This window comes from Scleropages formosus, chromosome 1 (genome assembly GCF_900964775.1).
Source record: "Scleropages formosus chromosome 1, fSclFor1.1, whole genome shotgun sequence".
NCBI classification, from domain to species: Eukaryota; Metazoa; Chordata; class Actinopteri; order Osteoglossiformes; family Osteoglossidae; genus Scleropages; species Scleropages formosus.
In genome coordinates, this window is record NC_041806.1 from 49,100,302 (window position 1) to 49,172,390 (window position 72,089).

Consider the following 72,089-nt stretch of genomic DNA (forward strand, 5'->3'; position numbering starts at 1 on the left):
ATATCCTTTCCCTGCTTGCGAGGCCCGCCGAAGCCCTGAAAGCTGTCGTTTCCCGTTAGAGCTCAGGTACGGTTTGGCCCTGGGCTGTAGCGTGGCTCAGCAGGGGGCGCTGTTCGCTCACACCCTCAGGGTTGCGGGTTCAATCAGGCCTTGTGTCTCCGAAGCCCGTGTGGGTTCGCCCTGAGTTTAGGCAGCTTTCCTCTGCTTTTCCTCCCACATCCCCAAGACGTGCAAATAATCCTGACTGTTCATTCTAAATTACTCCTATTCAGTGTGTGTGTGTGTGTGCGTGCGTGCATATTTATTAATGTATTAATAAGTGTGAAAGTGACTTGGTGAAGTGATCATCATACCAAGCAAACGCAGCGCTGATGAAAACGTCAGGTTTCCTACGGCCTCCGTGCTGTTGTGGGGGGCCCCAGGGTTGAGGGGAGGGGTAGCGATAAAACTAGATAATAAACTTTCCGAATCCGCGTCTCCGAGAAGGCGACCGCTAAAGCTAAACTGAAATTGTGAATCTCTAAAGGCAATAGCCATTTGAGACGGGTATTGATCTAGTCCCGTAGCGGCGTCTTCGGACCGAATAGGATTCCGCATGAAAACAAACCTATGAATGCAGCGGGACGTTCCGAGCCACAGGCTCCTCGAGCGACGGCCTTGACGTCGATAAGCCATCTTCGGCGAACGAGCGGCGATGATGAAACGGGGAACATCTTGTCCGCGGTTTGTTCACAGGAACACCCCCCCCCCACGACCAAAGTGTGACCAAATATGGACCAGCGGTGACCGTCACAGCGAACCGCTTCTCAGATGAAGGCCGAGAGGCCGCCGCCATTGTCGAGCCAAAGAGAGTTGAGTCAGCTGCTAATGGTTCCCATATTTATTGGAACAATATTTGATGTTAGGAAAATATATGTAGAAATGTAGCAGTTAAATGACATTTCTTTGTTCCATCACTCATTGTCCCCTGCAGGGGACAACGGACAGTTGTCCAGTCACGGCATCTTTGGACAGAATGCTGAAGAGGAGGCCGTTCACATACACACACTCACTCGTTCATTCACACATTCAGGATTTATAATTAGGAGAACGCGCACAGTCGCCCGGAGCGATGAAATTTGCGGGCGCCGAATTTCACTCATAAAATTGAAAAATAAATTGTAATAGTAAAAAAAAATTAATGAAAAATACACTGCATAACAATATCGAATCAGTTTTATTAGAACTCTGAAGACGATCTGCCACCTTATATATTATGCAAACATTGTATGAAGCATCACCCCCCCCGTGTCTTTGAAACGCTGCAGTTTAACAGGCGACATTTTCTACGAAACAAACTGTGGTTCTGCACATATTACATTATATCTGTCTGCTCTCCTAATAAACTTTGGTGTTGAAAATAAATTTCTAGTATAAATTTAGGTATAAATTTCTGTTCCATGCTTATATTCTAAAGTATTAGTGTTCACATGCATAGTAGAATAAATAACATAAAAAGTAACATTTTCTTTATAAATGCAAACTTTATTTTCCCTACTTTGTTACCTGTATGTACCTAGAATTTTTTTTTCTTGTTACGTACATATAGGTAGATGTCCCTGATTTATGGCATGCGGAATTGATTCTTGCCCTAGGGGCGAGAAAAACCCTACACACACGCACACACACACACACACACACACACACACACACACACATCTTACAGTCTCCAGCGCACTTGAAACACATGTCTTGGATTGTGGGTGGAAACCAGAGCATCCTCAGGAAACCCACACAGACAGGCGAGCTCTGCACATCCGACTGTGCTGGATTCGAACCCACATCCAAACCCATATGCTCTCAGATAAGTTCAAGTTCAAGTTTCAGGTTTATTGTCATAGATACAAGTACCATGTACATGTATCACGAAAATCTTCCTGAATGCTTCTCCACAGACTATGGGCAAGGACAATAGAAATATTGCACAGACAAAACAATGACAAACAAACAATGATACGTTGGAAAAAATGAAAGGGTTAGTATTTCCGTTTATGTGAGTTAAAGTGTAGCGCAGGGAACGATCGGGATAAGAATGCAGTAAGGTTCAAGTGCAGAGGCCTTCTTCAGGTCTCACTGAGATCCACTGCAGAGCTTTGATTCAACCAAAGTCTTTCATTATTATAATACCGCAGTAATGTCTCCATTTCAGTTCTTTGAGAACAGGCTCGAACCCTACAATTATTTCATCTCATCGTTTAACAATGGGGCAATCAGCATGCGAAGGAGCCCTCTGCTGATTAATGAGGTGTCTCGAGGCAAACACAAAGGCCACTTTCTGTTTCCTCCCAACTGGCACAATGGCTAAGTGGGGTCACGGGTTGGAGGTGCTTAATCCACTCCACACGTGAAAACGTGTGCTTTTCTGGAATATTCTCTCAGCTCCACCTGTTCATCTCTGAGCCCATTGCATCCAAGCTCCAAACGCGGTGGTGAACTTCGGTCACACGTTCGCTGATGAAAAGGGCTGCGGTGCAGAGCTGGAAGAGCTGGGTGCCAAAGGACAGGATGATCTGTCGCCAGCAGGTGGCGTGGTGTTTAAGGAACCGACGGCACGGGGCTAGCCATCGGCAGCGCGCTAATTAACTACTATAACTGGACATGTGACCAGGCAGCTGCAGTGCCAAGTTCCTGGTGAGAATTGCTTTCAGAGATATGCAAAATATGAAAATAATTATATTAAAATGAGTAAAAATTGCAAAATCGCGAGCGGCTTTGACTGCACACACCCGCTCAGCAAATGTGCTTCTGCAACGTGGCAGCGAGGATGGCAGGAGAGGGATTCTCCAGGGATCGAGGACCCGCGCTTTTCTCGTGAAGGGCATCACTCTCGTACCACCGAGGTGCATTTCTCCAGAAGAAAATCGAAGCAACAAAAGTATTTCACACGTATGAAAATCAGGGTGATGAGGTCACTTTTTAATATTTATATCCCACCTGTTTTATATTGTTTACTTGTTTTGTTCCCTGACTCTTTTCATTCAAAGAAATGTGTGTAACTCTACATTTTCGAACCTCACCCATCCATACACAGCATTTCGGTTTAGGCTTCCCATTCAATGGTTCAACAGAAGACCTCCTGGAGGTTTGTGTGCAATTTCTCCATCGTGCAGATATGCACGGATTGTCGGTGCGAAACCAAGACGGCCGGTCGACTTTAAATCAAGTTACCGCGGTAAAGTCTGATCCTCCCATCTCTCTTCAGACGACATCCTCGAGCCCGTCGAATCTACGATCGCATCCACTATTGACTTGTCTTAAGATTGAGTCCTTCGCTCTATTTATAGGTGCAGCTGTTGTGCTTTTTCTGCTTTCTGCATTAGTGCTTTTTTTTGTCAATGAAACGGTGTTTATCGCCGTTTGTCATGGTGACTGACATATCAGACAAATATCGTCTCAAAAAACATTGCCCAAAGAGGACTTTAGGAATTCTATGGGGGAAGTCTGACATATTTTCTCATTTCGTTCTCTGCCTGTCTCCTTCGATAAGCCGCTCCTTCCGCTTTATCTGCTGTTCCTTCCAGTAAATCGGCCGGCTGAAGAATTTCCACAAAGTCAAATTAATGACTCATAAGAAGCCAAAATTAACTGGCACAGAAAAATCAAATATCGCCAAAAAGCCAGTGAAGGTTTCCTCTTAGGTCCAAGAAGGGATGGGGGGGCACCAGGTTGCTTATGGTACCTGAAAAACCTGAAGTTAGTAAAAAAAAATAAAAAAAAAACGCCCAAGCATCTAGAGGTGGACAGCTGATGCCGAACCAAAACCTACCCCACCACACACAGCAGTGAGTGTATCGCAGATCTGAGCGGCGGCCAGGACTGACACTGCTACTGTACCCTGGAGAAAATACTTCAATAGAGAACTTTAAAGGGATAGATTGGCCGTTTTTGCTTTTTTCTGCATTATGTTGAGGTGGACAGATCCTCCTTTCATAATGTGTCCATAAGTTCTGTGTACGCCGTTAAAGGTGCATAAGTTACATAACTGTACTCGGTCCTACACATCGTACAGCAAGACGCAGCTCGAAGAGTGCGTGCTTGCCTGTGTGGATTCTGTTATGAGAACGGAGGTGTCAACCGATGGACTGAATTAATATTAATTTGTTGCCAATCAAACACTTTTATCCAGAGTGACTCACAGTTTATGACTCTTTTACACAGTTGGGTGTTTTTGCTTGAGTAATTCAGGTTAAGTGCCTTGATCTGTACAGCAGGAGCGGAAAGTTGGACTGAAAACGGTGACCTTCAGGTTACATGTCCGTGTTGCTCGTTGTTAAAATACCTGCTGTTCTTCACTAGTTAAAAACGGTGCTACATCTGACCACTAATGGGTCTGCTGGCACCATTTGATTTTATTTATACTCATCTTGGGAAATTAAGGGGATTTTGACCAACTGCTGTTGCCCGGTGTTGGATTCAGGAGGTGATGGGGGTGAACAGCAGTTCTTTGGGGACACAGCAGCAAGAGGTAGAGATATTTATCACACACACACACTTTCTGAACCGCTTGTCCCATACAGGGTCGCGGGGAACCGGAGCCTACCCGGTAACACAGGGCGTAAGGCCGGAGGAGGAGGGGACACACCCAGGACGGGACGCCAGTCCATCGCAAGGCACCCCAAGTGGGACTCGAACCCCAGACCCACCGGAGAGCAGGACCCGGTCCAACCCATGCGCCACTGCGCCACTGCGCCACCGCACCCCCCTATCACTATCACATTTATTATTATTTATCAAGTACTTCTTCCCAGATGTTACCCTTCCCATCTTAACTGACAAGTCCCTGAAGCATCTCAGTCACATGAGCCTTTTACACTGCTTTCTTGATTGGGGCTTTGTCTGACTTAAACACATACAGTACATCTCATCTGTTTTACAAGCCTGCAGCGCAGTTTCAGAAATTCCCCCTCGTGACCTCCAGTTCCTGAAGTTTTTGCAGAACCACCAACTAATACAGAAAAGTAGTATAACGGATTGCGCGCACACACACACACACACACACACACACACACACACACACTTTCAGAACCGCTTGTCCCATACGGGGTCACGGGGAACCGGAGCCTACCCGGTAACACAGGGCGTAAGGCCGGAGGGGGAGGGGACGCACCCAGGACGGGACGCCAGTCCGTCGCAAGGCACCCCAAGCGGGACTCGAACCCCAGACCCACTGGAGAGCAGGACCCGGTCCAACCCACTGCGCCACCGCGCCCCCCTCACACTATGCACATAATGTCTTAAATGATTCAAACACCGCTGATTGTAGGACACACCCTAGATTGAGGGACATATCTTTGCAAAAGCAGAAATACAAAAATTAATTGTGGAACTTAAATTAGCAACTTGTCACGTCCACGCCCACAACACAAGCGACAACGCCTGACTCTGCACTAGCTCTTGAGTAATCGCTCACCCTATAAAGACCCTCTTCAGCTCCCGTACCGTTGCAGAATCTCGTTTGGAACAAGCGCCCTTCCTCGCATTACTACACACACACTTACTCTATTCACGATCTCCGGTTTTTTGACTCCTTGCTTCGTTCTCCGACCACATCCATGGATCCTCCTTCCTGTCCTGTTTGCCGATCGACTGACTCTTCGCCCTGTCCCTGGTTTTGAGAACTCGCCTCTTCCCTCAACTTCAGACGAACAACGCTGCACTTGAGTTCAGCCGTCCCGGTTCCCTGTGTTCCCCGTGACACAACTATGATTAATTTAATTTTCAGGATATCTAACAAAGGATAAACATGTGACGCAAAAATAATGAATTGGAACGTGTATTGAGAGGAGCCGGTTGAGGTTGTTCAGGCATCTGATAAGGATGCCCCCTGGGCGCCTCCCTTTGGAGGTATACCGGGCACGGCCAACTGGGACGAGGCCCCGAGGTCGGCCTAGGACCCGCTGGAGGGATTATACTTTACAGTTGGCCTGGGGACGGCTGGGGATCCCCCGGGCTGAATTGGACGAAGTTGTGGGGGACAGGGGCGGCTGGGCCTCTCTGCTCTCCCTGTTGCCACCGCAACCCTAGAAGGACAAGAAGGAAAGATAATGGATGGACGGAAGGTGTATCTATTCGTTGATTCACTGTTGGCCTGGGAACCGCCTTCAATATCGGATTGTTGTGAATCACTATAGAATTGCTACCAGACATTTTAAATGACACTTAAGAGTGTAAATTTACATTTATTCATTTCGCTGACACTTTTCTCCAAAGCAACTTACAATGTTAAAATCACAACTATTACATGCTTACAATCATTTACAAAGCTGGATAGTTTTACTGGAGCAATTTTAGGGTAAGTACTTTCCTCAAGGATACTACAGCTAGAAGTGGGGATCAAACCTGCAACCTTGGGGCCTAAAGACAGTAGCTCTAGCCACTACGCTACCAGTTCAAATTCATCAGATGTGCTACTAACAGTGGGCATAATGCAACTGAAGCTGTAAACAGTGATATGCCTGCAATGAAGTCAACAATTCAAACACCATTGATAGATGCATCCCGATTTTCAAGTGCTAAAAATCGCAAAAAAAAATGTGTCTTAGAAGGAATTAAGTTATATAACCAAAAAAAAATCTACAAAAATTTTTTTTTTTTTAAAAAGTAATGATCTATCGCCATTGTCACGCCCTCCACCTCGGCAATGAGGAACACTTGCAACTAATCAGGGACCGGGCACATAAAAGGAAAGCCCTGAGTGCAGGAAGCCGTGGAACCATGTTCAGCCTTACTCTTCGCTCACAGTTCTTGGATAATGTTGCTTACGTTTTTTCCTGACCTCCCCGTCCTTGTTCCTGTTCCTCGACCCTCCTCCTCCTGACTCTCCTCACCCTCTTCGTCTCCCTCAACCCATTGCCTGATCTTCGACTCACGGTTTTCGGATTCTCCTTGTAACGACGTCTGCTCCTCGGTGACTTTCGCTAGTTTCCTGACAACAACTCTCGGATCATCCCCTATCCTGTGCGCCTCTGCGCTGCGCTTGGGTCTGATGACTCACTTCCCGGTCGGAAGCATGACAGCCATGGAATAAAAGGTTAAAGAATTACAGAGTAATTTATTAAAGGATACGTTGTTGGTGAGATTCTTTATGAAATCATATTTCCAAAGATTTTTAACTGAGTAATTTATGTTGCTGCCAGTCGGACAGCGGCAGTTTGTGTGAATGCCATATGGCTTCGCCACAGGAGCCTGGCCAGAAAACCCTAATGTGTAAACTGCCAAACAAGCAGCAGCACTGTAGGCAAAGGGTTAAATTGCACAAATGTCTGTAAGTTCCTTTTGATGAGCGTCTCTTAAGCTACTTCACAATAAGACGGGCTTTCTCTAAGAGCTCCATTGAACATCGGCGTAGAGCCGACAGCTCCTTCAGTCATCGCACAGCAGATCTATATTCCTCCACAGCCCCAAGTCAAACAATAGCACAGCTCTCTGCTTCTCTCGAGATCCATCATGTTCCGTCCCACAAAAAGGCTGAACAAGAGAAGCGTTAAATAGAGTTTTGTAAATGGCTGCAACGTGGACCTCGGATCTGACCGCTCAGCCCCACAGCTCAACCACATCTCTAATTTGTGCTTCTGCAGCACTCCATCAGAGGCTCGTGTCACGATGGCAGCTGTGGGGAAGAGGAGAGAACCTGGATAAGAAGGCCACTGCATTTGGTAAGCAGACTGTACTTTGTGTTTGTGTTTGTGTGTGTGTGTGTGTGTGTGATTGCTCTCAGGTGGCATGGTGGTGCAGCAGGTAGCACTGATATCTCATAGTATCTGAGCTGCAAAATCAGACATAGGTTCCTTTCTTGTTCAGTCTACATCCTCTCCATGTTCACATGGGTTTTCTCCCACAGTCCAAAGACATGTGTTTCAGGCAAACTAGTGGTCCTGAGGGTGCGGTGGTGCAGCAGGCTTAGCTGGGTCCTACTCTCTGGTGGGTCTGGAGTTCGAGTCCTACTTGGAGTGCCTTGTGACCGACTGGCATTCTGTCCTGGGTGTGTCCCCTCCCCCTCCAGCCTTGCGCCCTGTGTTGCCAGGTTAGGCTCCGGTTAACCTCAGGACAAGTGACTTCGGCCAGTGCGTGTGTAGTGTAGTGACCCTGACTTGCCCATACTGTGTGTGTCTATATGCATGTGTGCAATTGTCCCATGATGGACTAGTGACCCTGTCTCATGTTCTATGCTTCAGGGAGAGGCTCTGGACCATGAGGATCATGTGATGTGTGAGGACAAGCATCCATAGTGAATGCAGCCTGTTTCATGCTTTCAGACTGTTTAAGATGTTACTGGTTTGTAAACACTAGAGAAGGTCAGATACCTTGATGAGTTCTACTGCTAAAAGTGTATTAAAAAGGTATTGATTCTTTGGGAAGGTGGCACAAAGTTAAGTTTTTAATCTGTCTTAGAAGAGCAGATTTTCTTTACTAGATATTTACTTTAATTAAGAAAGAAGCTGGAAGCCCTGCGTGACATAATCGGCCGTCTGACCTGAGTCAGAGATTAACAGGGTTTGATCCACTCATTAAATGACTGACATACAGGGGGGTTGCAGGCTCTTGGCTGGGGTCTCTCAGGTCCAGGACTGGGCAGAGGCCCAAAGCACCAGATCTCGCTCCCACCTCCACACAAAGTGATTCCGTTGCCACCGGCAGCGTTAATTCCCCGGCTCAACAACCTGTGTACTACATAGGTGACCGTGCCATTTTAATCAAAACAAGTTGACCGTCTCCAGACGGGCAGATGGAGTTTCACGAAAGTTCATTTCCATTCTGCCCGTATTCGAGTGGGCCTCCAGCAAAGCCTTCTGGGGACTCACTTGTGACCGAGTGTCCCAGTGCACTCCGATTTGCCCAGAATGACACTCAGGCCCTTGCTTCCTTAATACATGTGACACACTAGTGCCACCTATTGGTGAGACAACACCTGCAGAATAAATAAATAAATAGGCAATAATCTTCCTTATTGTCATAACTGTCTGCATAACTGTTTCAAGCTTTAAGGTAATGTTTCTTATGAGAACATTAAAAGCACAGGATCGTTGCTAAAAAAAAATCTCTATATCATGGGAGAGCAGGTGGACTGGACTGAAGCCTCAGCACACCTGTTGAGCAGCCAAGTAGTAAACCACAACTGTTTGATTATTATTATTTTTATTATTATCAACATGAAAAAGAAAAAATATCAGAGGAAAAATATACCCTATTTAATTTTCTTTGTACACGCTACAGTGCCATGAGAAATAACATGGAGGCACAAATAAAGGTGCCTCTACAATTTGGTTCTTTTGCCTGCTGTAAATGACACTCGTGAGTTTCAGCTGTGCTACTATAATAAGCCTCAGGAAGTTATTGTTTTAAAAATATGTGCGGGAGGGGGAATCGCAGTAGAACTGCAATGTGGGGAAAGAGCGACACCATCTGGCCGGCGCAGCGCAAAGCAAATTTTACTGCACGGTGCGCAGCGCAAGGTTACATACCGTGCTGAGATTTAACAGTAAAAAAAATCATGGTGTGCGTCACAGCCACAGACGTTCAAGATGAACCAGGAGTCATCAGTCATCTTTACTATTAATTTCAGAGAAACTGCAACATCATTTGTGTGACACTTTTCTTCAAAAGTGAGTTATGACGTGAGGTCTGTACAATAAGTTGCTTACACTGATTTACCCATTTATGCAGCTCGGAAATTTTACTCTACTGATTCAGGGTAAGGGGGGGCGTGGTGGCGCAGTGGGTTGGACCGGGTCCTGCTCTCCAGTGGGTCTGGGGTTCAAGTCCCGCTTGGGGTGCCTTGTGACGGACTGGCGTCCCGTCCTGGGTGTCCCCCCTCCCCCTCCGGCCTTATGCCCTGTGTTGCCGGGTAGGCTCCAGTTCCCCGCGCCCCTGTATGGGACGAGCGGTTCTGAATATGTGTGTGTGTGTGTGTGTGTGTGTGTGTGTGTGTGTGTGTGTGTGTGTGTGTGTGTGTGTGTGTGTGTGTGTGTGTGTGTGATTCAGGGTAAGTACCTTGGTCAAGGATACTACAGCAGGTGGGATTCAAACCTTGGATCTTTAAAAGATGCCTCTCAAGACAGCACTACCTGCATCCCCAGCACTGTATAGCAGGAGAATTCACATTAATTAATGGGTGCAGTACAAGGTGGATCATAAATGCAGCCTGTTTGCTATATTATTGGTCTGTGAAATTTTGTCTTGAGACACCTGTTTCTCCCTGCATCCAAAGGCCAACTGCTCTCTTTATTCAACCCATCAGCGATTCGCCTTGGATGATGGGCCGTGGGCTCGGAAACCCTTTCCAATTTTCACCCTCTGAAGTTCACTCAGACCACATCAGTGCTCTCAGTATGACATTATACGCTATTTGTGGTTCCGGATTGCCCTTTTCCAGTGAAAGAAAAACATTTTCACACTTTTCCGTACTTTACTTTCACCTGTGGAGATTGTCACTAGCAATCTCTGGGCATAATGTGTTTACAGGTCTGGCAACTTAAACATTATACAGGAAATGCCTGTGTATTAGTATCCTCTATATAGCATTATTATATAAAGAACTGGGCTTGTGAGCAAAATAACAAATCCAGGAGCTGTACCCCTGTAAACTGAACCAGGAACAGAAATCTATCATTCAATTTGTTTTTAACTCCAGACACCACTTAATACAAGGTCACAAATAAAAAGTTCATTTAAAACAACAGTAACCCTTCAATCTCTTTACTTTTTAGGTTTAATTCTTTTTAAAAAAATCTCAGACTTAGCAAGAAAAACTAAATATACAGAGCAATACTTTTGACGTTTTAACTGTGGGCTATATTAAAGTTGAAACTACAGATTCCTTCTGAAATGAAGAAACACCAGACATGAGCTTTTAAACACTGAGGAAGTGAATTGAATTAAGGCAGTCCCACGATCTTGATTTTGAGTGGTATTTACTGCCATCTGTTGGTTTGCTGGGTAAACACACGTCACCTTTGCTCTGCAAGACACATTGAAGACCATAGGTTAAGAAAATGACACTGGAAATATATAAATAAACCAGAACGTGTTATCTTCGAAAATGAGTGCGCTTAATATGAGTCAATAGCAACGTTTAAACTAATGCATTTGGTAAATTAATTTTAATATTAGGGTTAATAGTACTTGTGGAAATTAGGCTCAGAAGGCTTAAGACCTTTGCTTTGTGCAAGCAGGAGGTGGCATAATGGCTGAGGAACTGAAGCAGTGATTTGTTGATTCAACTCATAGGAGCCATTTAACAGCAATTAAAATGTGGAAAATTAAAAAGAAAACTGCCATCCTTCCTTGCTGCTTTGGATAGATGTAAATAAGCAACAGCATCAACTTAATACAAGATTAACTAGGGAATAATTAGAACTACCACAGCTGTGCATCACTGAAACGTTGCAAAAAGTGAAACAGAAAAAGGCAAAGAACATGGCAATAATGTGTAATGCTTTATTTGCACTATAATGTTATATATAACTCACATGAGATGGCAAGTCTGGGTCTTTTCAAAATCACAGTAATTTCTACAACACCAAAGAAATGGAAAAGGAATAAAATACACTTCCGAACGTAGCACCAACAAGAACAATCCGTGTCGCAGCCTTTCTGGCGTCGCACTCCGAAAAAACCACAGCGCAAATGCACCTTTCCTCTCCGCGTCGCCGCTCCTCCTGAAGAAAAATCGTGAAAGCGGCGTTCAGGCGCGTCGCCTTAACACGCACGCGCGCGCGCGCGCAGCCGCACAGAAGCAAAATCAAAGGCTTCCGCGTGCGCCGCCTTCGATCGGATTCGCTGCGATCGTGGGCGTGGCTTCGCGTACCCAGCAGGAGCCGGAATTTAAGCGCTTGGTTCGACCTGCTTTTGAAAGTAGCTGGAAGCGTAGAAACTAGGTGGCTGCTTTTACTTAAAAAAAAAAAAAAAAACTGTTGTAAAAAAAAGTGTTTAAAATAAAAAAAAGAAAAGAAAAATAAAAAAAAATGACCCATAGTGAGTTGCTGTTGAAGTGATAGTGTTGAGACCCTGGGCGGTTGAGACCTGGGTACCGCGCTGTGGTTGAGGTCAGCGCCCCTCGAGAAGTAACGCTTGACGGTCACTACCGGGGTGCGGCTGGATGGTCTCTCGGAGATACCGGTCCTAAAGTGAATTGCAGCAGAATTGTCAATAATTGTGCGTGAGCGCCTCGGTCGCGTGGCAACGCCTCCGTGTGGCGCCTCAAACTCAACGCGGAGGACTGTGGACGCACCGCAACCTCGGTACAACCGCTTTTGGTTATAATAATACGGATATTCCACGTGTCTGCATTGCATCACATGTCACGATTGACATGTGAATATTAAAGCTAGGTGTGCCTTAATTTTAAGAAGTACGGGTTGTAGTATGGGTTGAATTTCGGAGCGGCTTGTTAGTACACAGCGTCCTCCAGCGGATGAGTTTCAGGAAACCTCGCACGGAACAGTCCAGTAAAGTATAAAAAAACAGAAAATATTAAGTTATGCATGTACCACATATTTCTGAATATACACTTATTTTAAAATGGCTTTGAGAACAAGTGTACACGGATACACAAAAAACATCAAGCTTTTATATACTGCATATATATTATCAAAAAAAGGAAAACGGATAAACAGACTTCATCGTTGTCGCCAATGAAAACCGTTTCCAAAGTTCAAAGTAATAACAGTAATAAAAAAACAAGTACCAGTAAATGTTTAAAAAGTCTAAAAACTACTCATATCCTACAAATCAACATGTTCACTTGAGTGATTGTTTTCTGTAAGGGTCGGTGACTGCGATTTGGCGGAAAATGTACTGAATCTTTTTTTTTTTTTCTTTTTTTCTTTTTAAAATTTAAAAACAGCCATATCCGCCCCTAAACTAAACCACACCTCATTTCATAATAATTATGACTTTTCGTTTTATGATTTCGTGCCAAACTGCAAATTAAATTAATTTCTTCTCTTCGTGTGTTAATGGAAGTGCGCTTCCGCTACGTCGCTGGGCTGAGATTTTCGGCGCGCGCCGATTGCTACCTTTTTTGCGAAACAAATGTCAAGATTTACTGCTTTACTGGTCCGCTTTGTTACAGATGTAGCTGCGCTGTGATACTGAGCTCTGCTGGTGACACAGCAGGTTGCTGTGCCTCACTGAGCCTGTAGGTGGCAGCAGATCGCATCAGCCCCCGTGCAATTAGAAACCCTGTTGTCCTGTCCTCTGCTTCCACGATACTGCTGACAGGTGATGGATGACTGCACTGCTTCGCCCTGCATGAGGCTTCCTGCCTCTATACATTTCTTACAGGTCAGTGTATGTACAGTAGATAAAGTAAAGCAGAAGGTGGCAGTAGTATGGTAAACAGTGGTAAAACCCTGGGAGCACCTATTCGCCGTCGCTGTGAACCCATCGCGTCGCTCAAGCGCCGACGACGAACAGCACGGTGTCACGTAGACGGTAAACGCGGATTTAAATGAGCCTTTCCTTTGACACGCGTGAATACTGCAGATGTGCATCTGTCGCTTCATTGGTTAATGCTACTGAGATTAGTGAGTGTCCTGCCTCCGCGACACTCCAGAATGTTCAGCTTCAGAGTTTTGCCTGGTTGAACCTGTCCGAGCGGTAACTCGGCTTCACGACTTGGTCTCTTTTTACTTCTTGCTGTGGTAACTCAGCTTCAGAACTTTGCCTGGTTGAACTTGTCCAAGTGGTATATCGGCTTCGCAACCTGCTCTGTTTTTACTTCTTGCCGCGGTAACTCGGCTTCAGAACGTGGCCTGTTTGAACTTATCCAAAGAGTAACTCATCTTCCGGGCCTTTTTCGACTTGAAAACCAAATTAATCCGTTTGATCTTGTAGCTGTAGTAACACTGCTTCCAAACTTGGCCTGTCTTAACTCGTCTGTGTGGTAGCTCAGCTTCGGAATTTCAGACGTCTTTTAACTTGTCGGTAAACCACAGCTTGCAAACTTGCCTTATTAGCTCCTCAGTGTGGCTGCTCAGCTTCAAAATTTGGCCTATCTTTACTTGTCTATGTAGTAGCTCAGCTTCAGAACTTGGCTTGTTTCAACTTGACGATGTGGTAGCTCAGATTCAGAGGTCGACCTGTTTTAACTTGTCAGTGAGGCACAGCTTCCAAACTTGGCCTGTTAACTTCTCAGTATGGCTGCTCAGCTTCAGAACTTGGCTTTTTTTTCAACTTGACGATGCGGTAGCTCAGCTTCAGAACTTGGCTTGTTTCAGTCGTCATCGTGGCGGCTCGTTTCAGAACTTGGCCTGTTTTAACTTGTCGATGTGGTAACACAGCTTCAGCGCGGGCCCCAGCTTCAACCCCAGGTATTTCATGATCACGTCACTCTTCAAGAGCAGCAGCGCGTACCCGTCAATTTCCTGTCGAAGAGATCGAGAGGCAGAATGAGCGACACATAGCGAGAGGTGCGGGAGAAGCACAGCGGTGAGGAGGAGGAGGAGGAGGGTACAAGATGGTCCTACGTGTTTTCTGAAGACGTCGACGTGTGGGCCCAGGGCCTGGGGATCTGCATCCTTCACGAACCACACTACGTCCTCCACCGTCCAAGTGGACGGGTCCTTACTGGGAGGCGGCTTGGCTTCCTGGGACTCAGGAGAGGGACTGTAGGCTATGGGGAGAGAAAAGAGCCCAGAGTCTGTCAGTACAATACGTGACCACACCTCTTGATTCTACCTCACCTATATATACAGAAAAATTACATATAGAACCTAACACAATACGTGCATATTCATTCAGATTTAGCAAAGGTGGGGAACATATGCTTTGCTAAACAAAGAAATGAATGTTTATGTATTTACGTAAGAAAACTGCATGGTAACCTACCGGACTACAATAAGTCACTGATAAGAACGCTAATAGCTGGGGGACGGTAGCCCCGCCCACTCGGGAAAAGGGTCACACCGTCCTAACTATCCAGTCAGATCTCACCACTTCTGTTTCCTTCCTGGAAGGTGTTTGGACTAGAGGCCTGTCTGCCGCTGGGGAAGGACTGGCAGGAGCGGTAGCCGTAGGCCTTGCCCGGGTACGATGAGCCCATGGCGTTGAAGGCAGAGTCACTGGGGTCCACGGAGTACCTCTTGGAGTCAATGGGGTCAGCCAGGTAGTCTTCAGGCATGGACGTCTCAGCTGCTCACGGAAATGGCAGAACAAACCATAGATTGTCGGTGAAAACGGGTTTTCCTTCACGTTAGCCTCAAATTGTTTCAGTTAATCAAGTATGAGACTAAAATTATTTTTCTCATTAGCAAATAAACTGAAACAGAACCCTCACGCTGTCCACATGTGGAGAGCGTTCACATTCGGTGCAAACCCTGTTGACGAATAAGAAAGACCAGAAAGAGTCCTGCGCTCTTCCACCGCTTGCCGACTGGCGGCCTCACTCGGAAGGGGCCCGAAATCAAACAGACCATCAGTTTTGGCTCCAATGTGGTGGAAAAAACTTCCCCGGTTGCTCAGAACTGCTGAATCCCTCCCAGGAGGGGAGGGATTTCAAGAAGGGTCTCTTTGAAAATCCACTTCTCTCCTCATCTCCTGACAGTTCCATAAATGAGTCCAACACCATCTGCTATGAATATCTATGTATTTGCTATTTTAATGTCATTCTATAGGAGCTACTGGAGGGCTGTGAACCAGCAACACTGTGGTATCAGGCAAACAAGCTGCGTGTCGCAAATCCTGTCTGTATCTAAAGCTCTTCGTCTGTTGTTGTACAGCGCTTTTCTCCAACGTTCCTGATAAATGTCAATATTAAGCACTGCTATAATCTTGCAAAAACTAAAACATTTTACTGTAAGACAACAGCTTCTCTAATGAGAAAAAAATAGGGATTCCACAAAATATGAACTTTTTTCAGCATCCTGCCCCTGCACGAACACACACACATACATACATACACACACAGTTGGCAGCTGTGTGTTCTCCCCAGGGGACATCAGCTCTGCGCGAAGCGAGACGAGATCACCAGGGCAACGGAACGGCGGTAGGAAAACGGGGGACTCTCGCTGACTCGGTGCCCGCAGGGGACAGCAATGGCGCCGGCATCGTCCTCATCGCCAAACATCTCCAGGGTCCTCCGGTCCAACAGCAGAACTAACCGTTACAGGCCTGTTGCACGCAGACGGCTCCGTTCCGACCCGTACTGCGCTGGGATTTTTCCGCTACAGGCTAATCCAGGATGTGCGACGAGCCACGCGGCAGCAAGCAGGTGTGTTGAGGTGTGACGTTATCAGCTGAGCGGAGCGCTGGGGGGGGACACCTCAGCGGAGCAGGAGATGTGAGCAGAAACACTGCGTAGCCTCGGTGTGCCTGCACAATGACTGGTCCCGCACGGTCCGGGTTCTGTTCCCGCAGGGAACCGGGCCGCACCGATGCGTATAAATGTTCTCAAAAGTAAAGATGAATCCACGAAAGGCAACTTTCACAGTATTTACGTCACAGGCAAAGCGCAGCGGGAAGATGGAAGAGAACCCTGTGAGCCTGTGGGACGAGCAGCACTTAAAGATCACATTGACCGCATACATAAAACCCATTTGGGCAAGAACATCCAGGCAAAGTGGGAAAAATTATCCATATATTATGTGTATTATACAGTATATACACCAATTTTCTATTCCAAAACTAGAAAAATTGTTGAAGAAATTATTTAGAAATTATATACACACACATGTATATACTGTATATATGTGTGTATATATACACACACAGTACTGTGCAAAAGTCTTAGGCACTTAAAGACGTTTCACAAAAATGTTTGTTTTACATGGTTATTTAATGTCTTCTGCATTAGTGTCAATGGGAAAGAGCATATTTTACATTTCCAAGCATTCCTTTTCAAAAGTATTACAGTAAGGGTTTTGTATGTCGTTAAAGAAAGAAAGTCCACACACACACACACACACACACACTCTGTCTGAGACCACTTGTCCTGAGCTTTATCACAGGAAACCCGAGCCTAACCCAGCAACACGGGGCGCAAGGCTGGAGGGGACACAGCCGGGGCGGGACGCCGGTCCATCGCAAGGCACCCCAAACGGGACTCGACCCCCAGACCCTCCAGAGAGCCGGACCTGGCTAAGCCCACCGCAGCCCTGCTCAGGACAAGTGGTTGTTGACCGTGGATGGTTATTAAGCTTTGTAGGAAGTTTAATAATTAAGAGCATTATTTTTGGAAGCATTGTCACTTTTAAGTGCCTAAAACTTTTGCACAGTACCGCACACACACACACACCATTTCTTCAACAGTTTTCCATTGGAGCATCATTTTTCACTTTTCAAGTTAGCAAAACCCAATGAGCTTGTGTCGTAATGAGCCTCAATGATTCTTCTCCACTCTCACTGACCTCTGGCTAAGGCATCACCCGGTGGCGCCCCCTAGTGACTCGTACTGTAAATGTATGGCTTGAAACTGAACTCAGGAGTGGAGTTCCGCTTTCGTTTGCAAAGGTCACCGGGTACGGCCAGTACGGTTGAAGTCAGTCACATCTATCAATACTCTACAGTAAAGAACGTCATTTATCCCCAGGTCGGCGTGGAAAGAACAGGTACAATATTGCAGTGACTGAGTCCAAGGTGAAACGAGGACATTTCCCTCTGTTCCTGTGATTTTGGGAGGAATAAAGACTTCTAGAATATAATGAATTCTCAGTGTGTGCTGGTTCACTTGTTTAAGTCAAACCACGGGCACAGTGTGTGTATGTGGGGGGTACGTGTCTACTGTTCTTTATATATCTGACTCCTTTGTCCAAGGTGACTTCGAGTGTTAAACTTTACACCGATTCACCCATTTATACAGCAGGTTATTCTTACCGTATCGATTCAGGCTAAGTTCCCCGACGAAGGGCACTACAGCAGGAGTAGGGATTCAAACCCAGCACCTTCACGCGACAAGACAACAGCAGGCCATTAGTGTGTTTAGGGAAGAAAAGGGGGCATAGGGGGTATGATTATGAAAAGGGGGGTATGTTTATGCAACACGTCGTTTGTATGGGCAAAAATAAAAGCGTGGCGCGGACACGAAGTGTTATTATACCGCATTTTTACCATGTCGCAGTCCTGGCAGCACCCGGTGGGACTGTCGCCAAGGTAACGTTCCCTGCCGTTGTGCCCTACAGCAGTGTGCTCAGCCTGACCTGATCTATTCAAATCTCTAGGTGAACTAAGAGGTTAAAACGCAATGAGTACAGGTCACTTAGCACACGGCCTATGCAAAGCACTCTGGGAAATTGGGAAAGAGTCCGCTTAAGGAACGAATGCAAACGACGATGTAAATGAGGCGGACGACGGACGGGGCGAACAGCGTGGAAACGGGGCCGACCCTCACGATCCTCGCCACCACAGAGGGCGTACAGGCAGGTCAGACTGGACCTGGAACGGAACGGTTTGTTGGTTCAGAACCCGGACATTCATACAGTATGAGCCATACGTGAAAACAGGCACCTCAACGCGACGTGGAAGGAGCTTTCGATTCCCCAAAAGCCAAGCAGCAGACCCCGTTTCCTCCCTGAGTTTCTCCCCGCACCACAAAAGCCACATATAAGACACCAACAAAAAGACAAAATCCCCGACCTGGATCTTACAAAGTACAGCGGTTCGAGTGTAACCCCCCCACCCCCCCACCCCCAAGGAGGCCTCGGGCACTTGGAGGGGGAGGACAGAGGTATTAAAGCTTCCCGCTTCCCTCCAAAACTCCGCAGAATTAGGCAACGTGACACCGTCGCTTTCATTCTCACAATCCACACGCGTTCGCTTCAGTAGCTCCGGTAGATCGGTGCCTGAGAAAGGCTTTTTCTGTTGCTAGGAAACAAGGTAACCTAGTTGAACTGTAGGTCAGGTTATAAAATCCTGGCCTTTTGGGGGGGTTATAGTGAAATACACTATCACACATATGCTACCGCTCTCGTGACATCCTTAACCTCTCCTTTAATTTCATTCCAAAATGAAATACCCAAAAAATATGGATGCCGTCCCCTCCCCCACAGAGTCTCTTCTCACCGGTCAGACAAATTAAGGCACGCTGGATTACATGCACTGACAGAGTTGCAGTGATCTCCGGTCGAGAATCCAGGTGTCTCCTCCTGTCTCCACTGGCTTCCTGTAGTTGCCCGTAGCAGGTTCGAGACTCTGGTCAAGGTCTGTAAGACGGTGAAAGGATCTGTAGCCCAGTACCTAGAGGACCTGATCCCTCCCTGCACACCAGCAAGAGCGCTGTGCTCCTCCACCTCCTCCTGTTTGGTGGTCCCACAGCTGAGAGGTTCAAATTCAAGCCCATCAGTTCTTACTTTTGGTCCCGGTGTGATGGAATGAGCTCCCTCTGTCCCTCAGAGCTGCTGAATCCCTTTCAACGTTCACAAAGGGTCTCGAAGCCCATCGATTTCACACCCATTTCTCTCCTGACAGCTCAATAAATGAGCCCAACACAATCTGCTATAATTATCTACGTATTTGCTGTTTGAATGTCACTTCTATAGGCAAGTGCTTGATGGATGTGAACCAGCAACATGGTGGCATCAGACACAGAGGCTGTGCTTTTGACACGTATGTCTCTAAATCTCCTCATCTGCTGCTGATGAACTTTTGTTCAGCCTTGCTGCAAGTTACTTTTGGGGAAAGTGTGCGGTAAACAGATAAATGTAAATGAATATGTTTCGCTCCTTGAGTTAGAGAAATTCCTGTGGTTCAGGGACAGGGTGGGCGACCTATACCTGTTTCCCTCAGTTGGTGTGATTAAAAAGCACAGACGGCACCAGTCGTTACAGTAGCGTGTGTGTGTGTGTGTGTGTGTGTGTGTGTGTGTGTGTGTGTGTGAGCATCTGCACACGTGTGCGCCGGGCAGGGGGGGTGGAGGGCTGGCCTGGCGTACGTACTGGAGAGCGCATTCCCCTCATAGTACTTGTCGGCGTGGTAGCTCGCCGAGGGGTGGTGCGTGAACTGCTGATCGCTGAAGAGGTTCTCGCAATGCAGACTGCGACAGAGCTTCTTGAGGAAGCGCAGCACATAGCCGACGCTGTTCACCACGGGGAGACTCAACAGGTGCTGCTTCCCGTCAAACGTGGCTGGAAGAGAAACGGAAAAAAAAAAATTCCAAAGTGAATATAGTGGCGAGTTGAGCGCAACTGGAGTATCTGCACAGATTCAGTCGGTGAATTGACTTACGATAAAAGGTAAAATAAACTGTATGCCCTTTTCCTTTATATGTGAATTCTAGATAAATAAATTCATATATGAATATGAATATATATGTGATTGTGATTCCAGGCCATACATACATAAAAAATAACAATTGTGATAATTCGGTGTATTTCCAGGCCGCGGTGGTTATAACAAAAACCGGTAACAGGTTCGTATCCCCAAGAAGGATATTTGTCAGCTTTAATATCCAGACACCTAAATGGGATTTTTTTTTTTTTTTTTAAATACCAACTTGCTACACAAAATGCATAACTTATACGTACGGATTAGCTTATGTTAAAAAAAACGCTCCGTGACAGACTAGTGCTGCACGTGGACGGGACTCTTGGCGGTTATCCGCTCAGTAAAACAGGTTGCTAGGCAACGGGGTAAGCCAGCGGAACCACGAGAGCGGCTCCCCGGGGAACGCGAGCAAAATGCGTCGTCACATCTCGGGCCGCCGCTCTCGTGACGTCCTCATCACAGCCGCCGGGGGCCAGATCTCAATCACCGCCACCGAGCCCGATTTCGTTAGGACGCTTTAAACCGGACCGGGGCGGAAAAGACGGAGGGATGGAGATGCGAGCCTGCGGGTGGTGGGTGGCAGGCGGGGGTGGCATTTGGGGCATACCTGAGATTTTCTCGCCGCCGTACCCCTGCGTGAGCAGCGAGAAGACGGCTTTCTGCTGGAAAGCGCTGTCAATGCAGCCCTGCACGGCCTGCTGCAGAACCACGGAGGGGCGGTCCGGCCCAAAGTGGTCGGGGAGCTGCTGCAATTTTTTCCTGTCAAGATTAGGACCCGTGTTGGCTTGCTTGTTTATATAAATGCAAACTGCGGACACAGTGCAGAGGAGGGGGGAGAAAACGCAGAGACGTTAGAGGTCAGCATGGCACACGAAGGTCCGTCTCCTACACACAGCAGGTCACAGGCACGTTCATCACTCCAGAACCCGTGGTCAGAGTCAGACAGCGAGTGTCATTCCAGGCTCACTCCCCCATAAGCCACATATTTGCTCTATTGTACGATTACAGTTTTATTTTTTTAAATGACATCTCCGGCCACATTCATATTCATCAAGAAAAAAACAGTCACACTGGATCCATAATTTGCCGACGCAGCTGCACCGGACCGTTCGTAACTCGATGCGTCTGTAACTCCAAAGCCACTTTTACCATTAAGTCAGTGGATAAAAGGTGAATGAGACAGACAGCTGTCCATTTACTCCCTGGACGCGCTCCATAAAAATGACAGATGTGGCCGTAACAAATAACAACAGTCAGTCGGTCGGTTCCTGTCCGCTTGTCCTGGGAAGGGTTGCGGTAAAAATACTTTGTAAGACTTTTACTGTTTCTATTAACTTTGAGCGACATGGAAATTCAAAATAATTTGAACCGATGGAACTAAGGGCAGCAGGTAGCCGGACAGTTAAGAGCCGTCGCTTTACAAGCGAAGGACCCCTGTTCAAATCCCGTTCCTGCTGCCGTGAAAATTACCCCGCTGTATAAATGGGTAAAATACTGCAAGTGGCTTAGGGTACAAACCCAGCAATGACATTCGACTTTGGAAAAAAGTGTCGGTCGAATGAATGCGATAAAAACAGTTCGGTGCCGATTGATGACCGGTTTGAGTCACGAACGTGCATCTTATGGATCAGAAACGCGAAACGCAAGCTGCGAACATGGTGGGAGCTGAATTAAGGGGCCCTGCTCTCACGTTGCATTTGGCAGCTTTTTATTACTGTATATTGGCTGGGGTGGGGGGGGGGGCAACAGGTTGCATTCACTTCACTACAGACAGAAAATTGAGAAAAGAGATAAACAGAGAAAATGCAATTAAAACAAACGAATGAGCTGAAAAACATCGTCAAAAATTGGCAACTCTACCATTCGTAACACGAGAGCACGTGCGAGACGCTTCGGTTCTCCGCGGCCACGGCGCGTTCGGTTGCGTGTCTAACGCGATACGTGTCTAACGTGGTACGTGTTCGCAGGACCGCAGCTAAAGAAAGCTCATCGCACACGCAGCGAGGCCACACCTCACAGCCTGCGCACGGTTAAGGACCGAGGGGGTTTGTGGGAGGCCGGCGGGGTGGGGGGTCTGTACTCTCTTTAACATGCATCTCAGGAAACATGCTGCAAATTAAAACTGCAACTAGAGCAAAAAACAGGTTTGGACACGAGAAAAAGGAGCTGGACACTTAAAACCATATAATAAAATAGTGCCTAATCGTTAGGAAAAAAAAAAACAATGGTAACCCATGGTTACAGGACAACACAGCCCCCACACTGTAGGGCGAGTGTCTCTAATTGCCCCTATGGGATGAAATATGATGACTTTTGACCTGCAAGTGCTGTGTGACAAAACTCCGCCGACAGGAAGCCCATCGGAGTCACAGTGGCACCAGCTATATGTTCACACACGCACTCTAAACGATAAAAGTCATTCCTGCTGAGGTCACCGACATTATTTCACTGACAATATTATTAAAGTGCGTCGTCTGTACAGCAGCACAAGTACGTTTGCTCCGCCTACAGCTGCAGGCGATCGGCTGTTCAGAAACCGGTTATTGATAACCAGGCATAGATGAAAACCACACACACACACACACACACACACTGGCTGAAGCTGCTTGTCCCGAGCAGGATCAGGGTGAACCGGAGCCTAACCCGGCAACACAGGACGCAAGGCCGAGGGGACACACCCAGGACGGGACGCCAGTCCATCACAAGGCACCCCAAGCGGGACTCGAACCCCAGACCCGCCAGAGAGATGAAAACCAAAGAGGCAAAATCCAAATCATTCAGATACACAAGATTCCTTGGCATAATGTCCAGTTTTTGATGTTGCATTAATGTAAAGGTATTTCGGGCACAAACAGCACTAGGAAACTGAAATACTCTTCATAATACCCCCATGTGGTCCTTAACCATTCTGCAGTTCACCCAAAGTCATTTACGTCCGAGTCCTGTCGGCTCGGCTAGAACGGGAGCCATAGGGGAATATATAGCGTTCTTCGAAAGACGTGTAATTAATTTGCAAATGTTGTAAATTCCCCTTCTTCCCCTGCTTTAAATTCATTTCCATCTTCAAATATATGTGAGGGAGTCTTGCAAATATTTAAGCATTCATTCTGAGCATTTGGAAAATGCATTTTTCATGTACCGGAGTGTAAAATAAATTTCAAATTCCATGCCCTTGGGCCCGGGAGGAAAAGGCGGCGAGCGGACAGATGTGAAATGGAATAGAAAGCGGAGCATCATGAGTCTCGGGCCCGATCTGAGGCCGGGACCCGGGTCTCTCGGATGAGCCGAGGATGAGAGGAGGCCTGTTATACGTGGCAGGGCTTCGGTGAGAAGCTCAGTCCAAATGCGTTATTTGAAACGAAAGCAGAAAAACGGCTTTATGAACGCGCGGCCCCCGACGGGAATTCATTGTACGCATCAGCATTCACGCTGCGGATTTATCGCGTTAGCACTCGCACAGGAAGGCGATGTGCATCTCTGGCGTGCGGAGATATGAATTCGGCCGCAGACCACGTTATCCCGATCCCCGGTCCGAGCGAGCGGAGGGTGGCGAGAGGAGAAGGCGGCCCCCCGCGTCGTTCTCGGCGTCCGCATCCTGCCTCCAAACGCCGCCCCGGGGTCCCCTTTTTCCGCCGTGCCGTCACACGAGGAGACGTGCCGCGTGTCCCTGTGCGTCCGTGTGTGTCCGTGCGCATTTATGCATGCGCACTCGCGTTGGCTTTTGTGCATGGCTTTGTACTCTAGAACTTTCTGCATTTGCCTGTATTTTTGTGAGTGTGTGTGTGGCAATGTGGGTACGTGACCACATGGTTGAATGTGTCACAGCGTGTGCATTTCCTGCACTCTGACTGGGGGAAGCAGGGGGTCGGCTCTGAAGGTGAGGACACACACGCACGCACGCACTTTGCTTTGGCTCCTAGCTGTCAGCAGGGATCTGCGCAAATCGGTGTGCAGCCGTTGTTTTTCTTTTTTTCATTTTTTGGCAGCTTTAAGGGATTTGGGTTTCAGAAAAAGAACTAAAAGCAAGATCGGCGCAGGGGAGAAGTGATTGCTCATGGCATCTGGCAGATAACACTGATGCAAAGTCGCAGGCATCCACGTGAAAGCGGGAATGCGACGTTGGGGGGGGGCTGGTCAGGTGCAACCACCCAGCATGCTCGCTTCCTGCCCCACTGAGAAATCCCGCAAGAGGCCGTACCCCACCCCCCCCGGCATGGCTGTGTGACCTCCTCTTCTGGGTGCTTTCTGTCCATCGCAGCCGGTCCTTCACCTTAACTGTGATCTAACTTATTAATTACCGCATTTTACACCCGCGACGCCGCTAAAACACACTGTTAATCACCTTGACAGCGATTCATGTTAAAAGTTCAACAGCCCCCCTGGGGGCGAGTGATCCTTCTTTCCGCGAGCCAAATGCAGCCTTTCTGACCTTGGGGACGCAGCCCCATTTCGTCCGTCTCCGTGGTTATCAAAGAGTTTACCACCCAAACGGTGTATTAATCAATGTACTGTCCGCCTGGTCCGAGATGTTCAAATTCCTGAGTGTGATGAAGCCAGACGGAAGTGAAAACAGTGGCCGGCCGGGATATACTCACCGTTCGCTTGGAAAAACTTCTAAAAAAAAAAATTCCCGTCGATTTCTCAACTTTCTGCTAGAAAACGTAAGAAACTTTCCCCTGCTGGCACGTCCTGTAGCGCTAACCTACATTCTGCCCCGGTAAACCCCACTGAGACGCCGCGCTGAGATGTCAGCACCACCTTCACTTCTATTATCTATTCCTCCCCCAGAAGACGACATCCCTGATAAATGTATTTAAGGGTTAACAAAGGACACAATTAATCTTTAACATATAAGACCCGTCATGTTCCAAATATAAACCTGGGTCAAACATGGGATATTGCTGTTCTCCCAGACACCCATAATCCATCAAATCCACGACCAGTAGCTCAGCGTGATACAGTAAATTAATCAGGACAGAAAAAGACTGATTAAACTGATTAATTGATCTCAGATTTAACGAGGCTACAAATCCAGCTACGCCAGCAGGCTAAAAAACCAAAGCACTGATTTAGACTAAAAACAGTCAAGCCAAACGCTGCAGGGCAGCATGAGAAAGCTAGTGGGCGGGACAGTGAGGAGGTGGGCGGTCCTACCTGTAAGCACCTGGGGCGTGGCTGAGTGCGGGACGGTGGCAGCATCCTGGGGAATGGAGCTCATGTCTGGCTCCGGTGTGCTGCTCGGAGGGGAGATGGCCAGGGGGGTCATGGCAAGACGGGACTTGAGCTGTGAGTGGAGACATAGCAAAGGTTATCAAATTAAGCTGCCTACCGAAGCCTACCTATGAGCATCGAGGCCGGGTTAAAGAGTCAGCCGGCTGAAGCTCAGAAATGAGTTTAGAGACTGAAGCTGGGACACGGAAGCGTTGGTACCGATGCAAAGAAATTAGTTGGGGGGCCTGAAGTCGAGGAATCTGGGGACCGAAACTGAAGATTGAGTTTGGAGACCGAAGCTGAGACACAGAATCTGGCGACCGAAGCTGGGCTAGCGAGACTGCCATCCGACACTGAGAAAGTAACGCAACGATACTGACGTTAAGATTATTTGTGTGGCTGACGATGAGAAACGAGTCTGGGGACTGAAGCTGAAGACTGAGATTGGAAACTGAAGCTGGGACACGGAAGCGTTGGTACCGATGCAAAGAAATTAGTTGGGGGGCCGAAGCTGAAAAATCTGGGGATTGAAGCTGAAGAATGATGTTGGAGACCGAAGCTGAGACACTGAATCTGGCGACCGAAGCTGAGCTAGCGAGACTGCCATCCGACACTGAGAAACTAACGCAACGATACCGACGTTAAGAAATTACTTGTGGGACTGAAGCTGAGAAATGAATCTGGGAACTGAAGCTGAAGACTGAGGTTAGAGACTGAAGTCCAGAAAAAAATCCGGTTAATTAATATAAGGACCGATGCTAAGAAATGACTGCCGGTGACCGAATCTGAGAAAACAGCGTGGGCATCGAAGCTGGAAAACAGATCTGGTGACTGAAGCTGGGAACTGAAGCCAGGAAATGAGCCATGGACCAAAACTTAGTACAGCTGGGAAAGTCATCTTGGTACCGAAACTTGTAAATCATTTGTTGACTGAAGCTGGGAAATGACACGGGAATATCGAATTTCTGTCTCAATAATCAAAGCTGCCCGTTTGATTCAAGTGCGAAGAATTGCAGCAGAATATCCCTTTTGACCTTTGAGAGAACTGCAACAGAGAATACAGTGTGAGTGTGTGTGTGTGTGTGTGTGTGTGTGAGAGAGAGAGAGAGAGAGAGAGACAAACAGCTGGTTTTTTTATCCTATTGGTTAATTGGCAAGGCAGGGCAGCGCTGACCTTTGCCTGCGGACAGCAAAGCGGCGGATAATTGCCAGTTGAAGAAGAGCTGCGCCTCGTACCCGAGCTCCTCCAGTTCGACCGAAAAAGGCGCTTGCGCCACCGCACGCTGTAAACGTCACTGTCACCTCCGCACCTGAGAGAACCACTTCAGGTTTCGCAGCGCACTTGAGACAAAGGACTCGAACCCGGAACCGCTGCACGAAAACCGGCGCGTACGTTGCACGACGGAGCCGAGCGAATCGAAGGAACGGACGGAGCGACGGCCAGAGGTCAAGGCAGGCGAGACGCAGGAACCGAGCGTCTGCGTCCGGTATCGGAGCGGTCTCTTTGTTTGTTTTCCCGGCCGACTGGACTTCGGAACGCGAGCAGCAGCGAGGTCACACCTGCGTCTAGGTGACGCTCCCCGCCCGCACCGAGGGGGTCCTGCCTTAGAGGCAGTCAATGTGGGCGCTAAAAACAGGTTTCAGCAAAGTGGATTATGGGAGAGGGACAGTGCCAGTCATATTCTGAGCCTCTTTAACACACACACACACACACACACACACGCACAAACAAGAAAACAAACACATGCATTCGCGCGCACGCCGCTATGAAAATGCATGCGTGTGTTATTCGCAAATAACAAAAGAAGAAAATGAACCTAATAATAATAATACATTCAACATTTAATATTCAGAATTTCGCTCTTGCTGTCACTACTATGGCATCGGTGAGAAAATTATGCAGCAACAATAACGGGAACGTGTCAATGCGACAAAGACATAAACAAAAGGAATGGGGGGGGGGGGGGGGTCGGCTGTCTTTTGTCATCATCATCCTCCCGCCTCGACCCCAGGGGAAATACACCCCCCCCCGCGCACGTCCCCCCAACCCGATGCTCCGCCCTCTGACCTTAAATCCTGGCTTCCGCCCCCTCTTCTTGGGCACTTTGAGGGGCGACAGCGACTCGGAATAGCGGTTGGGGAAGTCCATTTTCGGCACGCTGCGTAGGGGGGGCCGGCCCCTCTTCCTGCCGGGTATCTTACCCCTCTGGCCAGGAAGGAAGGAGGGAGCCATCACTGGGGATTGCATGTCTCCTCCCTCGCCCTTCTGCATGGACGCTGCGGGGATGCTCATCGGACCTGCGGAGAGACGTGGCGTCGGGGGGGGCCACGGGGAAGACGCAGAGGGACACGCGTGTGAGCGAAGGAGGGACGTAGGAGGCGGGAGGCCACAGATCCAGCGTAAACATAAGACCTAGAGGAGACGTTCACAGCCAGGGTGCGAGAGGCGGCCCTCGGACAGGTCCTGCGCATCTACAACAACAAAGGGCTGGCGGAGGAAAAAAATCACAAACTGTCACACACGCACATCACACAGCGAAACAGGAAGGCTGAACACGCGCAGAACGTCCTGGCGAACGAACGGAGCACATCTACAGCCCCGTTCGAGGTACTCGCCGCGTAACAAACGATCAGCCGCACGCGCCCGTCTAACCGGCGTGCGCACGTTGCGTTTGCGTCGCGCAACGACAAAGCCCGCCGGGAACAGAAATGCCCGATGTGGAAGCTGACAGCTGAATGAGGCCGTCTCACACGTACCTGCTTCGCTCCCAGTCCCACAGCCGGCTCTGTACCGAAGCCCCCCCGCCTAACCCATGTGGTACCGGTTCGCTCTGCGCCGGGTGTGAGTCCCAGTGACGGCGGACGCTCGCGTGCCGCGTCCGGCGCCAGTGTCCGGGGGGCCTCCCCCAAGCCCGGCCTCCTGCCGGCTACTAGCCTGCAACCGCCCCCCCCCCCCCCGCCCCCCCCGGCTCCCTGCGGCTCCACGCGCCCCCTCTGCAGACCCCTCATTAGACTAATGCATTCCTCGCAGGAGGGGGGCAGGGAAACTCCATTTACCATAGCTACGGCCATGAATTTCCATTACGGCGACAGCTTCGACCGCAGCGCATCCGGAAAAGGCAGCTAGCAGCTGCGCGTCTGAGACCAAACGCAGCCTGTGCGTCGAGAGAAAAAACTGCAAATATACAGTCTGTGCAAGAGGAGTCCTGTGTGCGCGCGTGCGTGCGTGCGTGTGTGCGTAAGGGTCTTTGCGCGCGCGCGTGCGCGTGTGTGTGTGTGTGTGCGTGTGTGTGTGTGTGTGAGAGAGAGAGAGAGAGAATGTTTACGTGTGGTGCAGTATAGCATGAAGCCTCTTCCTTCCTTCCTCTTCAGCACTCCGCAAGAAAGACGAAAACCGAACAAAAGATGATACTGTTGAGAAATGATGGGAAAAAGGCACGTACCATTTAAGAAATCAGAGGCCCAGTGGAGAAAAAGCAATAAAAATCCTGGTGATGATGCTGCCCCGGCAAACCCCTCCTCGACCGCCGCTGTCTGCACGGTGCCTGTCTGGCCCGAGCTCTGCAGCGAGACGGCTTCCTCTGTCGCCGCGGAGCGAGCTGCGAGAGCTGTCCCTCTTCCGTCGTCATGGCAACAAGCCTCCAACATCCTACCGCCGCTCGCCTCACGCCGCAGCGTGCTCTCGTACGCAATTTTGCACACGGTGCTGGGGAAATAAGTAGGCTTCGAGTCGTCCGGTGCTGAAGCAAGGCAGCGCGGGGACGCGCGGATTTAAGGAGCCAAAATACTCAGTCATGTGTTTCTTTTTTTTTTTTCTTTGTCCTTTAATGGGCTTTCACACCATAAACACCAAAGCTTGGTTCCAGTTGCTAGCAGAAATGCTGTGTCTGATACACACCACCAGGGCAGGCCAGAAAAAATGTTTGTGTATTTATTACCCAGCAGCTGTAAGAAAAAGAATGGCAGGTCGCCAAAGCCTATAAAGTGTCCAGAATCCCATTGTCTGCTGCCTCTTTGCATACGCAAGAGAGGACAGGGTGAGATTATTGTCATCTGTGCGTGGCAGTTTCTCTCCTTCACGCAGACCGTGCTGCTTCCCGCATTTTGCACGCGGTTTCAGCCTCACCTCCCGTTCAGACGCTAATTGGATCGCGAGTGGATCGGGTTAAAGAGAGAGCGGACGGCCCTCTCTAAAATCAGTAATCGATCCCCTTCGACAGAAGGCTCCGACGTGTGTCCCGAAGGCTGCTTGCAGCCCGTCGCTTCACATAACGTGGCCCACAAGAACATTTTTCAATTATTAATATACAGTTTATATACCACCGTTGATATATACCACCATTAATACTATAATTTCTGTTGAAACACATGATAATAAGTTATTACACACCCCTGCCGTACAGTCTCTGGAAGTCTGCTGAAAAGTGCTGCCCCAACAGTAGGTCGAGGTGATGTTTGAGCTTCCAGTTTTTGCACTTTCATTCATTTTAATTCAAGCAGAACAGATCTGCTATATTGCTATAACCGAGCTAACGTGGTCTTAGTGATTTGATCGTGTCACGATGTTTCCTCGGGGCGGGTGCGTCGAACCCAAGCGCGGAGCAGGGTAAGCTGGTTCAGGGGGCGATCCGGAAGACATGGTCGAGGAAGCGGGCAGGGGTAACCGATGTGCGCAGGTAGTCCGACGGGAGAATCCGAGAGGCGTAATTCGAAGACAGGCAAGGAGTCGAGGCAGACCAGGGAGTCAATCACGAGGAGCAGGATGAGGAGCAGGACGAGGAGCAGGACGAGGAGCAATTACTTAGGAGCGCGAGTGAGTCACGAGGCTGAAGCAAGGTTCCGCAGCATCCTCAGGTCCGGGCTGCCGTTTTATGTGCTCGGAGCCTGATTAGCCGCCGGTGTTGCATGTCGCCGAGGTCGTGGGTGTGACAGATCGCTTACGATAAGCAGACTCAAAATGTCCAGGGATACGAAAGACCTGCTTACCCACGTCGACATGAGGCCAGCACTGACATTAGTAAACACCGGGAAGAGCCAACACAAAAGCCTCAGTTTAGAAAGCTCTGCTTTCAAGCTGCACATTTAGAGTTACCCCAACATACTGCACATAACTACTGGAGCAGCAGGTGGCACAGTGGTTACAGCTGTCATCTTGCAACCAACAGAGCCAGGCAAGAATCCCACCTCCTGCTGCAGTACCCTTGATCAACAAACTTACCCTGAACTGCACTGGTAAAAATAACACATTGTTACCGATTCAGTATAGTACCTTCGACGCTGACAAATGTTGCTGATTTTTCCCATTAATACAGCAGGACCCGTATAGATGAAAATCAGGCAACTGTGGCCACAAAGGTCAATGATATGACTTTGGAAAGGAACCAACACCCTTCTCACCACAACGTCAGGACCTTGGCATCTATTCCAGTAAACCCTCAGCAATCCGAATGACAGGGTATGGAGGCTTTTTGAGCCTCTGTAAAGCAACCTTACACATCTACATTTATTCATTTAGCAGACACTTTTCTCCAAAGTGACTTCCAACGAACTTTATGTAGTGATATCAGCCCACACATCTTATTCACCAAGGTGACTTACACTGCTAGATACACTACTTACACCGGGTCACTCATCCATACATCAGTGGAACACACTTTCTTTGTCACTCACCCACTGTGGGGAACCTGAACAGCATGCCTTTGGACTGTGGGTGGCCTGGTGGCACAGTGAGTAGTGCTGCTATCTCACAGTGTCTTGATGGTGCAAGAGGGCATGGGTTTGATCCCCACTCAGTCTGTGTGGAGTTTGCATGCTTGCCCTTGGTCTGCTCAGGTTTTCTCTGGGTGCTCTGGTTTCTACCCCAAGACATGCTATTCAGGTTCCTCAGAAAGTGTGTGTGTTCCACCGATCTCTTAATGAGGGACCCAGTGTAAGTCACCTTGGTGAATACGGTGTGTGGGCTGATAACACTATGTAGAGTTTGTTGGAAGTCACTTTGGAGAAAAGCATCTGCTAAATAAATAAATGTAAATGTAAACCTGTGGGAGAAAACCCACACAGAGACTAGGAAAACATGCAAACTCCAAACAGACTGAGCAGGAATCGAACTCGTGTCCTCTTGAACCACCCAGGTGCTGTAAGACAGTGTGCCACCATTCACTTAAGGAATAATTATTTCTTCCCAAATGGAAAAAACAGGGCGGGGGTGCGGTGGCGCAGTGGGTTGGACCGCAGTCCTGCTCTCCGGTAGGTCTGGGGTTCAAGTCCCGCTTGGGGTGCCTTGCGGCGGACTGGCGTCCCGTCCTGGGTGTGTCCCCTTCCCCCTCCGGCCTTACGCCCTGTGTTACCGGGTAGGCTCCGGTTCCCCGTGACCCCGTGAGGGACAAGCGGTTCTGAAAATGTGTGTGTGTGTGTGTGTGGAAAAAACAGAACTGCGAGCACTTCGGATCCTAAGAGAAAGCCTCAAACGGACTTATGATCATAGACGCAGATGGACAGAGTACGGCGGCAGAGCCTGAGATCATCACTCCAGGTGGAGGTTGGAACAACAGCCAACAGAACAGCTGGAAAGCGCTCCCCTGTACACCAGTTTCAAAATAAAATAAAAAATTAAAAAAACATTTATTCACACTGTCAATTTCATTACTGCATTTTTTCCCCATAAAAGCTTTGACAAGAATAAAAACAATCTTTGATTTTTTTTAAGCTTGTGGAACTTCGGCTAGGCCGACGAGGTCCCTTGATGTGCTACAGACAGCCGGTACCAGGGAAGAGTGAACTCCCTGCCCGCTCCCGATCCTCCCATCCGTGATCCATACGCAAACTGGCGCTTACTTTAACTGAAATGTTCCCACTGATCTGTCTAATTACCAGCCACGAAAGCATCCCAGTTTGCTCAGCTGTGGGCCCCTAATGAAAATGTCACTCTCTTCATGCTAATTGAGTAATTCTGGAAGGATGCAGCTCCCTTCCAGAGAAGCACGTAAACAAAAATTATTCTTCTCTTCACCCCGGTTGCTACGTACTTCCCAGAAAGGGGCACATCCGAAAATTCGTCCTCCTCCTCTTAATTGAACCGTGGGATGGAAACACACCCATCCTTTGTCCTTCTTGTTCATGTCAGCGAAAAACCTCTTGTCAACTTACTATCAGTAACGATTCATACGTTGTTGTAGCGAATATGCAAATGGTATCCACTGCTTTTTTAATGCAGAGATAAATAAGAGGCTGAAATACATTAAAAGTGTAATTTTAAAGCTAAATTAATGAATAAAAATAATACCAACCAGAAGGATTTCCAGTAAGAAATAAATACACAGTGCCATTGGTCTCTGTAAGCTACTGGCTTCCACAAGCTACACGCGCTAATGGTCTCAGCAAGCTAGCAGTTTCCGCAAGCTAATGTTTTCTCTAAGCTAACAGTCCGCACAAACTGTCTCAGCAAACTAACAGTTTCCACAAACTAATGGTTCCTAGAAGCTAACAGTCTATGGCAGCCATCAGTCTCTGTCATTGCTACCATTTAACAGTCTCCACAAACTAACGGGTCTAACAGTCTACGGAAGCTATCGGTCCCTGCAAGCTAACACGTTCCTCAAATTAATGGTCGACGGTAGCTAAAGGTAGCTACACAACCGACAGCCCATGCAAGATAATAATCTCAGCAAACCGTGAAACGATGAGATTTCCAAAAGCTAACAGTATCAATAAGTCAACGGTCTCCACAAGGTCTCAAACTAACGGTTTCTGCTAGCAGCCGTAGCAATGCAGCTGAGAGACGCCAACCGAGAACAGTTGAGCAAAACTGTTGCCTTTAATTTTAACATTATCAGTTAGAGAAGCAAAAGTAAAAATCACATTAAAGACTTTTTAATGAACGTGGCCTGTGGATTTAAAACCTATTTTATCATAAATTTTTAAGTAAACATCAATAGTGATTGTAAAGCTGTAAGTCAAAGATAATTAAAGCCTAGAAACTTTGCATAATGAAAGATCATTTTAATTATATTAAATGGTAGAGAGAAAAAACTAATTAGAATCAGTCCCTTGGGCATCCACATCTAGCAAAACTAGAAAAATAATAAGATTTAAAATTCAAGCTATCAAAGTCAATTACATACCAAGGAAAGCCACAAAGACCACACCTGATATTATTTTGAAATGTATTCAGTAAACCTGTATACCGTACACGTGGGAACAGAAAAACGGAATGTGATACACTTTTTACCTAAATGTATGAAGAGGATACACAGTTCACTTCCAGCTCTGTTCAGTTATTCAATAAGCAAGAATATAAGAAATGGCTGAACTGCTGAAAACTACACCCTGATGAAAAATAATGATGCAACTAACACTAATCACATTAATTTTAATGCATTATGCATTAGTTTTTGTCCAGTGCAGGGCCTTTAACTGAATGCATTTGCAGTAGATTTTGGAAATTTTTTATGGATTTTCGGAACTTCTCATGGTATTAACACACAGCTTAAAGACGCATATGGAACTAATAATGTAGAAAGTCTGCATAGTTCAAAGTGATTTATTTCGGAACTGTTACTCTTACTCCTCTTTGCTCTCCATTGCAACGTGGAGCCCTATTTACAACACCTGACTGACAAAGGTTTCCCACTTTCAAGTCCACCGCCTGAAAGCGGTTACCAATATCATGCAGAGCTCTGAAGTCCACGGCCAAGAAGACCCACAGGGAGCCATTTTTCTTGGTCCTTAACGTCAACGCCTGTGGTCCATGTAGGGATGGCCAGCCCCCATCTTCACTTCTCCCTACCAATGGAGGGGTCAGCTGGCGGCCACAGAAGCAAATTTTTAACTGAGGCTTGTCACGCTTCCTTTTCATATGTGAGGATACAGCTTTTTGAACTAAAGAACTCAGAATTTCAGAAAAATACAGGAGAGGATTCAGATCTTACAGTAGGCTTGACAACATGACTCTGGCACCAAAAGTAGTTATAGATAATAAAACCCAGGGCTTCAGAATCAACACTTCTCACACATATATTTATATACTGTATATATTTCCCTTAAAGAGTGTATGATCTCCAGATCCCTCACGTACCTGCCTAGTATTGCAATCGGCTCCCCAAAGCAAACTGCTCAACCATCTCTTACCTTTTTCCACAAACATGTCTCTGAGGCTTGATGATCACAACGACCACAGCCCGAATGACTAAAATTGAAGTGTCGGAGAGCCAGAGAGAGATGTGAGATTTTTAAGCTTATCAACTTGCAATGATTTACCCATTTAAACAGATGGGTCATTTTTATTCTACCACTTCAGGGTAATCAAACAGGAGGGCAGTGGGAGGGAAATTCAGCCCCAGGTCATTTGATAGCAAAAGTTTTATTATTCACTTGTTTAGGAGAGAAGTTCATACAGCGGTGACTTGAATTTCTTACAGTTTTATACCTCAAACATTTTAAGTTCAAAACCTTTCTCCAGGTCCCCCTTCCAATTCCAAACCACTTTATTACAGGTACTCAGTTATAATGTAATCTTCAGAGGGTGCACCTGGCATTCAGACATTACTGCCCTCCCTCAGCATGATCTTTAGCTGCGTATTAGATTACCAAACGATGGTCATTTAGTCCAATTTCACCTTTTTGCCAGCCCATGAGTAGCTGTATATAGAATTGATAGGAATTAAAAAACTTCTAAACTTCTAAAAAATTGCAGAGCTGCTGGAATAAGATCCACGCATCTGATGACAGCAGTATCTTCCAAATCAAACAGTAAGAACACAGCATATAAGACATCATGCATGCTGATTAATGCAATTTTTTTTCTTACAGACACTTCACACAGCACCCAGCCAGTGAAAACCAATAAGCCTTGCTTGTTCAATGATTAAAACCCAGGAGCTGAAAGCAGTAAAAAAATACTCTCATCAGTGTTGAATCCTGAACAATAAAGGGGATATTTACAACAGAGGCAGTGTTGCTATGGCAACAGACAGGGAATCCAATACAGCAATAGGGCCACGACACCAGGTGTAAGAGGAAAAAAACACGCGCTTATTGACAAATCACACGTAACAGGACAAACTTTGGCTCCTTTATCTCTGCAATTTAGAATTTCATTACATGGCCCATCACTTGTCACATTCAATTTTCAGATTCTCGATAAGATATAATACAAATTGAGCTTCAGCTAATGAATGCTGAAAAAAAAGCAAGGAATATTTTTGCGGTAATTCATCAACATACTGAATACTAACAAAAATATTATCCCTTCATCTTTTCCATTTGAGATGAAGTTGACCATTGACGCTGACCTGTAGTTTAATAGATTAAGTCTGTTTATGTATATTCTCATTACAAAAACAGTGCCTCTGCTGTGGAAATAAATCTCTTCCTCTACTGTTCCATTGTACTGTAAAATGTAGAAAATTTTCCATTTTCAAAACGTCTCCACTGAACTGACACTTCAAAGAATCTGAGGCAAACACCCCCATAAGCTCTATGTACATATGAAAATACCTGTATTCAAATATTAAAAGAAGGCTCAGACATCATTATCCAAAATATGAGCTTACTGTATCCCAAACAGAGTGCCTACAGCATTAAAGCACCGAAACAAGAAAGTCTTCTATGTGTTTTCTTCCAAGGAAACTGTCATTCCACCTTTCATATTCCAGCTGCAATTATACATGATCAATCAGCTGCCAGTGCAGGTTTACAGAAACTGCTTTTGGAAGTTAAATTTTTTATGATTGTCTGCCGTGCTGAACATATGAAAACCGATATAACAGCAAAGCGGTTTTACACATTATTCCCATTGTGAGAAAATGCTCCCCAATAACGCTGATAATGTTTCCTTTTCTGCAGAAAATATGAAATCGAGGTTCTGCAACTAAGCTATAATTGTGAACTCAAATGTCAAATTCAGTGTTCTTAAGAGAGGGCGATGCTACGGGGCATTGCTGCGTCCGTAGGGCAACACAAACGATTGCTAACATCCACTTCAATGAGGAGACAGCATCACAATCTCAGCAAATGTGTCTATAAATACCACAAGGCAGTGAATAATGCCAAATCCTATAAACAGCAAACCAGCAAAGAGTAACTGTGTCTGTTTTGTTAAGCCCCCTTGTTTGAGCAGAACACAAGATCTTGAAGTTTCAGCTTTATTTACGGATCACCAGCATCTGACTGAGAACAAAGGAAAATATTGTCTCTTTTTCGTGGAGACCTAGACCGATCCTAACACCCATAAAAATCACCCCTTGTCCCACTTCAGGACAAGTCTTTTTTCAGCCAGTGCCTTTGACCAACATGCTTTACAGTTTTAGCTATGTACACTAAACTACATACAATTATCTACCCATTTATATAGACGGATGATTTTTACTGTGTCAGTTACAGGGTACCTAGATCAAGTGTTCTACACTGAGAAAGGAATTAAAATCTCTGTGCTACCTGCTGAAAGTCAAGTAATAAGTAGCATCAGCAAGGGTACAACAGTAGCTGTCCCTGCTAAGATGTGGCTGTTTGATCACCTGATGGCTTCCGGTTTCTTAACAATCATGTTTTGCAGGGTGGGAAGGTGAACAGTTCTTCGGGGTGGTGGTTTGCGGAATCCCGTTGGTGTGCTAACATCATTACCTCATTGCCCACATTTAATTTTCATGCCCACAGATGATTGACCATTGCTGCAACCAAGAGTAGAACATGAGTTCATTGACCACCACTGCATAGTTCTACAGCCCACACAAAATGAAAATCAGCCACCAGTAGTGGATGCAATAAATCAGCCAACAGTAATACCAACAAATATGATAAATCAGTTGGCATTAACTCCACCAAGCACGAGCCCAAACAAAGAAGTAGATGGCGTAGGTGTAGGAAGTAGGTGGTGTCCCAGACATCTTATTTGCATGATCCTTCTCCCTGTTTCAACCGACAGTCAATTGGCTCTCAAATTCACAATTCCTGCCAAAAAGCCACATTGTGAACCCTACTGATTGGTCCACCTTTTGCCATCACCAGCAGCTGGGAAGGAGCTTACTTATTATCCCCAGTGAGCGGCTCTCGACATCACCAGTACCTAGAAGTAGCTCAGTCATCGCCAATGCTGATTGGCTGTCACCATCATCGATAGTTGAGAAGTGTCTCATTCATCTTCCTTGCTTCAGCCTCTAGTTTATGTACAAATACAATTTCCTGTAACCTAATCTAGCAACAGAAACAGACCAGCCACTTCAGCCATAAATAAACAGGAAAGCGCTTATCACACTTCACAAATCAGTATTTGAATAACCGCCTTTCAACAGAACAGCCAGTGTATTTGAAGGTTCACATTTTTATTTCTATTTAGAGGCTTGTACCCCATGCAACTTATTATTATGGCTTACAGTCTGGAAGTAATGATATTTACGTAGCTGTACAGTTTACAAAAGTTCAGGAAAAGTAACTAACTATCTCAGTAGTACAGTAGGGAGGACTTTTATGGAACTTGAACTCACCCTGTGTTACTAGGGTTTGTGAGTGATTTCAAGCAGTTATACAGTTCTTTTATTTCACCGCTGATTCATGTACGGACTGAAAAAAAAACCAGATAAAGTGAAAAATCCAAAGGAAAAATAAGAATCACGAAAGAAAAGCAGCTCCATCACCACGCAAGAGCAATTAGACATAGTGAACTGTGCGACCGCGGCGCGGTCACAGTGTCATTGTGTCATAGTGTCATAGTGTCACGGCGTCACGGCGTCACGGTACCTTGCTGCCATGATTCCGTGTCACAATACCATGGTGTCAAAGCATCATAGGATCATGGGGTGATGGTGTCACGTGGTCATTGCTCTGCGGTGTCACAGTACCGTGGTATCGTGGTATCCATATTTTCCACGGCTGATATTTTGGTCTTATGGCGTCATTGTGCCACGGTATCATGGTGCGAATTGTGTCATGCTGCTGTGGTATCGTGGTGTCACCATGGTGCAAAATGGGACAGTGCACATATGTGGGAAGTGCTCACAGAAAGGCCTTTCAGCCGATGTTAGGACGAGATGGAGCGATGAAAGAGCAGAAGACAGCGTTGAATCCCACCCCACTGAGCTGAGCAGTTGCCACCACTTTACAAACACTTTATGCATCGATGTCTCACGCCGTCCTGGTGTTACTTAACGCCTGTCATCTCAGAATTGCCAGCTGAATCAGACGCCACAGTCAAGACATTTTTCAGTTTGATCTTGTCGGAAAACCAAACAAGCTGCTGCACTTTTGTGTCTCCTGCAATAACATGAATGGATTGAAGTGGAAAGTACATTTGTGGCCCCTCATCGAGAATAAAGGAGACAGGAAGTGCAAAAACAATGCGTTCACGAAAAGAAGAAGAAACTCAAGCGAAGGCAAGGGGAACTCCTCTCGTCTTACCGTGCGAGAGCGTCGCCGCCACCGTCGCCCTGTCGAACCCCGTGCTCGAGCCCCGCTCGTCCCCGCCGCCCAGGTCGACCAGCTGCCAGCAGCTCCGGCCCTTGTGGTCCCGGCGGTCGAGCCTCAAGCGCAGCCGCACGCTCTGCACCCCGAGGACGCTGGATATCCAGGACACGGCCGAGTCTCGGATGCGCCGGGCGCGGAGTCTCATTCCAGCGGGGCGAGGTGTGTCGGGTGAAGCATCCCACTGCGGTGTGGTGGGGCAGGTTAGACACGCAGGCTGTTATCAGAGAGGAGGGCCACGCTAGGCCAGCAGCCAGTACAATAAACACACTCACACACACACCCACGCACACATACAGAGAACAGGTTTTAGCTTTACTTTTTACGCAACGCCATTTACCATCCCTCTGCTGGCCTCCTTCAGATTCTCTCTCAGTTCCACGCTGCAGCCGCTTAAAATATTAATATATACACCACTGATGAACAAATCCACCCTAAAATATTCATTTCACACTTAAACTGAAAAATTTGAATATTGATAGCACAAGGGAATTCTAGAAGGGTCCCGAAACAATGGCGCCCTCGTGGAGAAGCGAGGACCACTTTATTCATGTTTATTCCGATTATTCACGCTGAACTTTCACTCTGAAACCATTGTTTTTCTTCGAGGACACAAAGGAAGCTCGACGCTCCGGTTTAGACGCACGTTTTGGCTACACGAAGGGCTGATGGTGTTTCACGGATCGCCTCGGCCGCGCACACAGCCTCCACCTCATTTGGTTGCAATTTAAATATTAATTGCGCCGACGGTTGATCCATGGCACCAGGTGAACCTCTGAGGGCGGCGGCGCAACGAGCGCACAGCACACCGTTCCCTTGAGCTAAATATGAATAAAACCATGTCATTACGTGAGCACTTAAAAGCCACAAAATGACCCAACGTCCCTAATAAAGCCAGTAAAACCTACTTTAGTGGGAAATATGTGTTACATTCCTGTTTTTTGTATGACATGTAATGGATTACAACTCACCAAAAGAGACGTTTTTTTCAGAGAATGAGAATTTTGTTAAAAATGCAAGTTTGGAGAAGGATTATTATTATTATTATTATTATTATTATTATTATTATTATTATTATTATTATGTTGTTGTTAGGTCCTATCAAGTCGATGTCAACTCATGGCGACTCTATAGATAGTTGTCCTGAAAAGCATCAGGTTTTTTTCTTTTCTTCTTCTTCTTCTTCTTATTATTATTATTATTATTATTATTATTATTATTATTATTATTATTAGTCTGACACCTTTATCCAAAGAAAAACTACAAATACTGAAGGTCGAGATGATGCTGTATACTGCTGGAGGAGAAACCGTCAGATCAAGCCCCACATTGACAGCTTTTACCATAGATGTTTGATTTATGCTGTAAACTCAAAGGAATACATATATAATAACTCTCTCCATGACGCCACAGGCAGAGCAGTGATCAGCGCTCAGTACATTATGGAGTCGATTCAGAAGCAATTTTCATTAGTCTGTGTGTTTTGTTGAGTGAAATAGGTTTTGAAGTATCTCTGGAGAAAAAGGCCTTTTCATCTGCAGAGCAGCAGACCCGTTCTCCACCCTGGCAATAATACAGCTGTACAAAAAAAAAAAAAAAAAAAAACATCTGAAATATGCAGAATTCATTGTCTGCAAAACTGGAGAAGTCACTGTGGGACTGTAAGCGTTTGGGAATAACATCCCCAACCAGAGACAGGGCAGATCACAAATGTGAGGCAAATTACAATAGTTAGTGATGGAAAAAGTACTTTGTTTTCATTTACAGATGAGACAGATGATCATCAGCACAGCCTTGAGCTCACAGGCCTTTGCATCAGATAAAATAAAATTTGAATCTTTTCTAAAAATTTAAAATCGATCCGTATCGAGAAATCAGACATGCAAGACATACAAGTGAAAAGCTGGAATTTGTCATGTTTTTCAGGGTTGTATACTAAGGTACGTACAATGAGGGAGGATGGGCGATGTTGCTGCCTTACACCACCTGCTCCGTTCAAACATAGGTTTGAATTCGGCTCGGTTTGAGTGGAGTTTGCATGTTCTACCCGTCTGTATGGGGTTTCCTCCGGATGCTCTGGTTTCCTCCCACAGTCCAAAGACATGCAGTCCAGGTGGATTGCTGATGTTAAATTGCCCATAGTGTATAAATGGGAGATTGTGTGTGTGTAGCATCCTGTCCAGGGTGCACCCCCCTCCTCACACCCACTGATCCCAGAACAGGCTCCAGATCTCTTTGACCAGGAAAATCACACACACACATTTTCAGAACCGCTTGTCCCATACGGGGTCGCGGGGAACCGGAGCCAACCCGGTAACACAGGGCGTAAGGCCGGAGGGAGAGGGGACACACCCAGGACGGGACGCCAGTCCGCCGCAAGGCACCCCAAGCGGGATTCGAACCCCAGACCCACTGGAGAGCAGGACTGTGGTCCAACCCACTGCGCCACTGCGCCACCGCACCCCCTTCAGGAAAATCAGTTTGTGAAAATAAGTGACTGAATAAGGTACTCACAACAATTTACTCATTTAGACAGTGGGGTCATTTTTACTGTATCCGTCCCAGGTGAAACCCCGATCAGGGATCACAGAGCAACAGCTCTTAAGAACTACGCTACCTAGTGCCTTGCTTTACTTTAATTTCATGGTTGCGACCGCAAGGCTACCGTGAGCCGTCTGACTTGTCGACGACCGAAACGCTGCTCTGAAAAACCTGCATCGCTTGTTTCGAAGTGGGCGAACGGGGCGACAAACACTGGTCTGAACCACCTCCACTTCCTGTTTAGCACCAGGGAGACATGGCTTTACACACACGTCTAAACCACCTCCCCTTCCTGTCTAAGGGCACGCTTCTCTCCTTTTGATGCGACATTTCGATACTTAGTATCGGCGGTTTCATTTTGCGAACATGTTCTCACATCTCACACCCCCCCGGCGGTAAAAATATTGTTTCGCTTCTGGTTCTGTCATCCTCTGTCATTGTGAAACCACTCATAGCACGGGCCTCTGGGCTTCGACGCGCCCTGACGTTGGGCTTCAGAGCGCGCGTCCGCTAAATCGGAGCGACACGCGAGACGCCGCTCGTTCGCCCCTCGGCCCACGAGCGAGTCGGCGCTGAGGGACGGACAATGGGACGCGGTCCGGCTCAAACCCATTGTTCAAAGACCCCTGTCGGTCTTTGTACGGAAAGAACAGTGACGGAGCCTCTGCTGTGCAGCACACAAGATGCGGAGAACATCAATAAGAACAGCGAGAATCGTTCGATGGAAGAGGCGTGTAGTAAGAGCCAAGGGTGTAGGGATGCTTCTGAAAGGAGGAAAAAGAGCACGTTTCGAGCATGCCAAATAATAATAATTACTATCACAGTTATTATTGTTGTTGTTTTTAAGAACGATTATTATCACTTCTTATGAGTATTCTTTGCTTATGTTTTATGTATAATAATAATAATAATAATAATAATAATGATAATAATAATAAAAAAAAAAACCAGATGCTTTTCAGGACAACTATCCATAGAGTCGCTATGAGTCGACATTGACCTGGTAGCACCTAGCAACAACAACAACAACAACAACAACAACAATAATAATAATAATAATAATAATAATAATAATAAAAAAAAAAAACCAGATGCTTTTCAGGACAGCTATCCATAGAGTCGCTATGAGTCGACATTGACCTGGTAGCACCTAGCAACAACAACAACAACAACAACAATAATAATAATAATAATAATAATAATAATAATAAAACCAGATGCTTTTCAGGACAGCTATCCATAGAGTCGCTATGAATCGACATCGACTTGATAGCACCTAGCGACAACAACAACAAGAACAATAAGAACAACAACAACAACAACAACAATAATAATAATAATAATAATAATAATAATAATAATAATAATAATAATAAAAAAACCAGATGCTTTTCAGGACAACTATCCATAGAGTCGCTATGAATCGACATCGACTTGATAGCACCTAGCGACAACAACAACAAGAACAATAAGAACAACAACAACAACAACAATAATAATAATAATAATAATAATAATAATAATAATAATAATAAAACCAGATGCTTTTCAGGACAACTATCCATAGAGTCGTCATCAGTCGACATCCACTTGATAGCACTTAGCAACAACAACAACAATAATAATAACAATAACAATAATAATAATAATAATAATAATATGAAAACCTCAATATTGCAAAATTCAGATTTTTTTGAGTTTTTTGAGTTGATGCGGCACACTTCATCTAAAATTAAATTGCTAAAAAAAAATCCAGTTTCTTTAAAAAATGTATATCAGTATGTTCCTACCAGTTATTAGGGGAACAACACCCTTGGCAATAGCTGAACAATCTCATCGACAGTAAATAAGAATAACGGGATGACGCGAAGAACTGTGAAAAAAACGGAGGGAATGCAAAACGACCGAAATGAAGACTCTAACAGAATAACTTATTGCTCACTTGATTACTTTAAATTCTTTTCACGTAACAGCAGATTTGCAATCTGCATCTCAAAAAATATTGAGCAGGAGGATTCTTTTTTAGTGTCAAAATATTTAAAGAAAGACCGCCGCATTTATAGACCAATCCACTGTTTACGGGTATTGTCATGTTTTCGTGGGTATGCCAATTCTATTTAAAATGCGGTCAATTTTCCTTTAAATATGTTCCATATTTTAATGTGAAGATGCTGTGGTGTAAAATTAAGGACTGTTTCTATTTAAAATGTATTGTCGTTATTTATTTTTATCAAATAGAAATGAATAAAGTGAATGAAAACCTTCAAACTCGTGTAAAAATGAAAAAGAGAATAAAAGCATGAATCCATGTATCACCGGGGCATTTTCGAGCTACGTCCCCGTGGGGGGTGGGGAGGCTGTTGCCCTTTTGACCTGGGGGCAGACGGAAGCCCGGGGGTCATCGTTCATACAGACGTTCTTACTAACGGTGTCACTTGGCATGTTGTCAGGGGTTGTTTTTTTTTTAACTAGACTCTCCCTTTCACCACAGGATGTCATTGTTTGCCTCCCCATGGGAAGTGGGCCCCAGGGCTCCTGTAATTAGACATGCAAGACGAGCAGCTGCCCCCCATGGACCCTCGGGGAGGAGGAGGCTTCTCCCCGTACCGTGGCAACGGCGCCGGCACGCAGGCCAGCCTCGATCCAGAGGTACAGGAAACCTACACGCTCTACCGCAGCAGGTAGAGCGTTCTCACTGCGGTATTATATTGCAAATCAAAATATCAAGAGATTGGAAAAGAAAAATACCTCTTATGTTGCTTCAGGAAAATTACACCGCGAAGAGCTTTATTCCATCATGATGGGAGGTTTATTGTCTTCATTGATGAAGTGCCAGTTTAATGTACTGCTTCATGCCTGCAAAATAAATTACATGTAATGACCAATAAAACAATGTACACATTCCTGAGATTTGGGGTGGGGAATGCACAGCTAAATTCAAAATACTTATTAATAAATACCAAGGGACAGCTGGCAAAGTAGTGGTTAGAGCTACTGCCCTTGAGCCCCAAGGTCACAGGTTTGATCCCCACCTCCAGCTGTAATACCCTTGAGCAATGTGCTTACCCTAAATTGCTCCAGTAAAATTACTCAGCTGTATAAATGGGTAAATACCTTGACGTTACAAGTAATTTTGGAGAAAAGCATGAGGTAAATGATTAAATACAAATAGAGTATGTACAAACTATTTCAGTATTGTTTGTTTACTCAGACCATCATAAAATATTACACACTGTCTGTGTGCATAGCTGAAATATTATATAGTCTTTGACAGAACCCAAGAGCAGAAGCAGATCCATTTCAACATCACAGCCCGAGAGTAAAAGCAAACGCAGGTAAATTACCTTACAGAGGTAATTCATTGCTGAAAAGCCCTGTTAAAAGTGAATTTCTCAGAATTCAAAGACATTTACATTTATTTAGCAGACACTTTTCTCCAAAGCATCTTCCAATGAACTCTATGTAGTGTTATCAGCCCACACACCTTATTCACTATGGTGACTTACACTGCTGGATACACTAGGTCACTCATCCATACATCAGTGGAACACACATTCTCTGTCACTCACTCACACACTATGGGTGAACCTGCACAGCATGTCTTTGGACTGTGGGAGGAAACCAGAGCACCCAGAGAACATGCAAACTCTACACAGACCGAGCTGGGATCAAACCCATGTCCTCTCACACCACCCAGGCACTGTGAGACAGCAGCACTACTCACTGTGCCACCGTGCTGCCTGAGACATAATTACCCTTAGTTTGTCTTCCACACCTTACAAAAGGAATTTGTTCTTGAAAAACCTTTCACAACGTGATTTATGATAATTTGAAAATATAATTATCATTAGTTTGAGTGGTAAAAAATTCTATGTGTTCCTGAGCTTCAAAATATGCATCCATTTATGCTAAAATATCACCAAATCCAATTAGGCTAGAAACACACACTGTCTGAAACCGCTCGTCCCAATCAGGGTTGCTGTAAACCGGACCCTAACCAAGCAACACAGGGCACGGGGCAGGAGGGGGAGGGGACACACCCTGGAAAGGACACCAGTTCACCTCAAGGCACCCCAAGCCTGCCAAGGAGCAGGACCCAGCCAAACCTGCTGCACTACTGTACCCCCGTGCACCCCTCTGAAATAGAACTTCTTACTAATAGAACTCATTACTTCAATAGTTAACATTAGTTATCAGAACAACAATACTGCATGGCTGCCTGGTTGCGCTCGTTATGCTGTTTCACAGCTATTATGCACTGTACACTTAACAAACGCCCAAAAATACACATACGTATGGTAGTGTTCATGTACTAATTCACCTCTGAAAGCAAAAAAAAAAACAAAACAAAACAGGACAGTAAAGACAAAATTAATAATGTAAACTGATTCATTCTCACTGAGCAACTTGACATTTTTACATTGTCCACATGGTGGGCCATAAACACTGATTTTTTTCAGGTGAAACTGCCAAACAAGGGCTAATGGAAGTTGAGAACTTAAGGCAGCATGGGCCAAACCCCAACTGAGAAGAAGATCTCATGGTGGCTCTAGTCTTGTGCTGCTCGGCACTTAGGAGACGTGCGAAACCCAAGTTCGGTCCTCGTAAGCGCAAAGAAATGCCTTTTGGGCTAAACTGGAGGTATTAAATGAAACTCGTCATAAAATGAAATTCTGGTAACCCGAACGGGCGCATCCTGGGATGCGAGTGTATCCAAACCCAAGGCAACAAGCAGACTCAATCCGTAGAACCCGAGTAAAAATAGACCCGGTCTAACAGCGGAACTCGAGCCTGAGTTTTGACAACTGCTGTTTCTCCAGCTTTTACTATCAAACCAGCCATGAGTTTGAAGTTCTTAAAATATTTATATCGCTTGGAAATTATTCCAGGCAGTCATTTTCAACAGGACCATGCATGTAGCATGGAGCCAATTAAAATGTTGTCACCTGGGCTCGGTTTGAGACCTTTCCCAGCACCATTGGACCCACCTGCCCTACTTCTGTCTGCTCACATTAAAAGGGCGCAAACGACCGTCTTCTCATTAATATTTTCGTGCTCTTCAGCCCACTCCGCAAATAAATGTTTAAGCTTCTGCTGCCGCATTAGGAGAGGAGGACCTGTTTTGAATTCCAATTTTACACTCGAATCTCACATTTGCATAGCGGGGGGAAGAGCTTTAGCTCAAATGCCGAGCTCAGGGGAGGCTTGTGCTGCCATGCGGGAAACAGCGGCTGAAGCGAAGCAAAAGGCTGCACCTCCAGAGGAGGGTGAGGCACCTGTATGCTAGAGGGTGGGGGCATCTATATCACAGAAGAGGCAGCAGGTGGTTAAAGACCTGGATTTCAGCTGAAAAGTTGTCTGTTTTAAGAGCTACGACGTGTTGATTGCTGTACCACTAAACAGAAGTCAAACAGCTTCGGTGAAAATGTCCAGCTGAAGTCTGAATCGAATGGAAAGCTCCGGAAAAACCATTCAGCTGAAAAAACGAATGAAGGAACAACTATGGAATAACCCAGATGGCTTCAGCAAAAACAGACAGCTGAATACGTAATAACCCGAACGGCTTCGGTAAAACCACCCACCTGAATACAGAAAACTCAAAACAGCTTCAGTCAAACCTTCAGCTGAATACTGAAAACCCCAAACGACTTCAATAAATCCTTCAACTGAATACTGAAAACTTCAAACAGCTTCAACAAAATCACCTGAATACTGAAAATTCAAAACAGCTTCAGTCAAACCTTCAACTGAGTACTAATAACCCCAAACAGCTTCAATAAATCCTTCAACTGAATACTGACAACTCGAAACGGTTTCAAGTCAAACCTTCAGCTGAATACTGAAAACCCCAAAGAGCTTCAGTAAAACCACTCAGATGAACACATAAAACCCCAACCCTTTAGTCAAACCTTCAAATGAATACTGAATAAGATGAACATCTTCAGAAAAACCATCCCTCTGAACAGTGAATTACAGTTCATGATTAATTTAAGAACGCAAACGGATTTGTGGTAGTTTTGATAAAAGCATTTTGAAGCAAATCAACGGCAAAAAAAAAAAAAAAAAAAAACAAATGCCTGAAACTCCTGAATTCCATAAGGAACTAATCCCAGAGATAATAAAGCAGATGAACGGAAGAAAAACGACTCTGGACCATTGCACATCTGGTGGTCAGCACAATGGGAGAACATCGGAATGCAGGCGTATGATGGAAGGCAGAGCCTTCTTCTGCAAAGGAAGGGGCACCGCGATCCAACAACCTAATTTATTAATGACCACATGTCCTGAGAGCAGCAGCTGGGCTCAGAGTGACTCAGTACCCTTCATGTTCAAATACAAAGCAGTCTAGAGGTGTTCCGTTCCCTCACTTACCCTGAAGGTTTGCGCTAAAACGGAACACATTTTACTGCAGAACACACTGATGAACCAAGACACATTTTATTCCAGATAATGACATCTTGCTTTCCATTTTATCATTTCAGCCTACATAATTATTCCGATTTTGCCTTATTTTCCATCAAATGTGAGAAGCTCCATAAAGGGGAAATGTCACGATTTGCTTAATATGAGTTTATGGTTTTTGGTCATGTTACAGTAAACACAGAAAGCTCCTTTTAGCTGATCTGTTAATGACAACAGACACTTTTCATGGCTACAAATTGTAATTTGGTTCAGCAAGCAACATCAGGTGAAGCTCACGTTAACCTCTCGAATTCGAGTCTCGGGAATAACGGGATAAGGCACGAATTTCTGGAAATAGTTGCTCTTATATTGTAAAGCCAGGCTTATCCTCCAATAAGCACAGATATAAGAGTAAAAGACGTCGTCAGAACATCGAGATCGGAGATTTACAAGTAACACACACCTGCCAAGGATACACCAAGTCCGCAGCGTCTGAAAGACTGTATGACCGGGGTCAAAGGGCAGTCACAAGCAATGCATTCGTAGGTTACCAAGTGTGCTTCGTAAATTAAATAAAAGGGAAACATACAAGTGAACAAAATTTCACAAAATATTATATTTATGTAGTTATGTGACACAATCAACCTGACTGACAGGTGCAACATGTCTTAGAATAATATCATTTTTAAAGTTATGCTTTTAATTATTGGCAGATTTTAACATCCAAGCATTTAGAAAGGAACACATTTTCGTCCTCCGGTTTAAATGAACATATGTATATCAACGTAGCACAAGACATGTTTTTTTCCACAAATGCATTTTTTTTTTTTTAGAGATAGAAAAATAAACCTGATGATAAAAATGTCAGGGAAATTTTTTTGTTTTAAAAGACATACAGAATTACTTGGTAACAGATGTGGGATCAGCCAACAGTGATTTGTGATTCTTGGTACATTTTACACTTTTTTGTTGACTGTGTTCATTTTTAAAATAAAATAACAGCAGAATACTTCACACTTTCACAGTTTTAATTATTATCTAGGTTTTACATATCTGAGCATAAAACACACACCACTGACACCCAACTGCACTTTACTGGAAATAAAGTTTCTGTCAACTTTACTCTACTGGTGCCTGGTTGAAACAGTCAAGAAATCAACTCTATAGAATTTTTATTGCACAAATCACTGAAATTATGGTAATACATGTTAATAAGCCACCTTGGAGCATATCTGGATTTTACTGGCAGATAATCAGGGTACTACTAGACAGTGAGTAACTTGTTTATATATTAGTATGTAATCACTAGGAAATAAGTAACTTGTTAATAAATACCTAGGTAATCACTAGGTAATAAATAACATCAAAAAATACCAAGGTGAACACTAGTAATAGTGATAGGAATAAATACCTACAGTAGGTTTTCAAAAAGTAATAAGTAACCTATTAATAAACACCTAGTTTATCAGACGGTAATAAGTAACATTAATAAATAGCTAGGTTATCACTTGGTAATAAGTAACTTATTAATAAACACCTATGTTATCACTGGGTAAGAAATAACATTGATTTATAAACACCTAGGTGATCACTAAGTAATAAGTAACATTAATAAATACTTAGGTGATCACTAGTAGAGTAACAAACAAGTGACTTATTAATAAATACCTAGATGATCACTAGGTAATTATAAGTAACATTAATAAACAGGTAGGTTGTCACTCGGTAATAAGTAGCTTATTAATTATATGTTACCAGTAGGTACGCAGTCAGTTATTATGTACATCATCATCATGATCATGTACAGAAAAAAGAAGCCGGAGGCTGTTATTAGAAGTAAGCGCGCTACTGGCGGGTACCGCGCCGCGGAACCGAGCACGTGCTGGAGTGGAAACGAGGTGTGGCGCCGCCGGCCGCGCGACGACTCCCCGCTCCAGTTCGGGGCCGCGCGGCTACGCGGACGCGGCGCTTCGCCGAGCACGAAGTCAACCTTGGGGCTCCGACGGCGGCGACCGCAGCCCCGACCCACGTCAGTGCGACGCACGTGTGCGCGAGAAAGTGGCGGGACGGCGGGAGAGGCGCGCGCCTGGCGGCGATTCTCCCGCCGGTAGCTCAGCTGCAGTCCTTCCGCCCCCGAGCGTCTCCGCTGTAGCGCCTCGCACTCCGTTCCAATCGACTCAGCTGGAGCAACTGTGCGCGAATATGTAAGAAACGCTCCTGCGGATCATGTTTCGGAGGGAAAAGCCTGTCGCGCTGCCCCCCCCCGCGGAGGCGACACTGCGGAAGGTGTTCTTTACCTGCGTGCGGGGGCGTTTCACGCGCTTCCGCCCGCAGATCGCGTCCCCCGGTCCGAATCGCTCCTTGTCCCGCTGATGCTCGCGGAGCTGATGAGCGGTCGGGATGCTGATGATGCCGAGGATGATGCGGCGGAGTCGGGCTGCGGAGGGATGCGCTGCCAAGCTAAACCCCCCCCCCTCTTGCCACGGAAACACACACACTCACACACTCCGGGGAGCTCATTAAACAGAGGAGCTCTGAGGGACACCGACACCCCCGGTGCGCGAAGGATGCGCTGTGATGCTGCCTACGTTTGAGCGCTCGGTAAAAGTGTTTCACCTGCAGAGCTGTGGGCGGTGGGGCGGTGGGGCGAGCCTAGGTGATGGGTTTTCTTTTTTTTTTTTTTTAAACCGAATGCATCATGTCGGGATGTTGGTTCGGGCGACGGGACGCGCCCCTGGTCGTCATGGTGACAGCTGGACAGGTGTGTGTGGGTCTTGATCACAGAGGGTTGTCTTCTCACAGCGAAAGTAGCACAGAAACACTGTGTTCAACCATATATGTTCAGTGCAAGAACGGATCTTAACATCGACCGGAGAGATCAATCCCTGAGACACCATTGATCCCGGAGATCAATCACCGAGAGATCGATACGCCTTTCAGGGACGCAGTAACTCCGTACTGTAGTATAAAATGTCTCCCAGTATCCTCCATCAACATTCATTAAACGAAAATTAAAACTTTAAATCATTTCAATTAATTAGCTATTTAAGAATCTCAGAATTTCCTTTGGGGTCCAACGAACCTCAAAATGAATGAATATATACATTTTATATTGTAATATATTGGCTATTTATTTATATCATGTACTTTATTACACAGTGATGTTAACTATTTCCATAAGAAAAAAGTTTTTTTTTTTTTTTTAGTTTTTTGTTTTGGTAAAAATAAGCAGCTCACGGCATGTATTATACAAATAAATGAACCTACAAATTACTCTGCAGTGTAACTCAGATTGTCAGTAAAAGCTGAAATTAAACAGTCCAGTAACAGCATTGCCACTGAATTCAATGTTCATTGTGGAAAAACGTTACAATTAAAGAGAATCCCATCGCCCCATAACGCTATTTAATGCTATAAATTCTCACATTAAATAAGGAGGCTTATGGATAAAGTACATTAAACTGATAAAACACACACACACACTCATGTCACTTTGAAGGCTTTAGTGTAAAAATAAACTCTACATTTGCACCAGCTTCATTAAGCTGATTTTCAGCATATTTACAGTTAAATGTAACGCGACAATAGGCTTAGTAAAAAATAAAGTTCCGATGTGTGTTGAAATTAACCTCTTAATGTTGTAAAAGGAGCACTGTGTGTACGTTACTAATGTGCTAATGTGTCCCTCTCACACTGACAGGTGTGTCCAGCTGGAAATAACATTGATTCTACTACCCTCCAAAAAATAATATAAAAAAAAACAAAAAAAAACTACAGGAGAGTCCACACCACCCTCTCTCACACCCCTACACACCTTTCACCTGTAATAGACATATCGTCATCTGGACAAAAACCACACCTGGATGTGACACCTGAAAGGCAGTGAACCCCGCCCCCTGAGCTCAGGTACAAACAGCACAGGCCCATGTGTCAAAACCGGTTTTCAAAAAGTTGGCCTTAAGATCAGTATCAGCCTACATAATATTTACTATAAATTACCACTTGGAAAGAGGTCACGTCACAGGAGTTTGTTAGTCGATAAAACAACAGAATCTGGTATAAGGAAGTGAAAATGTCCTCTAATAACCACTGCATGTAAAAATGGAGGGGGGGGAAAAAGAAAGCATCATCTTAAAAGGTATTATTTTATTTGAAATGATTTAAATACAAATTATATATATATTTCCCATTTACAATGACAATTTCCTTGTAAACAAATGTCGCAGATACTAGTATTAGGTAATCAGGCTAGTCCTATTTGGCCGGTGAGGATTTGAAGATTGCGTTTATGTAGACGATATACTGAATTTACTGCGGCTTGAACAGCACGTCGACTAAGGCTACGCGTCTGCAGATCGGTAACACTTGAGTACAATCCTTTCATACGCAGGTCCTCTGAAATCCAAATCACTGCTTTGCACTTAACCGAGCATGCGGCCTGGCCCGAACCCTTCCCTTCAACACACACTGTAAAGCTACTAAAAAAAAAAAAATAAATACAAATTCTATTCTTAATGTTACTACCAAAATTTAGTATTAAAAGAAAATACATACAGCAGTGCGATAGGGTTGCAAGGGGACTTAGATCTAGAGTATATTTAGACAGGATATGATACATAGGATAGGGAGGGGGGAAAAAGGTTGCTTTTAGACACCAGGTGAGTCAGAAATATAATTTCCAGCAAATGCCTTGAGCCACTGGTAGATGCAGGGTGACTTGGCTGCTGTTATTTACTTTACTTGGTGCAGCTTAACCACCTCGTAGCTCCACATTGGGGTGCCTGGCTAGTCGGGTTTGGGGATGACCAGGTTCAGCCTACTCCTGTGACCCCACAAAGGGCACACCTTCAACCAGTGATGCTCCTAGGGGTGTCCAGAGAAGAAGGCAACAAACTAAAAGAAGCCACAGGACACTGGGATCTGACTGCTGGAATCCTTCGCTTGACTGTGGAGCAAGTTCAGTAGGCGGAGCTACAACAGCTCAGCCGCAGTGAAACGCTCCCACGACACCCACAGCCTCCCCACATTCGTCAAGAAAGCAATTCCGCAACCTTGAAACTAAAACGAACAAATCCCCTTCAAAATTGATGACTTTTTGGCCTGTTGTCACGCAAAAAGGGCCCGAATCACTGACATCACCACAACATATACTTCAATGAAGGCCAAATAACCGCATTTTGGAGGAGGCAGCGCACACTCTACTGCAAGGCCAAATTAATGTCAAACACAAAAAGCCTTTCCACAGCCCGGTGGCTGCGTAAGGCGCTTCATCCGAGGAAGCCACCTGGAATGTTCTGCAAAATGAACCCCTCTCACCATGTTTTTATAACCCCCACAAGTTTGGGGGGGGGAGGGTGTGTGTATATATAGCGTTGGCGTGGCACTGGCAGGTGGGCGCTGGCAAGTTGGTTCAACAGCTTCTCAAACATTCTAGACTAAACCTTCCAAAGAACTCAAGTGGTCAAGAAGAGAAAAGAATTCAAAGTCCTCGGTGAAAATCCTCAACCGCGATTTGGATTTATTCAATAAATTTGTACAGATTTACCACTTTGTTCAGGCAAGGTGTACAAAACCAAGACGCTGTGCCCTGTGAGGCTCTGAAGCAGCAACCGTCAACCAGTACGACAGCGCCTCAATCGGTGAGAAAGGACAATTACTGTAACACCGGTCCACTGCCGTCTGTAAACTGCACAAGAGCAGCCTGAAAAACGTCAAATTCGCCAAGACACTTCAGACTGGAGTCCCACAGCCACCGAAATCACGTCTCCAGAGCCACTGAGGGAACACCGCTGGACAGCAGGTGCTGTGCGCTGCACTTTGGGTCTTGTGTGGACAGCTGACGCTTCCCCCGTGTCCAAACACACTCGTTTGTACAGCATTGCTGTGGAAGGTGGAAAGAAGTCAGACGGAAGGAGGGCGGAGGCAGGAGACATGAGCGCTAATATTTTCTCCTCTTTTTTTTCAATACATGAACTGAGATGTTGCTCCTCTGTAGCCTGGCAGGAGGAAGTGCTGGAGATGAGACATTTCATAAGTCGAGCCCCGTGGCCGTGTGATTCGGGACACACATCAATAACAGCCAAAATGTTCAGACCAGTTGTGGTCTAGAATTTACAAAAGGTTGTAATTGTTTTATTTAATTTAAAAAAAAAAAAAAAAAAAAAAAAAAAACAGGAAGAGCAAGAATGAGAAGTGGGCTAAGAGGCAGTCGTGAACCTCTCTGGAACAGAAACCCGCTGGGACTGTTCTCCTCCGCGTTTGTCGTAGGAGCATGGTGGGGGGGGGGGGTCCGAATTTAGGCCAGGGGAAGGGCCTAGTCGTTGTCCTCGTCGTCATCCTCGCTCTCCTCGATGCCGTCACTGTCCTCCTGGTCTTCTTCGTCTTCCTCCGTTTCTGGAATGTCCCACTGTGGGTGGTTGTCCAGAATCTGCTTTGCCTCGTGGACCTCCAGCTGTGGGGTTCAGGGGATGTGTGAAAGGGACCATGTGACCATGCTGAACCACTGCATGTCATACAAACTACAGCATTACAGCCACTATAACAGGTATACCATCACTTGCCTTCAATGGCTTTATCTGATCCAGTCCCAGGTAGGAATCCGATCTCAGAATCACAGAATACTGATAATTTCCGGTTTTCGATGGGGCAGGAAATTTCAGTTCCACCTGTATTAAAAGCACATTTTAAAAGAACTGTAAGGCAGGCGCTGAAACTGAACTATGCCTTTACAGCACTTTCTTACAGTTGCCATAAATACATTTTCCAGTGTAAACATCACATACCTATTCAGCTTATGGGAGAACAGCGTGACCTGCATTTACCCCCCGAACTGATAGACGCCAGTAAAGAGCACACAAATGGGACTGTTGAACCACCTTAATTCAACACACTTCCAGTGTTTACAGCTTGTGTGTGGTGTCAAGCATCCACAATCAAGATTATGAATCAACAATATGTGTATACACTGTTACTTCAAATGTGTTTTAATTTTAATGTAGCTCAAAGTAAATAAATTACTGAAATTGATTACTTTATACTTATATCTACAATATTACTTTTTAAAGAACTACTGAATGAATAAAGAATATTTAATGAACCTTTATTCTTTGCGACTCGGTGGTGACATCAGATTATAAAAAAAGTACACCATACAGCAGTTAAATGTAAGACCAGTTACCCACACTTTCCACTGGCATTATGAGTAATAGAAAAGAATTTAAATCACAATTAAAAGCAGCCCTGATGGAAGCCCCAGGTGATTAATGGATCTTTGTCACCAACTAGCAGACAACTGTGTCACTTTCCTTCCAGTCATTGAACGGTTTGCGTTCAGCTCTGACTGTCCACAAACCTGTCCACTACCTCCTCCATCTATTTTGTTACAGGTGTGATTCTGCTCTTGAACTTCCTGACAAACATATACAGTAAAGGTGCACAGACTACGGAATTAAAATGCTTAACGGCAGCTGCCAGAAATAACCTGACAGGTCCTTCGAACAGCAGTCCAGTGTGTTGTTGAAGGTGTTCCTCTGTTGACTAAGGTGGCGTGCAAAGGGTTCAAGTAAACATCTATCATGGCTAGGAGCATGTTTATAATAGTACTCCTCTATAATACTTCCTATCTAGCACAAATACTGGTACACAGGGTCACACTGGCAGCATTACACATTGGAATTTGCTTGCGAACACACATTAGAACACATTACTGCCAAATTGTGGGATCCAGTGGTTCAGAATACATGTTTACAAAAGGCATGGAGGGGGTGCCTGCTATTATACGTATTCAAAATGACTCATTCAGGGTACAAGTATTACAAACTGTGCAATTCACCCCAGAAATCATGCAGTAATGTAGTGCTGGTCTTCAACCAGTGTATTTACACAAATCCTGCTAACATTTTAAAGTCAAACAGTTCCCACTGCTTCTTCCATGGAGCTCCTTCATCTGAGTGGTGAACACAACAGCTTTGCTGACCCAGTCTGTGTGTGCGTAGGCGGCTGCATCCTACAGACTGCTCCGTATGGATGTCAGCCCTCGGGGGTGAGCTGCCAATTCTAGGTCAACGGCACAGTCAAAACAACACTGCCCTCCTCTGTTGGCACAGTACCCCTTTAAGAGATTGACGCAGGAACATTTGGGTTGCCTAGCAACCAATTATGGAATGCTGCCATGCAAGAGGAACTGTAAGAGCAGACAGCTTTTTATTTTCTCCTCGTAAGAGTGAATTTAGACAGTAAAATGCATTAAAGCAAACGCATCAGAACAGTCTCACACACATGCACCGAAACACAGGTGTCTTATATGACAGAAACCGCAGAGACCACAGAGTGAAGAGTAGGGCTTCCTGTATAAGGCACTGAGAGCAGCCTCGCCCTTTTCCGGCACCAAACCGCACCGCTTTTCTCTAGGTAAAATGAACACCCAGCGTGAGTCACTTCAACCTTTGATCAGAACCACTGAGTACTCGATTCCTGCACAGACATCTCCCAGAATGCTCCACTACAGCAGAGCTCAATCCACGGTCCAGCTGGAAGCACTGCTCACCTCTTCGGCATCTCTGAGCGTGCACACGTGATAGGGCATGGACACCAATGTCTGGTCTTTCCTGTCCACGATGTACAGCCACCACCACTCCTGTTTCTCCTGCAAAGAAGGCAAGAGGAGAGCAAGTGTGACAGAGCCAGCACAGCAATGACCACCAGACAGGTACCGCTAGCATCCAACTACCCACCTCGGGGAAGTACAGGCTATAGACAGGGTGTGTGATCTTGGACTTAGTCTCCAACAGCGCCCTCTCCCTGCGCTGGATGCTCTGCTGTAGTGCTTTCCACTCCTGCTCATGGAGAGATCAATGTTCAGGTGCTCAGTAACCCACACACAGAGCTGTACTTGTAAAACAGTCCTGTGGTAAATGAGATGACAGACAAGGCTGATGGTACACGAGCGCACTCACCTCCTCGTCATCTGCCGCAATTTCGTCCACCTCCGTGTCGCTTTGCTTGTCACTCTCCTCATCCCGCTCGCTAGGGGAGTCTTTGTTGGCTTCGCCATCGTCCGAGTCACTTCCTCTGTCTGATGCTTCCTCATCTTCCTCCTTCGTTGTGGCCACAGCCTCCTGAGGAGTGACACACACAGACACTCAAAAACAGGAATGTCACCCCTGTTAACTGCTCTGGACACATGGTGCCGCAGTCAACATTCTCCTGATCCTACTCACATTCCCAGCCACATTCCCATTAGCCTGTTTCTGCTTCTCCACCTTCGGCTGCTGACCCATCCCGCCAGCCCCCTTCTTCTTGGTCAGCTTCTTCTTCTTCGATTTGGCAACCTTCTTGGCTGCTTTATTTTTGTTCTGCCACACTTTGGTTCTGCTCTTGTTGGCTTCGCCCTGCTGCTGCAAGACAAGGGCCACGGAGACATGATTCCAAAATCATTACAAATATCCCCCACTGTCACTCTAGAGGTGGACATGTGATTATTAAACTTCAGCAGGTCCCTCCCATTCCGTAGTCCAAAACAACACTTCTGGGTTGCTTCATGCAAAAAGCCTGTTGTGTAAATGGTGTTTAAGTGTAAACTCTGAAAACCAGTGTGAAGTACAAGAGTTGAAAGGGATGAGACCGTTCAGGTCGTACCGTCTCCTCCGCAGGCGGCTCCTCTCCTGGACACTGCGAGTCCTGCTCTTTCTCAAACACCTCCTTTTCACCATGAGGAGGAGAAAGGGGTCAGAACGAACCACAGCGTTATAGGAAAAAACATTTAAGTTGGAGTACTACAGTAAAGGACCACAAGACCAGACAGATTTGTGTATGAAGGTGAAGACACTGGGGTTTGTCCACATAGTAACTCAGGAAAGCACTCTGAGCTGCACTAACCCAGATGAAAGGTGCTACATAAATAAGCCATGACTTTATCTGATCCAGCTCATCCTTTGAACATGCAGACGAATAAAGCTAAAATACTGTCAGTGATCCAGGTATCCTTTCATCCCTGGAAAGCATGAGCACTGTTGCTGTGGGTTCAACTTGGATAAATACACACACACAGAGCACATTATTATTTACTGAGCTGACATCGTGTTCAGTTTCAGGCTACCGTTCGATTTACATCTGAGAAGAGATCAAGGTCACAACTGCAATAATTTAACAGATACATATATTTCCACAGTGAGGGAGTGTTTCATGCATGCCATGTTTTGAGGATTTCAGCCTCTTTAAAAGAACAAGACCAGGAGCGAAGTGCGGCGTTCACAAAGAGCAGTCTCCACCTAGTGAGTGAATGTGGAACAGCAAGAACCAAAACTAAACTTCGACAACTTCAGGACGCATCAGTAGCTAAGACTTCTACTGATAACTATAAACACAGTCCAACGAACCATTGTGGACTTTCAGAGGGCTTGGGGAGTAACTGTACTCTGAACCAACTTACCGACATTCTTTTTCTGGTCAAGGTGACTGTGACTGTGACTATAGACCCTGCTGTGATATTATTGCTGTCTTCGTCATCAAGCACTAGGAAATAAACATTTAAAGGGGATATCAGCAATACACACGAGAGATCAGTGATTCCAGACCAGTAAACTCAATATAAACGAATCTACAACAAAAAATACACACAGACGTACATACTGCACCAAAAGCATACCCTGCAACTTGATGTCCATGGTGATATGCGGAAAGCTGCCCAGCACGGCCATGACCTCATCGTACTTCTCCTCACCCAGGAAGCGCAGCATGTTCCTGCGATCAGAGTCCTTCAGGCTCACTAGGTCCTGGATGCTCCTCACCTTGTACTGTGAAGAGGTGGCAGAAATCAGGAGGATGTAGCTGACAGAGAAAAGTGGCCACCAGCACTGCGGCTGGAGAACGTGGATTGATCGGTAGATGGATGGAGAGAGACAGAGCTCCTGCTGTACCTTCTTGGAGATGCAATAGCGCAGGTGCTCCTCCTCAAAGTGTGGGAGCTGCAACAGAGGAGACTTAGACTCCTGCAGGCCCTGAACAACCATCTGACTCAGCTTCATGCAGTTCTCTATGGATACCAGCCGTGGAGCATGGAACCCTGGGTAAAGAGATGTTTCGTTGGGTCTCAAAGTACAGAACACTGCAAAGGACTTTATAGATCAAAGTCCTGTGTGAATTGATGCATCTACACTTCAGAGAACAGTGAAAGCTGAACCAAGTCATCACCAACACACCAACAGAAGCTACTTTAATAGGAGTGTCTGCTACTGCATCTCAGTACACGGTGCCCATAAATAAGTATATTGCATCCGTTTTCCTTTTGCACATATTTACAGTTGCACCTGAAGTTTTTCTGTATGTACAACTGACTCATACCTGCCACTAGTGGCCCTAAAGCAGCTTTTCATTAATCATGGAGTCACTAAGAAAGCACAATACATTTAGCTTGCAGAAGCAAAATCTCCTCTACATGTTCTGTCACTCTTCAGAATAAACCATGGAAAGATTCCACCTGATGTGAAGTTATTTATGTCATGGAAGAACAAATCCTTGGGGGGGAGGGACTGGAAAACCGAAAGAGGAGTAGCAGTAGACGATCAGTTTCCAGTGAGATGGTGGCAAACAAACAGCTTCTATTCGACCACCAGCAAGATCAGCTGGACAAGCTTCACTCCAGCTACAAATCCTAAAGTCACCTGCTTAGTGAAACTCACACACACATTTACATTTATTCATTTAGCAGATACTTTTGTCCAAAGCAAGGTACATCTCAGCAAAAGTACAATTTATGCATTAAGTACACACACACAGTCTGAAACCGCTTGTCCCAAGCAGGGTCACAGCGAACTGGAGCCTAACCCAGCAACACAGGGTGTGAGGCCGGAGGGGGAGGGGACACACCCAGGACGGGACACCAGTCCACCGCAAGGCACCCCAAGCAGGATTCGAACCCCAGACCCACCAGAGAGCAGGAGCCGACCAAGCCCGCTGCGCCACCACATCCCCTTTAGTGAAACTCTTTTTGAGCAAAAGTGAACTTGATTACCAATGTTTATTACAACATTTCTGCAGGGTGTTCTTTCTGGACACTTTATATTCTAGCCCTGGACAGCATCAAGAGTTGCTAACTGTCAAGTGGAAGCGACAAACTAAAGCAGGCACCAAGGGGACTTAACATTTCTCATGGGACAGGACCCAAGCCCTTCCTGACTGCTGGAAGCAGCAATGCCAGGGTGGGTTAGAGGAGCTTGCTTCCACTGGACTGGAAAAGAGAGGGGTGCAGGCGTCAGCAGAGCCTCACCTCCCCGATTGTTGGCCATCATGGTGAGCTGACAACCCACATTCACCATCTCCTGGAGCAGGGCTGGACTCTTCCTCACCACAAACCGCTGATCTAAAAAACAGGGGGGCAAAAGAAGGGTCAACAGGGTACCAGGAAGAGCAGAGCAGTACAACAGGGAGCAGTTAAGTGCTGCATCACCTTCCTCGAGCTCCTCGGACACTTCCATGCGAGCCAGGTGAGCCAGAAGGAGCACGCGAGCCTTCAGGCTGTAGGGGTAGCAGAATGGTGGTTCCTTCTTCTTCACGTTGATGTTTCCGAGCTCGCGGATCAGCTGCAGAGGACAATAGGTCCACGGTGAGCAAAAGGAATAGGCTGGAGGTTTCAAGCGACACAGAGTTTGGGGATCTTTGTACCTGTGGTACTTCTATGTTGTCTGTGGGCCTGATTGTAGCCTCCTTGTTGCTGCGTGGGTCAAATTCGAAAGCAGCTGTCAACACCATGGTTAACCCTGGGTGAGAAGGAGGGGCCTACAATCATTTAACCCCGATATCCAGCAGCATGTACAACGAACAACCAGAGCTATGATCAAATGCTGTATAACCCCACCATCATCTGCAGGGGGGGGGAACACTCACGTTTCATATTCATATTAGGAGTTTTGTACATGAAGTGCATGAAGAGCTGAGTTGTGTTGATGAGGATCTGATCACCGCTGTACCGTATGGAACGATACCACCAGGTTCCCTGGGAACATAATGAATCAAACAATTGGTTACATCTGTCTCCTTTACCACCAAGCTACAACTGGGAACAATGGCAAGGCCAGCAGTAGCAAACTTCACGAGTTTTGAGGGACACTGAAAATATTTTATTTGACTGTACAATGTAGCTGCAAACTATCACAAATATCAAGAGAAAAAGTAAGACCAAGTGCATACCACGACAACGGGGAGGATGACCATGAAGGCCAGAGCGTAAACAAGCAGCACCTGGGGGGGGAGAAATCAGAAATATCTCAGGTTTCTTCAGTGCCCATCTACTCTAGTTTTCTCATGTCTTCTGGTGTCAGTAGTTGCAGTCAACACTTACTATCAAGCATTAACACAGTGTCTTTGAATAATTATTTTGGCCTTAAATGTCTCTCCTAGTTGGATACACCACGTTTTTAAAATATGAAGTGTGCTAAAGATCAACACAAATGGTGAGAATAATGAAAGACTTAAGAACACACCAGCATGGAGTTCTTCTGGTCTACGATCCAAGCAGGTAGGGCAATGCCGAAGCGAGTAGCTACAGAGCGGCACAAGACAACAAGTTATTTGTCTCATTTAAAGCAACAACTGCAATTCAACTGAGCAAAGGTTAAAGAGAAGGTCCTACCGCTTGGTCCATCCGGGTTGCCGTAGTTTTCCCAGTTTTGCCGGGACTCCTCATTCGTTAAGCTGAAGACAGATTTTTGGTCAGTCAGAGAGCATCGCACGCTGTGATGTGTCGCCACCCAATGAGACTCCGAGACTTACGCAGAGTAGGCCTTGGCAATCCTCATGAACATGGCCTCATCCCCTCCTTTGTCAGGGTGGTATTTGAGGGATAATACACGATACTGCTTCTTGATTTCTGCGACAGAAGCACCCTACAGACAAACAAAAACATCTGATTAAAAATCCATTTTCATTTCCTGTTGGAAAGAAGACACACCAAGCCAAAGGCCTTGCGAAGTCATGACTTACCGCATCCAGATTGAGGACCTCGTACGGATTATACTCCTGGTATTCTCTGTCCAGTTTTGAAACTTTATAAGCAAGGAACAAAAACACTGCCCACCCAAGCAGCAGGGCAGCTTTTCTGCACAATGGCAAAAAAGAACACCCATTAAAAGGAAACACTCTGGAATAACAAAACAATTCAGCCTGTTGCACTAAATTGTTCAAGTGCAGCTGAAAACATTCCTTCATTCTTGACAAAAGGAACGTTACAGAACAGTTTTTTTCATGAAACCAGTCCTAACGAGGCCAACAACCATCCTAATAGGACACACAAGGTATAGACTTATTTACTCCAATAATAATATGCCGGGTTCCTTGACTCTGACAACAGCCTGAATGTCACATTGCTGAGGCCCATTTCTAACGCATCACAAAGCATTTCAGACTCATCTCAGGAACCTTTAAATACATTTACAATCACCTTAATATTGTTTGAACACGAAACTGGCACTGCGCAGAAAATGTTTCCGTGGTAACCACATCACCTCTGTGTGTTTGTGTCCACATGATGGAGTCCAGACTCCACCAGGTGTGTTCATATAACAAACATTGTCATTAGAACAATGTCAACATCAAAAATGTAGCTGCAGAGTGAATGTCCCCAAAAAAAGAAATTGATGCATTTCATGCTAAATGAGAGCACACAATTACAACCCAAAATGCAGAATTAAATACTTCCCAGCTCATTTCCATAACACTTCTGAAAATTGCAGCCTGCAGTACAAATGCAGATGCAAGTAGTAGTTTGCAAAGACTAGTCTGACCAAGAATTTTCATTCTGCTTTTATAAATCCTTTCATTTTAACTTTCACTTGAAGAAAATCTAGTCTGCACAACTGAAGATGAACTGTTTACAAGTGTGCAGGTTCAAGCCCCCATAGGTCACTGTTGCCTGTAAGTTTGAAGGACACTATTTTAAAGAGTAAAACAGCGTTTGAGCCTGAAACTAGATCAACCCACATTCATGCTGAGAAGGTGAAAAGTGATGTTTCCCCTTCAAAATCCCATTTTTTATCACAGGAAACCTTCACTCAGCAGCGTGTGATAAATGTTGGGCCTCCTAAGCACTTGCAACAAAACCCAAATGCGGCAGCAATGCAAAATGGCTTTGGAGAACAACCAGAAACTCACAGCAATATAAGACATGTTTTTAAACATTAACCAGAAAAAGAAGAAAATAGGAACTTACTTCAATGTGGGAACGATGCTTTGCTGCGATTTCATCAACCGCAAGCGATACCATAGGCATCTTTCATGCACTCTCCTCAGGGACTTCAAACGGAGTTGCTCTGAAGAACAGGGATGGGGAGCAAGACGTGAGCACCACTGTCTGGCTGGAGTAGAACCTTGCAGCAACTACAGAACTCAAGGCTAAAGAGTATCGCGTGGCAGAATAGGAGAACTCCTCTCAGCGCTGACATCAGCAACCTGAACTTACCTCAGCAACTTCCAGGGGAGTACTGTTGCAGGGGACAGCAGGTAACCACTGCCTGTTGAGTTCTAAACTCTTGGTCACGACTCGTTACTAACAAGCGCCCCCCCCCCCCCCCCCAATTATGAGACAGCCTGGGGTGCCGATGGAACAATCCTATTTCACAGCCAGGTGCTAATAAGCTAGAGGAAAATTAAACACCAAGAGCAGAAATGTCTGATGACTTCATCTGCCTGGTCAGAAACCACAAGCATGATCTTCAGGATCACCATTGGGCCATGAGGAAAGGGCAATCAAAAAAAAAAAAAAAAAAAAGGACAAAAAAATTACAATTTTTTTTTTTACCACGTTCAATACCTAACTTTCATATGTAACCAAGAGATCGATCTGAACTGTTTCTAAGATATTACAATTATATTAATGGAAAGATGAAAATAAAAACACTGAGCTGAGTTCACAGCATTACCAAATTGGTGTTTGTTCTACGAATAACTGCATATACTATATGAACGAGGGGTTTATATTTAAGCGTGATATTTTGGGGAGCAGCACATAGTATCCTTCTTACAGCCATTGCCTTGCAAAAAAAAAAAAAAAAAGAGTCCAGGTTGAAATCCCCACTCGCACCATAGCACCATCAATGGGCCTACTCTGAATTGATACAGTGAGAATTACTCAAATGTATTCATGGGTAAATCAGTGCAAGTAAGTCACCATGGAGAAATGTGTCTGATAAATTAAATATTTCTCCTTCATTCAACTGGAAGCTTAGAGACAAGAGGCAGCAAGGATGTGCATCCTAAAATTCTGCAGCACACATCAATGGTTAGAAGAAAATAAGGGGACTAGAGATCACAATGGAGATATGATGTGCAGGTGACAGCTGAAGGACAAAAGCTGGAAACAAAGGAAACGAGGCATCCGAAGCCAGTCATGAGCATGATGATTGTGCAATAACCAAACAGACTGATTTCCCCCAAAGGAGCTGACAGAGTAAAGACCTTCGGCTGTCCCACATGCACCAGCAACTGACCTCACACAAATAACCCCTCTGTTATTTGACTTAAAGGTTCAGTTCCCTCTCTGATTCCTGATGTCTTTCTGTACCCTTAAAGGTTACACTACAAATCACACCAAAAGCCAACACAGAGTAGGGAAGCGACACCCATCCCTTCATGGACACAGCTCCACAGATTAGTGGAGTTGGACAAATGAGATCTGGGGCCACAAATCCACACAGATGCCTCATGTATATGTCTGGGATCCCTGAGTCATTTCCACAAACAAGTGAACTCGAACAAAGATAACACGCAGGTTAGTTTAACCCAACCATTCGAAAACGCACGGCTCAATTCCGTTCACCATCACCTGCAGTAACGAACCCGAAAGTTTAAACATTTAGCACAAACCTCGAGTCAGACATACCTCTACAAACTCCACAAGGCTGAAGTTATCTGCTTTAAAAAAATATATATATTATATATATATTATATTCTGTTAAACTGAAAATATTAACTGTACAATCTATGTGCATTTTCTCACCTTATACTCACCATTTCTAGTAATGCCACTGGTCCCACAATAGCCAAAATTAAACATCTGCCTGACAAGTGTCTTGACAATGAGGACTCTACACTATACACTCAGTTCAGGAGTGTGAAGCAAATTAAACCAACAGTATTTCTGGCTAATCTGCCTGTCACACTTGTATAGCAAGAAGGTAGAACCACCCCTGGAACATGGCTCACTTGGATATGTGAGAAAACTGGTGCAATAAGAGGTTTTGAGGAACATTTTGTTGCAAACCACTGTACACAAAACTAAAGATGAACTCTAAACTGACAACATGAACTTCTAAAAAAAATTTAAAGGTCCTGTATATAAGGGGAACTGTCCATGGTTTCAATCAAATCAGAAAAGTATGGCCACTGTTAAAACTCATGTTTAAAGGGACACTAACAAATCAATGTCTGAACTTCATTAAGAACAGAGGGGAAAAGGAGGGGCATCTTATTACCGCTATTATTTAGCTGACACTTTTCTCCAAAGCAACGTACAAGTTTAAGCCAATTACAAATATTTACCTTTAGCTGGGTAATTTTACTGAAGCAATGTATGGCAAGTACCTTGTTCAAGGGTACGACAGCTGAAGCCTAGACTTGAACTGGCAACCTCTGGATCCAAAAGCAGCCGCTCTAACCACTACACTACCAGCTGCCCACTAAAAAGACACCAAAGATATAAAGAGTGTGACAGTACCATCCTAAAACACATCATGCCGACGCGAGGTTGAGCAAGTTAGCCGAAATCATACCCAAGTCACCTCAGCTCACTGCCTCCTTGCAGGGGTTCCCCAGGGTTCTGTACTTAGACTCCTAGCTAGCCATGGACTCAATATTACCTAGCATGGGCATATGACACGTTCATTAATAAAAGAGTTCAGAAGGGTCATTAAGCACTATCCATACCCTCAAAGTCTGAGACACCACACATCACTTGACCATCCAGTCCTAGGCTGTCATCAAAAGCTGTCCGCAGTTGAGCACGTTCCCAGTCCCTCCTCTGTTCTGGCCAATGACCCAGTAGTTACTTTTGGAAAGGTCCATGCGATTTCCACCTCTGACAAACTTACAAGCCATTCGACCCTGGTTTTCCACCCAGGTACCATTACAATTAAAAGGGTAGAACAACAACACTATTTTTATTTACTGTGCTACACTTGGTACTGGAACTGCTCTGTTTAGTCTCAAATTTTAAAAGAAAATTGCACGAGAATCAAAACCGTGCCCAACACTGCCCTGCATACTTAAATATATTTCACATTTCTTGGAAACAGAAGTGAGAACTCTTCGTAAACCAAACAAGCAAAGAATATGGTTTCAAAGAAAGAAGTTGAGAAAGTACGTACAAGGGGCATTGCGAAACCAGAGATGAACCAAGAAGTTCTGGAACAGCATTTCTGAGGAAACCTTGTTCTGCCCATCCTCAGTTCATTATACATCGTTCACTAAATCCATGAACACAAACCAGTTGCTAAATTAAAGCCAAACATCTTGGCAGGGTTTGAAGATCACCTAATAATGGCCACGTATAGACACTTTTCACTGCAATTTGTGATCGCACTCACTTACGGAAGGTGTGGCAATAAGCAGAGGTTTTTTTATGCCTTGTAATGCTGATGGATGATGATGACGACTTCACTGTTAATTTGAGAATCTCAGCTAAATACGCCAATAAAACACTTTAAAATGGAATAAGAAAGTAGGGGTCAAGGTAAAGGGTGTCACTCATTCAGTCTTTACCAAGATATCAAAAGTACAGTACAGTTTACAGATAGTTAATACTTCACCACACTGTCCACAGGTAAGAAGTGGTTAGTTCACTGGAGTCCTAAGCAATACAATATGACCCACAATAACGGTTCAGACCAAAAAGCTTTACAAAAAAATTAGCTAGCTGTTAGCTGTCAATACTGCTGAGGACAAAGATCTACAGTGGAGTTAACATTACACATTCTATCAAAGAAAAAAAAAGCACCCAAAATGATGAAGAAGGATCGCTAAACCAAGCCCTGGAGAAAGGGAGTCGAGTTTAAAGCAGGTTAACTTAAGTTCAGCACGTTGAAAAGAGTGATGTATCGGGTTTTGAGAGACCTCAGGTTTAACGTACGTTAAGTTACGCTGGTTTTTATAAGGTCATTTAAAGATTTGGAGACCCTAGTATAAACTAGTTTAACACCGCACTAAGTGTCAGTTTCAAATTGGTGAGTAAGTTTTGGGGAATATTTAGGAACTCGTATTTAAACAGGTAACATTAACCAACAGGCACAGCTGGTAGTGTAGTGGTTACAGCTATTGCCTTTGGACCCAGAGGTTAGATTCCCACCTCCAGCTGTGGTACACTTGAGCAAGGTACCTACCCTAAATTGCTCCAGTAACAATTACACAGCTGTATAAATGTATAATCGTAAATCGCTTTGGAGAAAAGCACCAGCTACAAGAATAAGTGGAACTTGGTTGAAAAGGACAAGGAAATGGAGAATGAAACATGTTTAAAGTAGGTATAGTGATACCGTATGAGCTACACCATTCAACCAGGGTTTATGGAACACTTACGAAGACATTTATATTAGGCTGAAAGACCTAAACACACTTTCGGGAAATGTTTTCCGAGTCACGTCAACAACAACCACAAGCTCTCCAGGACAACCTGAAGAGAACTTTTAGGTAGGTACACTCTTCACATTTATTTCTTTAGCTGGTGCTTTTCTCTGAAGAGATTTAGAATTATTTACCCCTTTTACAGCAGGGTAATTTTTACTGGAAGTAGCCAAGGGCGACTACCTTGCTCGAGGGTGGGATTCAAACCTGTGACCCTTAGGCCCAAAAGCAGCAGCTCTAACTACAGCTGCTCCCACAATAACAACTGATTGCGCGTAGTGTAAAAACAATTTTATTTAGCCAGACTTTGGAGAATGATTTCATCACGTTAGAGGAAAAATACCAATGACTGAGTGGAAAGAACTGGTTCTCCACCCACGAGTGTTTTTTGTCAAAGTTAAACTCCAACCACCACCACCATATCGATTAGGGACATATTCTCATTCTGTCACGTTGTTTGTGGATGATACGTTAACTAGTCGAAAATTGCCCATTTTAACCAGGCTTTTTTGTGTAAGTCTCTGTCGTGCTTCAACTTGGTTAAACAAGTTATAAGTTGTTCACTGCTGACGAGCTGATTCAGCTACCGCTAAACTAACAGTAACACACGCTGTTCGGCTGAGTTTACCAGTTTAGCTCGTTATCCAGCTAATGTGACCGGCCGGCCGGCCGTCTGTGATATATATAATATAAATTCTCCATTTTCTGTCAGGCGGACAGATATAAAACAGTAAGTCCTCCCGCTCAGTCCACGACCTGGCCTAGCGCCCTCCACCCGGCCCTGCGTCCCACTGGCCCGCCGGCTTCACGTTGAACAGCCGCGCGTCCCGAGCTCCGCGCCCGCTCCTCCAGGCCTCACCCGCGTTCTGGTCCCGGGGCCACAGGTAGTATGTGGCGGGGATGACGATGAGCCCCACGAAGGAGGTCAGGAAGTAGAAGAACGTGTTGCCGCTGTCGTCGTACTGGAACTGCTGGCCCATTTTGAGACGTGCCGCGGCCCCCCCGTCCGCTCCGCCGGACACACTACCACAAACGCAGGGCAGCGCAGCACAGCGCGGCCGCTCTGGAGCTTCGCGTACGTGTTCTACGCATGCGCACTGCGGACACGTGTAAGTGCACAAGCTTCGCGTTGAAAACACACGGCGGATCCGCGCGACTCGGCTAATCCAGGGCGCTGGGTACGTGGAATACGCATGCGCACTGTGGCCCCGCGCACGCGCTTGAAAGTTTCCTCACTAGAAACGCTGCTTAGATATTTACGTAATTCCTCAGGTCATACCAAGTTGGTGTATACAGAGACCTTCATCAAACCGAGGCATGGGTCACTGATGCTTTTTTCTGTCAAATATCGATTTCTGTGTTTGAACGATCAAAATATATCGCAAGAGGCCGGTGCTGTTTTATGGCTTTTGAAGTCCACAATTGAGGCTCTTAACTTCGCTTTAGTCATCCAGAACTTCATTTCCCATGAGCACGTTGTTCTTTCCAACATTCAGAATTCTAGTTCTATTCCACATAACGCGCTAGTTTCTTCTGCTTCTGTTCTGTTACTCATTCCTATTTATTGTTTCCCACAAGGTGTCCGTAGTAAAAATGTTCATTAAGGCAGGAAAAAATTGTTTCACAATATACTGCATTCATATTTAATAAATTACACTACTGACACTTGATAAAGAATCATTAAAAACAATAATATATAACACAACAATAATATATATAATAACATACTGTATATAATATTTATATATAATAACTATAATATATAACAGTAATGTTATTATTCTGCTAAAATGAGACGTTCAAGGTAAAAGGGGCGCGGTGGGTTGGACCGGGTCCTGCTCTCCAGTAGGTCTGGGGTTCGAGTCCCGCTTGGGGTGCCTTGCGACGGACTGGCGTCCCGTCCTGGGTGTGTCCCCTCCGCCCTGTGTTGCCGGAGAGCAGGACCCGGTCAAACCCACCGCGCCCCCCCTCAAAGTAATATTAACGGTTAAAAACATATAGATAAGTATTAGGAAAAAAGACTTTAAAATATTTCTTATTTTTAACAAGTTTGGCTGCTAACTGAAATTCTTGTCACATGCTGTATCGAATTACAAATAAACCTAATTAATTTATCTTCCCCAGGGTAAATTACAGTACCTGTATCACATGAATACCAGTAAGTAGCCATGTTACAAAATGTTATGAAAACGCTGGTCATTCATTTTCAGTCATTCTCTATTAATAATTAAATGTATACAACCCCAACTCTATGTGTTTGTAGTTTTAAATGATGATCATGAAGATAATTTCCTATCTAATACGTTCCTTGGCTATATAATTATATTCATATCAATTCGTGCATCTTGTGTTGTTTGAACAATTTAATTTTAATTTTTTTCAGTTATAATTTCAGTGAGATAAAATGTACTGAAAAATGTGCATTTAATACGAGGCTGTAGACTTTTTCGGTAACTTAAAGTACACTTCATTTTAATAGTGTTTCAAATAAATAAAATACACTAAAATAAACCGTCTAGGGTGTACTCTGCTTTGTCTAAGATGTATCTGGGACAGGCTTTAAAATATATGAAATAGTAAAAAAAAAGAAAAATTAAATACTATATTCTTCCAGAGAACGTATTGTACTCGTTATAACTTTGCTTCTTTTCTTTTTTTATTTATTTTAACAGAATCTAGCGCAGGAATAAATCAAGATTAAGCTTTTATTGACTGAGACATAGAGGTAAAAAGTGTCTCCGGATACTTTCCCACCCCAGTCGTCACTGTAAATCGACATGTACAGCAGTGCATAAATTAATGTCGAAAGTGATGTTATGTGTCTGTACCTGTAGGTGGCGCTGGGGGAGCACGAGGAAGTCAGGTGATGAAGCGTGCGGGAAATACAGAGGGAATATACTTATACATATAATTTGTATATGTAAAAAAAGTAAATTAATAAAAATGTATTATACATGGATATACATGTAGGCATGGAATAAATTACAGACTAGTGAAAAATAAATTGGTTACTATATTAATCATTTAGCAGATATTAATAGTAATGTACAATGGTTATTATATAGTGTTTAATTGGGCACCTTTGTCCAAGGTGACTTAGAGTGCTGGACACACTGCACTGAACTCCCCAGTCATTCACACATTTGTACAGCAGAGCAATGTAACACACACACACACACACACACACCCAGAGGACCAACACTACCTGCTGGGCCACCATGCCACCTGCTATTAATAAAACTAAATAATATTAATAAAACTAATTAAAAAAATTTCATAATGTCCTAAAAGTAAATTTAGAATACTTTATACTGATGCTTACATTTCAAATTAGAATTTAAACTTGTTGTTTTTGTCACTACTAGGAAGGTTTTGCTGTCAAAAGACATGACACTCCAGCATTTACAACTGTAGCTTTTATTCCAACTGAAGTTATCCTGTTAACTTACTAACTTCACTTGGTGAAACATCCCCCCCGGTGTTGCTTGCAGTGTTTTTGTGGGAGCCTGATGTAAAGTGGAATTCAAAAATAGTCATACAATGCTGCCTGGAGTGTGTGAACCCAGTAATGATGGTCATTCATCTTGTATAAAATATTAAAATGAACTTATGAAATCTAAATTTCAAAATAAAATTATATTTACACAGCAGCAGGTTTGACCAGGTCCTGCTCTTCGGTGGGTTTGAGGTTCGAGTCCCGCTTGGGGTGCCTTGCGATGGACTGGCATCCCGTCCTGGGTGTGTCCCCTCCCCCTCCAGTCTTACGCCCTGTGTTGCCGGATTAGGCTCCGGCTCGCCGCAACCCCGCTTGGGACAAGCGACTTCAGACTGTGTGTGTGTGTGTGTGTGTGTGTGTGTGTGTGTGTGTGTGTGTGTGTGTGTGTGTGTGTGTGTGTGTGTATTTACGCACCTGATTCTACTCACCTACTTGGTTTATCCATTGCAACTTGGGCTTTACTTATTTTTACTCCTGCACTACCTGTGTTCCTACTACACACACGATTCCTCTAAGGAAACATACGGAATTGGTCATTACACACCTATTATGTCACATGAGAAATACCGATTCTCATTAAATAACCATTTCATGGTAAAACTAAGGGACACCAGGGCTTCACATACTTTCAGGCCACACTGTATAATGGACTTATAATCAGTCTTCAGTTAATAATTCTTTATTCATGCAGTCACTTGTACCAAGACACATAATATTGTCACAACTTCATATATTGCCTGGATATAGAAACACGAGCGTATGGTGACCCTTTGGTCGTACTTGCTCATCGATAAATCCAGGTGCGGTGCCAGAACACAGTAAGAGTAATAGTGTCTAGGTAGAGGATGTTCCCACCACGGGTACATGTTTCCATGAGAAACGGCCGCGTTTCGCCTGCTGCGGCGTCCTGGGATCCGGGGTTCCCGGCCCTCCGGAGGTGGCGTGAGAGTCACTCCTCCACCGGACACCTAATAATTCCTTTTCTCTGGTTAAACAATTTTCCTTTTAAACAAACGCAAGTAAAGATCCCGCACTCTCGAGTTCAGTTAATCTCTGAAATATGATATAATAATGAGCAGTTTCACATCTTTTTCTGAAACAAAAGGCCTCACAAGAAAAGGAGCCGTAAGAAAGGACCTGGTCAAAT

The 72,089-nt window shown here is 45.3% G+C and overlaps 2 protein-coding genes across 6 annotated transcripts; both read right to left on the reverse strand.

Annotated features, from left to right (window-relative positions):
- Positions 1 to 12,672: 12,672 nt before the first annotated feature.
- On the reverse strand, positions 12,673 to 38,871 carry scml4 (Scm polycomb group protein like 4). 4 transcript variants are annotated; one of them, XM_018730396.1, is made up of 8 exons: positions 28,890 to 29,139; positions 27,515 to 27,744; positions 25,390 to 25,519; positions 20,843 to 21,043; positions 19,908 to 20,096; positions 14,974 to 15,171; positions 14,508 to 14,653; positions 12,673 to 14,405 (listed from the first exon to the last, which is right to left on the reverse strand). In XM_018730396.1, the coding sequence occupies exons 1-8, from the start codon at positions 29,092 to 29,094 to the stop codon at positions 14,280 to 14,282; spliced, it is 1,425 nt and encodes a 474-aa protein (XP_018585912.1). In that variant the 5' UTR covers positions 29,095 to 29,139; the 3' UTR covers positions 12,673 to 14,279. The 4 variants fall into 4 exon arrangements, with proteins under 4 accessions (XP_018585912.1, XP_018585913.1, XP_018585915.1 ...); XM_018730397.1 differs by lacking the exon at positions 28,890 to 29,139 and adding an exon at positions 28,504 to 28,616; XM_018730399.1 differs by lacking the exons at positions 27,515 to 27,744; positions 28,890 to 29,139 and adding an exon at positions 38,836 to 38,871.
- Positions 38,872 to 53,990: 15,119 nt separating this feature from the next.
- sec63 (SEC63 homolog, protein translocation regulator) lies at positions 53,991 to 68,625 on the reverse strand. Of its 2 annotated transcripts, none has more exons than XM_018730388.2 (21): positions 68,306 to 68,625; positions 63,044 to 63,143; positions 61,819 to 61,933; positions 61,609 to 61,721; positions 61,469 to 61,530; positions 61,320 to 61,378; positions 61,027 to 61,077; positions 60,724 to 60,832; positions 60,502 to 60,596; positions 60,287 to 60,419; positions 60,107 to 60,199; positions 58,758 to 58,903; positions 58,487 to 58,634; positions 58,271 to 58,353; positions 57,478 to 57,540; positions 57,060 to 57,233; positions 56,796 to 56,957; positions 56,574 to 56,675; positions 56,387 to 56,485; positions 54,402 to 54,506; positions 53,991 to 54,292 (listed from the first exon to the last, which is right to left on the reverse strand). In XM_018730388.2, the coding sequence occupies exons 1-21, from the start codon at positions 68,424 to 68,426 to the stop codon at positions 54,155 to 54,157; spliced, it is 2,271 nt and encodes a 756-aa protein (XP_018585904.1). In that variant the 5' UTR covers positions 68,427 to 68,625; the 3' UTR covers positions 53,991 to 54,154. The 2 variants fall into 2 exon arrangements, with proteins under 2 accessions (XP_018585904.1, XP_018585903.1); XM_018730387.2 differs by having other exon boundaries at positions 57,060 to 57,236.
- Positions 68,626 to 72,089: the final 3,464 nt, after the last annotated feature.

Coding starts and splice junctions, on each gene's coding strand:
- scml4 (XM_018730396.1), bottom strand. CDS start 29,094: ATGTTGGAGGCTTGTTGCCATGACGACGGAAGAGGGACAGCTCTCGCA. Junction 27,745..28,889: donor GGCCTCTGATTTCTTAAATG/GTACGTGCCTTT, acceptor GTCTCTCCGCAG/GTCCGATGAGCATCCCCGCA. Junction 25,520..27,514: donor GGCGGAAGCCAGGATTTAAG/GTCAGAGGGCGG, acceptor CTCCACTCACAG/CTCAAGTCCCGTCTTGCCAT.
- sec63 (XM_018730387.2), bottom strand. CDS start 68,426: ATGGGCCAGCAGTTCCAGTACGACGACAGCGGCAACACGTTCTTCTAC. Junction 57,541..58,270: donor TGACCAGAAAAAGAATGTCG/GTAAGTTGGTTC, acceptor CATGGTGAAAAG/GAGGTGTTTGAGAAAGAGCA. Junction 57,237..57,477: donor AGCCGCCTGCGGAGGAGACG/GTACGACCTGAA, acceptor CTTGTCTTGCAG/CAGCAGGGCGAAGCCAACAA.